The sequence below is a fragment of the Apium graveolens genome, chromosome 4 (assembly GCF_009905375.1).
Source record: "Apium graveolens cultivar Ventura chromosome 4, ASM990537v1, whole genome shotgun sequence".
NCBI lineage: Eukaryota > Viridiplantae > Streptophyta > Magnoliopsida > Apiales > Apiaceae > Apium > Apium graveolens.
The window spans coordinates 128377220-128449308 of NC_133650.1; the positions used below are offsets into that span (position 1 = coordinate 128377220).

Sequence of the window (72089 nt, forward strand, 5' to 3'; positions counted from 1 at the left end):
AACTACTTTCTACCATGTTGGAAGGCTATGACCGACACAAGCCCGTTGTATCATTGGCCAATTACTACTTGATATTATTTAATTTTAGAGGGATTATATTACGTTACAATCATAATCATATTATAAAGAGATTCTTCCTTTTAAATTAAATATTTCAAATCAATAATCAATAATCAGACGATTCCCGGATCGGGTGGAGCATTGTCAAGAGGCGTCACTTAATAACCCTTTCTTACAGATAGAAATCTGTTGTTGACAGAATCATCCTTTCTCTCATATCGAAAATTCATATTCAATTATGTGTTTCATAAACACAAGAATCTCATGATTGTATTCATAATATTGTTATTAAGGTTATGGAACAATTTCACTATACTAGGTTGTCTAACAAACGCCTTATGTTTATTTAAGTTCACCGCATGATAAACTAAGCATATATCATATATATCAACATGAATAAACATCAAGGTAGGCATGTTATATCATCTAGAACATTAGTCTAAGCATTATACATCTCTATATATCACATGAAGCATTTAAAAGCAGTTAAAAAAGTCAAAAACAGCTTTAAAACACTTCATAGAAATATAAACAGTTCAAAACTTTTATATAAACTAAAATTGATCACTCCATTAGATCCGTCTGGGAAAAATGAATCCAACGGTATATTGCACGCCCAAAACGGAGTTACGAAACTCCCAGAAAATCAATTTTAAAATCAACAGAAGGGCTGTAACGCATTACAGGAACGCGTTACAGGACCTGTAACGCATTCCGGTGATGCGTTACACCCCTTTTAAGCCATTAAAGGGTGTAACGCATTCCTTGAATGCGCCACAGGTGTGTAACGCATTCCCGGAATGCGTTACACCCCTATATTTTTTTATTTTTTTATTTTTTTTATTTTTTTTTCTTTCAGCAGCCGTCTTTTTCTTCTCGGAAAACGAGCCTGTCAGTCTTCTCTTTCCGTGCACAACAGATGTAGCAGACAAGCACAGCAGTACAGATGGTTTTCTTTTACAGCAGCAATACAAACATATATATATATACTATATACACATATATATATTTATTTATTTACGAATTTAATTGTAAGAACTTCAAAAATTCATAATAAAAAATCTATACATCATAAAATTATGAAAAAAAATACCCAGACGATCTACAACACTTGTAGAACCCAGATCAACATTGAAAATTATTATGAGAAACGATTTCTTATCAGACAAAATTAATCCATAATATAACTTGTAAAAATCATAATTAATTCATACAAGCACATAAAATTCTGAATTTTTTTACCACAGATCTATATGCATACAACCTATGCTCTGATACCATTGTTGGATTTTAACGCAGCGGGGGCATGGCAAAACACTTTTACACATACAAAATCCAAATAAAAGCATATAAATCGTGAATAAAAATTCGCGGGATCGAATCTAACCTTTTAAAATAATTCGGAGACAACGATCAGAGATCCTTAGCAGTTGCTCCTCAAGTGTGAAGCACTACACCAGTATCCACCAAGAAAACGATGTTAAGGAGGAGGAAGGAGGTGGAGAGAATTGGGTTTTCCAAACTTTTTGGGTTTTTGGGTTCGATGTGGGTTCGAATAAAATAGGGTCTATAATAGTGTATTTATAGGCAAAATTTTCAGCTAAAATTTTCCCATAAATATTATTATTATTATCCCATTTATTATTCTCATTAATAATTAAAACACCTTTTAATCATTAATCCTTTTTCTAAACACTTTAGAAATAATTCTCTCTCTTGATTTAATTTCCAAAAATTAAATCCTTTAATTAATAATATTAAGAACTTTTCTTAGTTAATTTATAATCAATTAAATCTTATTTAATCAATTATTAAATTTGCCAATTAATTATTTATTTCACAAATAAATAATTATTAGCCATTATTAATTAATTCCTCCACCATTAAATCATTCTCTTTTTATGGTGTGACCATGTAGGTTCAATATTAAGCCGGTAGTAGAAATAAATAATAATAAAACTATTTTATCATTATTTATATAAATTCTCTAATTTATTAAATATGATTAATTAATTAATCACATTTATTCTACATCGTGAGTGATGTTTCTCAACATATCGCGACTATCCGGATAATATGAATTCACTGCTTAGAATACCAAGAACCTGTCAGTGAATAGTTACCGTACAATAAACTCCTTCTACCCAACAATGTCCCGATTAAATACAAGGCATGGATCTCGTGTCAAGCCTATCTAATTCAATCACTTGCTTACCATTTACTATGCGTAGTTCTATGCAAATTAGAAACTCCTTTCTAATTTCATTCACTCTGGCCAGAGATTCCTGAACTAGCATAAGTGGATCAGCCTTGAACATTCGCTTCCTTCACTGGAAGGGGTAGATCCTTTATTGATCATACACTATCTTCGTGTACAAATTCCTATACCCAGAAGAGCCCTAATAATTGTTCCTGGAGACTAAGAACTAAACCAAAGTATAGTTCAGTGTACACAAGATGACTATGATGACCTCAAGTCTAAGGATACTTGTACAACTATCACTAAGCGAACAACTGCTGACACGTGAGTGAACTCCATCAGTTGTTCAGCTGGGCGAGTCATGTTCAGTAAACTTATTCTATAATAAGCACCTACATACTAGCTATAGTGTCACCACACAAATGTCTATGAGAACAGACATCCTTCATAATGAAGCAAGCATAGTATGTACCGATCTTTGCGGATTATTAATTACCAGTTAGTAATCCTACGACCAGGAACTATTTAAGTTTAGAGTTATCATCTTTTTAGGTCTCACTATTATGATCTCATCATAATCCATAAAAAGCTTTACTCTAAACTATGGTATATCTTATTTAAACACTTAAATAGATAGAGCCCGTAATAAAAAACAAAACAAGTTTTTTATTAATATCAATGAAATCAAAACAGATTACATAAAGAGTTATTCCTAAATCCTAATACCTGATTGGACTTAGGACATATTCCTTTCACTTGGGACGGCATTTAGAGGCCTTGGAGCTAACATCCAGTGGCCCGTTTTTGGTGAGGATTCTGCTTATCCACCTCCTATACCCTGTATTCCTTTTTATTACCTTCAATGTGGACAGTGAAGATTTTAAGTTTGGGGGTGGTAGTTAAGGAACATATTTGTGTGTGTCATGTAGTTGCATTTTCATGTTAGTTTAGTTCATATAGTTGCATATTTTTGCCATATAGTTTTTTTTTAAGGATTTATAGATTTATTTATCATGTCATGTAGCTCATGCATATAACATGATCCCTTTGTGTTGCTTTACCGATTAATATGTGATATTGATGCGAGTGTAGTAATAGCGTTAAAGTGATGTTGAATCTTGTTACGTTGATATGCATGCTAGAAACACTTGTAATTTCATTAAGCCTTAGAGTATGCTTAAGGACTAGATTGTTGTCATGGTTTGATGGTTTTTGAGGTTAATCTATTATTTATACTTAGAATGCATGATAGGCTCTTAATGATAAAAGACATGAAAAGATAAAAATTGGAGTTAAAAATTGGAATTCATTGCTAGTTGTGGCTAGGCATCAAATGGCTAGTAGCCGGCGTATTGTATGCGATTAGTATAGGGTTGAGCAAGATGGAGCGAAACGCACTTGCTTAAAAATTGAAAACAAAAAGAAAAAAAAGAAAAAAAAAAGAAAAAAGAATATGGTTTAATGCACAATTGATCATGAGTGGGATCTTTGGTATTCGAGTTATTAAGTTCTTAGGGGACTTTGTGCCTAGTGACCTAAGGCTTTTATAGTCTGGGATCCACTAACCTAACAGTCGCTAAATGGGTACCATTGCATAAGTCTTTTATGGACCTCACTTATTGCACGATTAAATAAAAATTTGTTTTATGTGTTGAATAAAAGCATGATTCCGTAATAAACTCCAATAATCTTGAAGTGTTATAAGTTATTTTGTGTCTAGAATATATTCTTCGTATAAGCTTGTGATTGCCTTGAGGATAATTAAGTTATGGTGATTGATCTAGTTTCAAAGCATATTTGTTAAGCATTCGCACACACCACGTTTCTAGTTGTATGTTAGCTTGCGTGATTTGATTGATCTTTAGTCGCCTAATTATATTTGTTGATATGTCATGTGTTGGTTGGATTAGTCTTCGCGAGGAGATCGCTCCATACATATAGTTGCATTCATGCATGTTTTATTCTAAGTTTGAGTCTGTGATGCTTGAGGACATGCATCGATTCAAGTTTGGGGCTGTGATAAGTGGCATTTTATACAATTTAGAGCGTCTAATAACGGCTTGAATTGGTGTCTTGAACTCAAGTATTTTGTGTATTTCACGTGTTTTCTAGTATTTCTGCATTTCAGGGTATAACTTACTTAGATAGGTGGGCTTCATCAAATAAAGCTTAAGGAAGTGCTTGGAATCAGTCTAGGGGAGATGAGCAAAGAAATCAGCAAAACAGAAGCAAAATAAAGTATTTTCCCGAAGGGCAGCAAGCGGCCGCGCGCTAGGAGCAGGCGATCGTGTGCTAGTAGGTGGCCGCGTGGAGACAGCAGACAACCGCCTGTGTGCGGAAATTTAGAATCTGGATTTTATTAATTCAAGTACAATTGGGCTTCTGTTGGCGCTGGTACTCTTGGACGCTTATATAAACCTTATGGGAATACGTTTTCTTCATCAAGAGCAAGGGCGAGAAGATTGAGAAGACCGTTTTAGCACGCAACAACGAAGAAGAGGAAGCATACGTTTATCTTGTGATTCTTTTAATAACCTTAATACTCTTGCGACGTACTTCATTATTTATTAAGTATTTTTATTAGCCTTATATCGTTGTGTTATTATCATGCTTTCATATGAATCCATGGTGACGATGAGCTTTATTATGGGCTAATCGTGATCATGGGATCCTAGTGGATTTACTATGGATTTCTTTAGTTAATTGTTTAATACCTTGGTATGTGGTGATTGTATGATATCTAGTATATGTTGTGCTTATTCATCTTATATGCATTACGAACATGTAAGATAGCCTGTTAATCTCTTGTGAAGTGACAGTGAATCTTGAGATTTAGAACTTGACATGCTAGCATAGGTTCATGTATTGTGTACATGATTAGTGGGTAACTCTAACCGTTTTACTTGCCCTGTGAAATCATCATGAATAACTTGCGCTTAAATCGTTATGTTGTCAAATTCTGTAGACATATATGGTCTCAACATAATTGATGCCTATTCAACTTCTACCTTAATTGTGGATGCTTGGTAGAATGGTATTCGTACAACGAAAGTTGGCATTTATCACTTTCATGTTGTTCGATAAATATCATCACCATTACATGCTAAGGTTAATAACAATAACTATTGAATGAAGTAGTAATGAAGTTAGGATCTCATGTGTGTTTAATATTGTTAATTCAAGTATTTAATTCTCGTTGTAATTATTAGTTTACCAACCTTAATTGTTATTGTCTTGGCATTGAAGAATAATCATACATTAGTGAGTAAGTGTTAATTAAATATAATTAATCAGAGTCTCTGTGGGAACGAACTAGAAATCATTCTATATTACTTGTGAACACGTATACTTGTGTGATTTATTTAGCGCATGCTTTGTGCCTAACAACCTGCAAGATTCTGCACAGATTTGCTAAGCTAGAAATGGAAATATAAAAAGGTTGCTTTAGAAAGTAGTTTAGTACATTTTAGTGCAAGTCGTGTAAACTCATGTTGCTAGTCTATAAAGCATGTACGGGTCCTTAGTTCACATGTAACAAACAGATCTAGATTTTCTTTTATTCTCTCAGGATAGAAGCTGAGTTCTTAATTTCTTAAGAACACAGAATTTGTAGAAAGGCCAACTTAATTAATACAAATTAAGTGAGTTTTGAAAATATTGTGCTTGTTGATTAATTCTGTAAACACAATATCTCTGTAATATCTTAACTGCTTTGTTCACCTATAATCCAAATAATTTTAAAAATGCTAAAAATCCAAAAACCACATTCACCCCCCGTGTTGCATTCAATATCTAACAAGTTTCAATTTTGAGGACGCACAAAATTGATAACTAGGTGAATGAGGATTGCCTATTTAAGGAGCTTAATCTTGGTAATGATATAAATTGAAATTGCTAGTTTTTGGGACGCTAAAAACTGGTAATGTCAATAATGAGTTGAAACCTTGATGAATGACTGGTAAAGTCATTTCATAAATGTGAAATATGTCAATATTGAGATATCAAACTGTTTCAAGATTAGAGGATTAACAAATGTGCATGTGTTATTTACACATGATATGCAAGTCACGGTTGATTGCACGTGAGTGATCTGATCATTACGAGAAGTAATGACAAGAGGATCATCTTTGAAAATCTTAATAAGATTAAAATCTTTCTAGTTTTTAGGACACTAGAAACTGGTAATGTCAATAACGAATTGAAGCCTTGATGAATGACTGGTAAAGTCATCTCATAAATGTGATCAATATTGAGATGTCAAATTGATTTAAGATCAGAGGATTGACAAATATGCATATGTTATTTACACATGATATGCAAGTCACGGTTGATTGCACGTGAGTGATTTGATCATTACGAGAAGTAATGACAAGATGACCATCTTTGAAAATCTTGATAAAATTATAAAGTTTTAATTTGAAGATTACAATCTTCGAGACTTTAAAAGTTTTAGATGATGCATGTCACATGTTGGTGATGCGAATCTTGAAGAGATCAACGAGGCTAAATCTCTTATACCTAAAATAAATTTGTATCTATCCTAGGATGGATGAACAAGGATATCTCAAGAATGATTACAAGTGTTGTACTTTTTAATATTGTACAAAATCAGACATAGGTTACACAGTTGTTATACTGAGTAGATGCACAAGTACAACGGAAATTGGTCACTTGGAAGTGATTTCAATGGGATTTAAGGGGTATGATATGTGCTCGTGAGCTTAAACTGCAATACGAGAGATATCTAATTGTACTATGTGAATATAGTATATAATTAGATATTTGACTTTAAGAACTTAAGAGTAATTGGTGAATACATTTCACACTTAGCAGTCGTGTCATGAAAATCCTAAACTAAGCTCGATTCATTATGGAATACGAGTTTGGTGCATATAAGATAAATGCACGTAAAAGGCAGAAATAGTAGCCATTTTGTAAAAGATATTTCAAAATGACAAGAAATATGTATTCAAATCATTCTGCAAATTGAAAAATCACATTGTGTAATGGTATGTCCACATCTATGATAAAGACATAGTAGCATTAAACAACTATTCTCAACAAGAATTATCATGATGGACTATGTTAAGTCAAATGATAATATTGGATCCACTAATTAGATGGTTAAGCTGAGCATGTTTGGTTCATCCAAGAGAATCTAATTATACCGAGAGATAGTTGTAATATCATCGAGAGGGATGAGCCTTAAGCCTATTGCTTAACAACGTCGTGGTGGACACCCAACCAATGCTGACTGGAGATCCCAAGAACTTGGTTCAATGGGCCAACTAAATCATGATGACCAAATCACTGTAGGGGAAACCCCTGGCCTGTTTCTATGATGAGGAAACCGTAAGACCCGTATAGTACGAGCTTTTTGAGCTTTTAATGATCTTTTGACGAATACATGAATTTCAGGAGTGAACGCATGAAATTCAGTTGAGCAAATACGGGTTACTCTATAAGATAAAGATCACTAATGTGGGAGAGAATTGAGGCTGCTTCACAGGAGAATTGCGAGTCATAATTCTTTAGAAACTCTTGCATAACCAGGACGATGTTCCATGACCAAAATGGACATACTCAACGAGTCAGATTAGATATAGTGATGACTGTATCATCGTTTACACAAACGGTTGAACAGTTCAAGGATAAGCATGTCCACTGCCGACCGGTAAAGTTGATATGCTTATTCGAACGAAGGTTCAAAGATCATTCTCTACCTATCGTATATTATATCTAATCGAAGAAACTGTCACCAAGTCAAACTCTGCATCTGTCTGTCTATGTGGTGTGTACTACTGGACCATCAATCTCATTTGTGGGGGATTGCTGGAAAAACTTAATATTTTAGACTAAGTTGAGAATTATTTTGAGACTTTATATGAGTGAGACATGGTATTTGTTAGTGGTGTATATTTGTTAATATATATTCTCCTCTACGAGCCGATTCCAACACATATTTACATGCTCAAAATGAGTAAAAGGTAAATGAAAACCAATGTTCAAAAGTGTGACTTTTTAGTGTGAAAAGTGATTTTGTACCACATCGTTAGTAGCACAAACCCCTTCTTTGGTTTTTCTTATAAATACCATGTACCACGTCGAAAAGAAGAACAAGTCCTTTCAAGCCTCTCTTTATAAATAGAGTCTTAGGGCATCAGTTTTACTATGTCGAGAAAATAAGAGATGTTTCTTTAATTTTCATTCTCTTCAGTCCTAAATTTTCAAAAATTTTCAATGATAGTTTCTTGTTCGTGTCAAACTCGCTGGAAGTGATACTCCGCCTCACTACAACTCATTTTATTCTGGAAGGCTATTCGCTCACACATACGGTGAGAGTTAATACCCTTTAAGAAGACATTCACGCATTGGACTCAGATTTATTCCGTTTTTGTCTCCTTCTTATTTAATTTTGTTTCGTTCATTATTTATTTACACCACTCTGTTAATTACATATACGAACATGATTGTTATTATAACTCGATTTTTGGCATATTGTACAACACCTACTTTGTTCACTTGAAAATCATAGAACATGTTTATCTTGAGAAAAATCTGAACGTCAATTGTAAGATACCTGATAAAATAAGATGTTCGCTTCTTAGCTTGCTGACAAATAAAACAATCGTTATGATAGAAAAATATCAATAAGTATAAAAACAAATGACAAGTTATTAGCTTGTTACCAGCATGATCATCAAAATCATAAGGCTTACAAAAATTTGGTTGATTAAATTTAAAATAAATATTTAATTTATTAAGTAGTTGATGTGATTCGAACCTATTTTTTTGATTATTTATATTTTTAGTATTTAAATTTAATGGTTATAATTATCTAATTTGAATGATCTAATAGTTGTGATTTGTGATAAATAAAAGAGAGGCTAGACCAAATTATATATGTTATTATAGTTTAGTATAGACGGTAATCTAAAAATCACTTAGTCGGTCGAGTACTAACTTTTAGCCTCTCGTCTGATCCGAGCTTCGATTAACCGGGTTCAAAAATAATTTTATAGAATCGGTAAAAATTCAGTCTGACTCTGAGTACTCAAGGTCAAACCCGAGTTTGATTTTCTCAAATTTTTATTATCTTATTTTAAAACTATCCCGAAAAAAGACCAAACGTGAACTTATATATATTTTGACTTTTTTCGAAAGTATCAACATTTATTAGAAATAATATATGATTTATTATTAAAACTTATGCTTGATTATTTAGTAAAAAATTATCAAATAAGCAATCTATATTTGAACAATATTATTTTGAGTGTGTTATTAATCTATTATTATTATTAGATATTTTTATTTTTATTACTATATGACTTTAAATGAGAATAAATAAATAAATAAATAAATGATAAACAATTTGGTATTAGAATACTCATTTCGATTATCAAGATTTTTTGAAACAAAATCGATTTTTACGGCCTTGACTATTGAAAAATACCAACTATCCGATTTTAAAAATGAGTAATGTTATGTAATGTAATGTAACCGAGTATAGTACACATTTACTATCAGATATTAAAAACCCAAATTTTATTTTTCGGACAACTTAAAGCACATGTACAGTACAAATACAATCTAGCAGATTAGCACAATTACATCACATGTAACAAAATGAAAAATGTACGACTTATTTATTGAAGTAGCAAAATTACTAGATTCGTTTTCCTTACTCTGTTGGTTGGGATGCACATGGCATGAAGAGGACTGCTGAGCAGAACACTTGATCCATGTGATAATGGGCCCGGATATACAATAGGATTATATCATATCTTACCAGTCTGACAGTGCATATTTTCTGGCCTGGCTGTGTTGATATTTTTACAACCAGCATCTATAATATACAGTCGATACTCATTGATTAAAAAATTAAATTAAATATACAGTTGATATTTTATTTATTTATTGTCTGAGTACATAGTTGATAATTTAATTTTAAACAAAATCAGCATTTATTTTTGGGAAATTGGCAAAAATACCCTTTCTTACCATCTTAATTGCAAAAATACTGTTTGTCCTATCTATTGCAAAAATACGGTTTTTTTAAAACTTTTATAAAATTAATTGCATAATTACGTTGTGCAGAGTAACGGTTAAAACAAGCAAGTTCCATTGGAGCTCTATGTTTCTTCTTCACCGAGCTTTTTCTTTATTCTTCGCCAAGGTCCGTTTTCTTGCCTTTTCTTTTCATTTTAACAGCTTTTGTAGTGATTTGTTAGCTTTGTTTGGTTTGATTGTTAGTTTACATTATCTTAATTCGAAATTTGTAGTTGTTGCATGTTAAACCCTAGAGTTTGAATGTGTTTTTGGTGTTATTTGTAATAATCGTAGCTTGTTGTGATACTTTTTGAATTTGGGTTTGATTTGTTGTTATTGTTTGCACAGGTCAAAAGTGGGCTTCATTGTTCATCTCTTCAACTGCAACTTCTTGTTATGCAACCTTTATGCAATCACTCATGTAAGATTCAATAATTATTACTTTTGGTTGAAATATGGTTACAGAAATTACAAATCGTATTATTAATTTTGATTGCATTCAGTTACATATGGTGGCATCCAATTGTATCTAGATGCAACTGCCCCTGCGAGGCCAGGTAACTTAAATTGTTCTAGAAAGTGGTCATAGTGGATAGTGTACACTTTGCAATGGTGGCAAGTCTTTAAATATTGTGGTTTCCAGTTTGCTATTTTAGTTGTTTTTAGGTTGTAATGGTTGGTCCCCGCAGGGGTATTTATTTTTTTGCCTTGCAAACAGTTGCAACTTATTATGCAAATAAATATAATTTTCAAAAGGTTTCACTACAACAAAAATTACTAAAATCCACCGCCAAATATCAGTGGAATTTAGTTATAATCGACCATATCCGGTGGATTTTAGTATAAAATCAACCGAAACATGTTGGTGGCTTTTAAGAGGGTGGATTTTAAGTTTCGCGGTGGAATTTATATAAAATCGACCAATTTTTTGGTCGCTTTTATTAAATTTAAAATTTGAATTTTAAAATTTTGTAAAAATTTGAATCTCCCTCCCCTGAATAGATTACACACAAATCGGTCGATTTTAACAAAATGTTTAAAAAAAGAGAAGAGAATCACCCCAACCATTAACGTGCAACCGCCAGTCACTACCGAAAAAAATTTCCGGCAACTCCATCTCTCACTTGTGGGCCAGAAGAGGTTCTCTAGATTGACAAGTGTAGCAACAGATTTGTCAAGGCAGACAAGCAAGTCCGTAAATCCTAACAGTCCGATTCGGACATAAAATCCTCAGGTTTCATTTGCAATTGAAGTTCCCTAATAGTATCAGAATTAAAATTCAATAAATTAAAATGCTTTTGATCAGATTGAAACTGAACATTTAAATACAAGAAGGCAAGTAACTCGCATTGTTATACTCGATGGCTAGTGGTCCAGTGGGAATTGTTAACAAGTTAAGCTGCAACAAACATATTGCTTTGGCCAGTAATGGGATACCCAAAGCCCTATCCTGAATTGAAAAAAATATGGTTTAAATTAGAAACACTTACGTGTACTTTGGTTTACGTCTGTGGCTCTTGATAGGATAGTTGCGGCAGCGATCTCTCCTCCAGCGTATGCAATTACTCCTGTGTATTTCGGTGTTTTTCATCTTGTATATCCACATCTCTCATCACTAAATTCCCAATTCCTAAATCGCGTTTTCATATCTCAACTTGTCTGGGCCTTTGTTTATATACGTACTTCCTCGTATGTATGAGTGTAAGAAGAGGGGAGCAGGAGAGGAAGAGAAGAGGGGAGCAGGGCAGGGGAGGGGGGGCTGGTGGGTGGGGGGTTAAAGTTAAAAAAATATTGTCATTTAGTTTTTTTAAACATTGTTAAAGAAATATTGTTAAAAAAATTCGCAAAAGACTTATTGTTAATATAAAAGCCATCGAATTTGGTTGTTTTTGTTGTTTCCAATATTTGCAACTTTTGGAGGGAAATTTCCCGCCTGTTATTATTGAATTTAATAAAAATATAAGCACATCTAAGATTAAATTCCACCGATTAAAAGCGACCGACTATAAATTCCACCGATTAAAAGCGACCGACTATAAAATCCACCGCACGCGGTGGATTTTATTCATTCGTCAATGAAAATTCTAGTTGACTATAAATTCCACCGAAATCGGTGGAATTTAACGTCGGTGGGTTTTAGTTGGTGGAATTTAATTATTTTTGTTGTAGTGTTTTTTCAAAGTTGTATTTCTGGTTGCATATATGGTTAGTAGCATTTGCATATATGGTTGCATATGCAACCACCGTATTTTTGCAAATATTTTTTGGAACATAGTATTTTTGCAATTTGTTTTAAAAAGTGACAGTATTTTTGTAAAAATTCTTTTAAATTTGGTTATTTATGAAAAAAGCCCTTTATTTTTTCACATTTTACGAATTTATACCCATCGAACAAGTATTGCTTTACATATAAGGTTTTGTTTAGGAGCAGATTTAGCTAACAAAAATTGATCCAGCCAAAAATTTTCTCGGATAAATAATATCATAATATTTGATATTTTTTTAACTTTTTGATTGATTTTTCTCAAAAGAAAACAATGAATGCAGCTGTAGAAACTTCATATCATATAAAAATTTCAATTTTTCTTATGACATTTTATCAAACGAGTACATAATGTCATAAATATTGAAAAACTTCGTAAGTATTGTTCCATTTATTTCAACAAGTCGTAATTGATGTTGCATGAACTAACTATTTAATTGCTCAAATGAAGTAATTTAATGAAGGTTTCAATTATCACTTTTTAGTCACACAGCCTCAAGAAATTTCATCCGCTGTAAATCTTATTTCTCTTTTTTCCTCCCAATCAAAATTGGGTCTGCTTACTCTCAGATCAGCCTACAATTTTGTTCAAATTTTTAATTTTAGTTACATAAATTAAATAAGTAAACGGTTTTTCACTCTGACATACACAGTATGTGAGCTTCTAAAATGTGTTCCATATATTTCTCTAACACTTTTTTTTTGAAATATACCTCTCAATTATCTATATTTCAAAAATAGTAAAATTTTCTAATATATAAATCAACTATATTCACTCAAATCTACTATTTTCTTCCACTAGACTCATTATATACAATACAATGCTAAATGTAAAATAACTATAATTATTGCTATAATATATAATATAATTTTTTGGTACTAAAATAAAAGTTGCACTTAACTGCTAATTTCATAACTAGTTTCAAATTTAAATAACTTTTCTAACTTCTGTCTAATTTAATATTATTTTGGTATTTTATGATTACAAGATATTAATTATTTAACTTTTTCCAATTTGTAGTAATAGATGTATCCTTAGTTTCAAATATGAAATCAAATATACATATAAGCATATTTGCATGTAAGTATGACATTTCTTTGGAGTTGATTTTTTTTACATTTGGTGTTATATTTGTTAAAATAGATCGATGTAACTATTACTATAATTTGAAATTAAAAAATGTTTTTTGATACTAAAATAGAATTTATGGTCCAATTGTAAATATAAAATAACACCAAATATATTTAAATAAAGCTTTATTTCAAATTATATATAATCATAAAGTACAAAATTATATTTGTCATTATTATTTTATTAATACATTTTGTAACTTACATGCATGTGGTAATTATAACACCATATATACTTGGTTATTTAGAATTAAGTATATCATTTTTTGATTTAGCACCAAGTATACCATTTTATTGAAATTGATTTATTTGTGTGGTGTGAGTATTATATTATAATAATAACATTTACTTAAACATCATTGCACTTGTTCTTATAACAATAGTACTAATGATAGCATTGTATTGAATTTGATCTTCTTGATTCTCACTAAATTAAATCTTCTTTTTATTTGCACCAAACAATTTCAACAGGACCAAGGGAGTACATTTTAGCAAAGGACTGGTTTTATTTTTAAGCTTACCTTACCTTATACGTCAACATACAGAACATGTGGCCTGAGGGTGGGGTGAGGGGATGTGTGTGTCCACTTCATTTATACCATGAATCAAAAAGATCAAAAACTTAATAATAACTATTCATAAATTTATAAACTTTTTAGAGTTTAATATTGGTATGAAATTTCGAATGGGCACCACCACCACACAGCCATTTCTGGTACGTATACTTTCACAGGCTGTAGAATAATAGACGCAGATGCCTCTATGAATTGGTTCGTGCGAGAAATCGTTCTTGACCGAGCTCGTGGTAATACTAGCCACATCTCCAATACTCTGAACAGCATAGTTAAGAACAAACAGTGTTTTGTATAACCTTTCCCGGAGAACAATATATTCCATACCATTTGTTACAGGAACAGTAAAAGGGACATTGTAGTTGAAGGGGATACCAGAATGAGTATGTATGTTGTAGTAGTGCAAGTTCAACAGCTTGGATGAAGCCACAAAGTCACAGCCACGATGAGGGCATGAGCATGGTTCATGGATGCACATTAGCTCATGCTCATGCTCATGCTCATGCTTCTTGCTGTAGCTAGTAGTCTCTTTGCACCCATATTTTATGTTAGTACACGGGATTTTGACTGACTTGAGAACATTCTCAATAGCCCGGCATCTATTATAGCCGATTGGCAAAGAACATGAAGGGCACACATTCTTAATCTTGCAGCAGCAGCTGGAGCAGGCTATGTGTCCATCGCGACCCTACAATTAATTTAACACAACAAATATAAACATAAACCAAGTGAAAACTCCTTTATTTCATAAAATGACTCTCTTTTTTTCAAAGTTATTTACATAAGGGGACATGTCTTTAGCAACCGTTTGCTGTTTAAAGTTTGTTGACAAACAATTTATCAGCCGTTGGATGGGAATTAACGGGTGAGATGGCATCCGGACCGCTGAAATTTTCCGCGGTTGGTCTGGACGGACCGCTGAAAATTTCCGCGGTCCGCCTTTAATCTCAGCCATTCAATTTCCGATCCAACGGCTGCCAATGTGTTTGTTATATGCCGGTCTACAACAATTTACATAAACCTATCTTTAACATGTAACATAGAGAGTAAAGTTTTAATGTTCATAATTCAAAGTCAAAACATTTACTTACAAATAATAGTAAAACTACATAATCTGTTATCTTTAAAATCTATCAAATTAGGAAAAAAGGCTTGAATTTACAGTTTTGCAAATTTATGTCAAGGCTAAGTATATACTCGATCACATATATGTTACAACAGCAAGATCGTGGCTGCTAAGAGAAACGCAAATAAAGGAGCAGTGCCACTAGGGATATGTGAGCGCTTAACTTAAACATTCCTGAAAATGGCAGCGACAGAGATTCAAAATTATCTTTCAAACTTGGTAAGCTAATAAAAACATAGAAAGGCACCAATTTTAGTACTTTTCTGTGAATTTGAAACCTAGATATCCTTACTTCAAAATCTATGTAAACATAAAGAAGTATTGCAGCCACAAGCATAAGAACCAAAAGTCCACAACATAAACAATACAAGAACTCTTGAATGATAAGGGATCAGTATATGTACATATTTAGATCTACATATCATTGTTACGGTGACACATAACTGGTATAGTGACTATAGTCCATGGTTATCAGGCAACTTACTATACTATACAGGGCTTGTTAGAAAATGTGGGTATTACACCCCACATTGTCGAGTTATTTTGAACCGCGCTTGGGTGGTTGGTTGTTGATTGTGTGTAACGATTGACACTTAGAATGTGTTTTCCTTTACGAGAGTTTTCCGTGACACTTTAAATCACTCAAAATGATTAAGGGATGAGTGAGATATGATTATCCAAAGATGGTATTTTAAGAGTGAAAAATATGTTATGAAACCTTAAGTCCCACGTTTGAAAGGAAAAGAAATTTCCTTAGCAACACATATGTAGTGTTCACTTGTGTTGTTTATGTGTTGCTCCATCTCCTACAAGGGCGCGCAGGGTGGCTTGCGAAACTTTCGAGCTTGCCCATGTGCAGACACGAATGTAACAGAAAATTAGCCCGAATAAAGCCGGATTAGTTTTGCTGATTTTTATTTTCCGCTGGGCCTGAGCTCAAATAAATTGACTTACGATTTTATTTTTGTATCGGTCGAATTAATTGATTGATTATAATTGATTGACCACCGACCTAATTAATTAACGCGCTTTAATTAATTATGATAATTGTGTAGCGCACAAGTTTTTCCTCCATATATAAACACCTCTAGGGCGTTAGGGTTAAACACACGAATACACAGCCGTTCCCAAACGCCTACCCTTTAACCCGTGATAGTTTCTTACTCGCTTTCAAGCTCGCTGAGAATGCCGATCTTCGGCGTCGCCACTGTAATTAGTTTTATCTTGGGAGGCTTTTCGCTCGCACAATAAGGAAACAGTTGTGCAATGGATTCGAATTTTTCTATCCTTCGTCATACGCTTTTTATCTCCGTTTTTTTTTTCTGTTATTCGATTATTGTTTTTCATGCACACACCTATACTTATATTTGTTTTTAACAAAGATTGTTGATAATAAGGCTCACAGCATATTTTATAAAATTTATATATCGAGTAGAGACAAAAAATAGCACTATTTTTATGACTGCTGCTGATGAAACTAAAAAAGAGAGATTAGAGGGCCCAGTTTATGATATACTTGTAGCAATAATTTACCATATGTACTCTGCTAGTAGATTTTATCACTCTGTCTACAAACAAGCCTATGAGCAAACATCTCCTGCAACAAAAAATGTCGTCATTGTTGCAATATGTTTAATCGTTAAAACAATGAAACATAAATTAAGGCAAACACCGATCATAACATAACAAATCTCCAAATCAAACCAAGACAAATATTGGTAGACCTAGTAATGTCCCACAACAACAAAGTTACCAAAACACTGCAACAAATGAACATTTCACGTCCTCACTAGACCACTTTTGCAACAAATTTACGGTGTTTATTAAGATCACATAAGTATCACACGAAAGACAAATATTATACCTTCCTGCTGCAGTATTTTCTTAAGCGTTAATCACTAAGATTATTGCATCCCGAGGAACCCACTCAGTCACATTTGCAGTAGTTTAAAAATGAAGTTGAGATGGTAACATGCTATGGCGATGCGTTTTGCATTCTTGCATAAATTTCTCCAACTTGAAGGGATTGAAGGGGATGGCAAAGAAGATGATTAAATCTATAATGAGGGAGAAGAGTCTGTTAAGATAGCCGTCGGATGACCTGCCTGCAGCAAATTTAGTATACATTGTCCTGAACATTTTAATTCAGGACCATTGCATATAAATTGGGGATGCCAAAGGCAAGTCATCCTTGGCTACTAAACAGAACTCTTCTCTTCATCACAGATCTTTCTTCTGGACGAATTCGATCCGCAATGCTGTTGTCAGGGTGCCCTGCAGCAACAATACATTGCATGATATAGATATATTGATATGGCTTGGTGGAGATCAGATATAGAGGCAATGTTTGGATAAGGTGACTCATTTCTTGACCACAATTCAAACTAGGTAAACTACTCTTCTCTTCCTAATAGCTAGAAGGAAATCTTGCTTGTTGCTTGGTTTGCTATGACTGTATTTAAATCCTTACAGTATATATAAGCTACAACATGGCATAATTTGCATTATCCAACTGCTTATACTAGAATATATTCCGAACGATAGCAGTTGTGTGGACCTAGACAAATATGCCCTTTCGAGAACTTGGCAAATTGGATAAGATGAGTGTTGCCAGCCCTTTGACTTTAAAATGGACAGTTATATAAATGTATGGCTGTTTCAATATGAATCAACTTGTCCACGCCCGCAAGCTTTACTTTTTTAGTTTCAACTTGTTATACCAGCTCAATTTTCACCACTCACCAGCTAGCTTAAGGCCTTAAGCTGCTCATTTCTGCTCACTATTTAAGTGAGTCTAAATTGCCTGGACTGAACTATTTACGAACAAGTTCATTCTTAATAGTTTAATGCTTTTGGTAAGGTGCAATAAGAATAAGCGAAGTTTTTCTTTCTCATGGTAAATTCTAATACAAATGCATTCAGTGATTGATTCATTTACCAAGAAAGAGCAGTATCGACTATGCTATGCTACAATATTGTGGTGAATAAGCCGTTGAGTTATTGGTGTAAAAGAAAGAATTTAGAGACTTGCGATGTGATGATGCATAATTAAAAGGGAACCTGATTGTTAATGTTGATGAAGCTGACTGATAAAAACTTTGGTGCTTAAATGCCTTCACAATGTTCTGTTTGACTTGTGTTTTATTCTCACTGGGTGTCAATGATGTACTACATTTTTGTTGTTTAAATTATAGATCCAAGTTCTGTTGAAAGTCAGAAACCATGTCTCAATCGGTTCAAGTATCGGATTATGCCATTCCAACTCATATTGCAAATAAAAACTTCCCACCAATATTGAGCTTATGTGGGACCTCAGACACCAAGTTATAATAAGCATCCAGATTTGTACTGTTTTTATCAGGCTATAGTGGCAAGCAGTATCTCTATCACACACAAGTGCTGACCATGACCATACATGATATTTCATTCTGGTCAATATATTGACAGGATTTTAAAAATCTTCATTAACTTCTTTTGCTCTTAAATTTCAAAAAAATGTGATGGCCAATAAAATCCATCATCCTTGAAGGCCCAAGCCCTAAATCCCTTTTTCCTACAAGACTATGGTATAACTATCACAATGCCCATTTTAAACCTTCCAATACTGATGACAGTACAATAAATTTCTAAACTTTCATACGGTCCCCGTAGCCACAACAGGGAGCACTGAGCAGCTGCAAATAGATTTGTAGGTTTAAGATGTTAACTACACAGCCATGCCTGAATTATGGTCAAGGCCCATAGCAAAGAATAGCAGGCCCGGACATTTGTTTAAAGTCTAGTCCAATAAGGAAGCTAGCTGGTGACAAAAGTATTAGATATTTTTATGCTTCAAAATATTATTCATTACTTGTATTTAATAATTAAATATTTTTGATGGTTGATCATAGATTAAGTATTAAAAAAAGTATTGTTTTGATATTATTTAGTAGTGAAATAGTGGAGTAAATTACCTCCTAATTATTAGTGGGTTAGTTTTAGTGTGTTTTGTAAAAACTCTATAATATCTACTTTGTTTATATGAGTTGGGTTCACCAATATTATTTGAAAACCCTAGAGACCTGTATAATGCCCTTAGATTTTGTAAGATTATACGGTTAGAGATGAATGCAAAGTGAGAGACAGATTAATACTAATAAACCTAAATATAATGTAACATGTATATAAATATTATATGAAAAATATATTAAAAACATTGAGTGCTGAAGTTTATAAATAGAGTGTAGTAGTTTAAATTATAAAGTGCAGTACATTTAAATCTAAATAAAAAAAATAATGTAACAAGATTACAAATAATTTTATAAAGAGAGTGTAGTACATGAAATTATAAAGTGTAATAATTTTAAATCTAAATAAAAAATATAATGTAACTTGCAGAATCAAATATTATGTGAAAAATATATTAGAAAAAATAGAGTGCATACATATTGTAGATTTTTTATAAACAAAATGTGGTACTTTAAAATCTAAATAAAAAATATAATTTAACATGCAGAACACATATTATCTAAAAAATATATTCAAAAATAAAGTTGTAGTGCATAACTTAGCCTAATAAAAATTAGAGTGTAATATATTTGATGTGGAGTAAATGACAAAAAAATTATTTATGCATAAATAAATATTTAGTACTTTTAAACCTAAATAAAAAATATAATGCAAGATGTCCTGCACTTGGAAAAGATTGTCCTCCATTTAAATATCATGCATCCTCCTATGCATCCTCCCAAGCATTGGGTTGTATAATATATTTGCATAACTCGAATAATTAAAGCAACTTGTACTAGCAACTGCAAACTACAGATGGCCTTGATGAGAAGTGCATCAACAAAAATTAGTGTTGGTGAAAAGTGCATCAACAATATGTGTGGGTGACGAGAAGGGCATCACAAAATTTACTAGAAGTGCTTCAAAATAATATTATTTAGGAATATTCGAAGGAAGGGGGTGTGTTAGATATTTATGCTTAAACTATTATTCATTAAATTGTATTTAATAATTAAATATTTTAGATGGTTAGCGATAGATTAAGTATTAAAAAAAGTATTCTTTTGATATTATTTAGTAGTGGGTAGTTGAGTAAATTACCCACTAATTATTAGTGGTTAGTTTTAGTGTGTTTTGTAAAGCCTATATAATGGCTACTTTGTTTACTTTCTTTACATATGACATAAACTAGGTGAAAAAACCGCGCTGCGCATGGTTCTAAAATTATATTTATAAACATTCAAAGTTTTATATATGAATGTTCAAAGAAAATTACTATCAGTTACAAAATATTGTATTAAAAAATTTAAAAATTTTTGCAATAAACTTTTGTTGTCAGGATAAAAATTTATATTAGTTCACCATAGATTAACCACTGTTACTCTCTTAGTATGTATGTAAAAGCTTTTTTTACTCAAACAATTTGATCTAGCTTTTGCAAATTAATAATACGCTTTCTTGTGGTAGAACTAAGCTTGTAGAATTCTATATCTACATACATTGCAGCTGATAAGTGGCATTTTATACCACTTACAACGTCTTATAATGGCTTGAACTGATGTCTTGAAATCAGGTATTTTGTGTATTTGATGCATTTTTCTAGTATTTTTGCATTTCAGGGTATAATTTGCGTATGTAGGAAGAATTCATCAGAAATAAGCCTAGGGAAGTGCTTGGCATTGGTTGTGAAAAGTTGGGGGCAGAACGCAGCAAAATCAGGAGCAGAATTCAGAATTTTCCAGAAGGTGCTTGGGCGCCCGCTCAGGATGCTGGGCGGCCGCTTGGGAGCTTGGGCGCCCGCTCAGGAATCTGGGGCGGCTGCTCAGGGTCGAGAATTTTAATACTGAATTTTATAATCTTTATTCTGATGGACTTCTGAGACGGCTGGTTCTTGTGGACTTCTATATAAGTAGTTCTTAGAGACGTTTTACAAAAGTATGGTATCAAGCAAGGAGCAAGGAGAGAATGAAGAAGACCGTTTTAGCACATCACAACGAAGAAGAGGAAGCATACGTTTTCTTGTGATTCTTTTATTCATTATATCAGTGGATGCTAGTTTTTTTTACTTTGAACCTTATTACTCTTGTGACGTACTCTGATTTTAATAAGTATTTTTATTAGTTTATATTGTGTGTTATTATCATGTTTTCATATGAACCCATGGTGACGATGAGTTCCGTCATGGGCTAATCATGACCATGGGGTCATAACGAATTTACTATGGATTTCTTTAGTTAGTTGTTTAATACCTTAGTGTGTGATGATTGTATGATATCTAGCATAGGTTGCGCTTATTCGTCTTATGTGCGTCGCGAACATATAAGATAGTCTGTTAATCTCCAGTGAAGCGACGGTGGATCTTGAGGTTTAGAACTTGCCATGCTAGCATAGGTTCATGTATGTGTATGCATGATTAGTGGGTAACTCTAACCATTTTACTTGCCCTGTGTAATCATAAAGAATAACTTGTGCTTAAATCATTATGTTGTCAAATTCTGTAGACATATAGGGTCTCAATATAATTGATGCCTATTCAACTTCTATCTTAATTGTGGATGTTTGGTAGAATGGTATTAGTACAACGAAAGTTGACTTTTATCAGTTTCATGTTATTAGATTAATATCATCACCGTAACATGCTAAGGGTAATAACGATAACTATTGAAGGAAGTAGTAATGAAGTTATGATCTCATGTGTGTTTAATATTATTAATTCAAGTATCAATTAAGTGTTTAATTCTCGTAGTTAATTGTAGTTAATAATTAGTTAATCAAATCTAAGTGTTATTGTTTTGACATTGAGAAGTAATCATACATTGGTGAGTAAGTGTTAATTGAACATAATTAGTCCGAGTCTCTGTGGGAACGAACTAGAATTTAATCTATATTACTTGCGAACACGTATACTTGCGTGAATTATTAGCGCGTGTTTTGTGCCTAACAGCAGCACACACGTGTTTTGACATGAATAGATTTGAGATAAATTATATGAACAACACAAAAACATGAGTCATTGTTATAATTTCTGGATACATGTATGTGTCAACCAGTGGAGATATCTATAAAACAGAATAAGTTTATACGTCTGCGAGGCTATCCAAAACTAATAATATTTCTATACATCATAGCTCTTTATCTCGCAAAAAAATGAATTCACCCCAGTTGGAAGAAACCCATTTGAAACTAAATAGAACTATAAGCCAATAGAAACCCTATATTGAAATGAGCTCGAAGGGAAAGTATAAGTTACATCATATATATCATGTTTCTTCTTTCATCCATGATATGATATGATAAGAGAGTCCTAACTACATTTTGTGTGCGCTGACCTCTTCTATTTTTGCTTCAAAGCAGGAAGGTAAAATAAAAGGAGAAAAACTTTACATATCAGCACTTGTTATTAATGAGATTTGATCCCCTTCTAACTTTTCTTTTATTTGACCGAGTTGTGGCAATCAAACATAATTGAAGGTGTGACTGCTATGTTCAATTGCTGATGCAGTTCTTCGACATCAACATTCTTTAGAAACTGCGGATTTCTGAGAAACCTGAGGCAAAATTTATGCTTCTGAACCTAGAAGCTTGTTTTGGTTAAGTTAATAAAAATTCCATAAAAATACGATAAACGAACATTCTATAAGCAGTTCTACTCATATTTAATATTTTTAGCCTAAGATAACAAATTGGTACCTTCAGAAAACCTTTTTAATTCAATGCCAGTCTTAATATTGTAGTGTATTGTAATTTCCTAAATACGTCTTACTTCTGCATCAATATTCAAATTAGTGCCAATTTTGATAGAAACTATACCTGGAGCTATATATCCTGTAGTTTCTCAGATGTAAGTTGAATTGCTTTGGTTCAGACTTGGAGACAAAGATGTTGCTAATCCACAATCTGCAATACGAGCATCCCTTCATCGTCATTTGAAATTAGCTGTGAGTCATACATGTAATTATAGAATACATAAGCTAAAGCTAATAAAAGCTAATAAAAGAAATTGTGGGTCACACATGTGATTATAGAATACATAAGCTATGTTAATAAAAGAAATTATCTGATATTCTTGTAGAGCTTGCAAGCTTTATTCGACAACAACACTCACAGTGATAAATTATAACATACATATCTATTTGTTATGCTAACTTGAGAGGTATAACAATATATATGGATTACAAATTGTCGTTTAATTTGAGGCAAAAACTGAGGTTAATGCTAGTTTTAGTTAAAAGTTCAAGGAGTGAGACTATCAATGTTATATTAACAACAAACTAAAATAAAAGGAAAAGAACATGGATCTTCCAAGTCAAGCCCATGTAGCTTATATTGGAACATAAAAAAATATACATGAAAATAATGTTAAGTTAATCAAACAAATTTGCTCTACAAAATTATAGCAAAAAAAGTTATACAAAATATTGATACCTTTGTACAACCAAAACAAATGGTATTGTAATTCAGCTCTTCCCAAAATCCTTTCATCATTTTTAAAAATACACACCACCAAATTCTGAGGGGTTTGACAGCAGGACCAGAAAAATACAAAATGAATAAAGTTAATGAGCAGGCCCTTAAATTCAAAAGTATTTCTTAAAACATAATATATTGTGTCTAAATTCATTGGCCTCAAAAGAAATGTTCACAGAGATTCCATATAATCAACATATATCTGAAAAATAAAAAAGAACGAAAAATTTAAGTAAACAAGTATCGATTCTCATTGGCGATGAAGTTTGTCTATAGTGATCACAAGGACCGTAACCTATTAAATCCTCATTGTAATCAAACACGGTTGAATAATAAAGACATCCTTCGACATAAGGAATCCATTTATGTTATAGAGCTAAATATAAACTCCCACAAGATTAATATATAATCTTCATGATCAAATAAACACTCACTGTAAGTATTATGATAGTATGAATATCGCACCTTCCCACTTATTGTGCGAGGACTGCACACCCTTTGTATAAAATCTGCCTAAAAAGTGAATCAATAGGATAATAAGTAATCAATATTTGATAGCACAACGAAAACATCAAAATGGTCACGTATAACACACATTTATAAATCTAAAAGAAGGTAAAATTAATTACATATAACCATTCCAATGAATCAGATGTGTTTGAATGACGTAGGTCATCGGTTTTTTAGCTGTACAATTCGATAATAATAATTATCAAAATAAACTATATATATATATACATTGCATATCATCCAAGCTCAACTTAACACCCCCATTTGAGGTGTAAAGGGGAATTTTACTAAGTGACCTGGAACTTGTAACTGATTATCAATTAAAATCAACCAGATTTTTAAATTAAGAGCTAGAGGGAAAAAACTAAAAATACCAATTTCTCTCTTGAAGATTATTTGTGCTTGGTTTGAATACTAAGATTTTTAAACCAAGCACAAATAATCTTGAAGAAGTAGTGTCCAAAGGTTTGTGAACCTAAGCACTAAAATGCAAGTTGAAACATAATTTAAAAAATAAAAAAAAACTAAAAAAAACTAAACATTTATTTGTGAAAGTAAATCACTAGCATCTTGTAATAGTCTAGATCTTTACACCAAGTAGTAAGCACTCAAGGAAACATATTTATGAAGATACTGTCATTTATATTCAGATAATTTATATATACTCTATCAATACATTTGTTAGCGGAGAATACAGAAAGTAAATAGAGGTTACTTACCAGAATAAGATTCATCGAAGAGGTCAGAACCTTTAAGAACATATACATTCCCATGAGCGGGAATAAGCCATCTTCACAAGGATCAATGCCACACAAATTCATACCTATAGCTTCTAAATACATAACCAACTCATTGTAATTACTCAAAAATAGAACTTTCAACACAAACCTTTTACAACTAAAATTTTAAAATAATAAACTCAAGATCAGAAAACTCACCTCTTGCAATACCATGAGCACATTGAGACTATTCCTCTTCCTCTTAATACATTTATTCTATCAATGACAGAGAGATCCTATATGATAATCATATATATGAAAATAAGGACCTCCGTGAGTCGAGAATAAACAGATACTTGATTGATTTCTCCATAAAACGTGAATCTTCCTGAATTATCCTTCTTTTAGCGTATATATATAGCTTTTGAGGAAATTATTTCATGTCAGCTTGTCCTTCTCAAGGACTATTACATAGAGAAGTTATCTGTTTTATTTTTTATTTGATATCTACAATATTAAAGTGCATAAAATGACTTAGTCTACAGATGATCATTAAATTATGTTCAAGTAATTATTCATATAAATATATTCAAAATATATATCTCCCACTATTTTTATAAAATCAATAGCCCTAACTATTAATTCGGAAATAATATCTTCTATATCCTTTCTAGTGAGCCAAGATCCATATTTCACCATGCGTTAGGTCAGCTTTGGCTTTTCTCCTAAAACATGATTATTTAGGTAGTCAATATTTGTCAGTTATATCAACTATATAACTCTTGGATAGCTTGGTGGAACAACATTTGTTCATATTTATCTAATAAATCTTGCGAAACTCTATGCCTCTAAGTTCACAATCCTATTGTGGTAACTTAGTTAAGTCAAACCCAATAGTCAAAAAATATCAATATACTTCAACACATCTCCCACGATAGACAGAAGTACTTCGCTTTGGCGAACCCACTCCTTATCGATCTAGGGGTTAACACATTGGACTCATTGGAAGGCATCTGATCAACTTAATATTAATTTTAGGGTTTTTGTTAATTTTAAAATGATCATGATCCCATCATAAAGAGATTCCCAATTTTTCCTTGAATAAAATACTTCAAATCAATATTCGTCAATGGTTTGATTTCCAGGTAGTGAGGGAGTCACAACGGTCTCGCTTAAAACCCACAACCTTACAAGTTCAATGAACTCGCTTTTGACAAAATCGCCCGATATCAGAAATAAAGAAAATTTGTATTTTATTTCGTGTTTCATAAACACGAGAATCTCATAATCGTTTGTTCATTTTAAAATCTTCAGTCATTACAGATTTTATCTTGTTTAGAAAGCATGGCATGGGTGTCGTATCTAATACATACATCCTTAATCTAAATTAAGCATGCATCTTTATAAACTACTCTACACATACATTCATCATATGCTCATATATATGTAAAATGCTGTAAATAAATGTGGTTGGTTATGGTTTTATCCTATGTGATCTTCATCAAGCTAATGACAAAGATCTAGGTCAATTTAAGGTGAAAAATAAATACAAGCTAACTATTACATGTAATCTTTCTTGTATTACTTCCTTGGATGGCCTCTATGTGGGATTACCCTTGCTTGATCTTCAAATCTTTATGTCTTCATGTAGATTACATGAATGAAAAATAAAAAACTAATCTAATGAACTTACAATAAGAACTCGAGTTACATTCGAGATTTAAAAATTATAAGATTAAACGACATGCAAGTCGTATTTAAAAAACCAAAACCATTAACCTAAGGTCATAAGCCATAACCATCCACCATGCTCAATTAACACAAAATAACATATTAAAACACATAATCTGATCTTAACATATCATACCCATCATGATCTAATCATAAAAACCAAATATTGAAAAAATTAGAAAATTTGAAATTAAATCTGATAACATTAAATCGCAGATTACGGGGCCTAAACGACGTCAAACGCCTTACAGATCAATAGATGATAGCTTTAACTATGGGTTACATTCAGACGCTCGATTCCATATGAAATAGTGTATTCGTTCATCAAAATCGTACACCAGACACAGATTTCAGCAAATCCGCTGCATCCGATTTAGAATCATATCAAATACGATTCTTATAATAAGAACAAATACAAAACATGTATATATCAGTATATATACAGTTATATAATCATCATATGATTATACAACTCTCATGAATATCATATATTCAAAAAATATATACATACGCATATATTAACATAACAACATGTAAAACATACAAAATCGCATACATAACAGTCATGGAATATTGTATACATGTTATCATTATAAAACCAGTAAACACATAAACGAATTAAACACTTTTCGCAAGTAGCTCTGATACCATTGTTGGGTTTCGAGCACATAAACGCAACGAAAATAGTAATTAAAACGTAAGAAATCAGAATTTTCAAAACCCACCGCAGGATCCATGCGAAAAACATATATTTAATTCGTAGATCATATTGTTTACCTTAAGAAGCTTTACCAATTGGTTGACTAATGGAGATCCAAAGCTTGTTCAATCACCACACATCCCGCTCTCGCGATCTACGCTCTATTGGTATCCACACAAATGCATGAACTCAAGAATTGGATATGTACTAGCACAAACCCGTTTCTTCTTGCTCTCTCCATCTTCTCTCTTGGTGGCTAGGGTTTTAGTAAAAGTCTTGCACACCCCCAAAAAATGAGCCACACAAGAGATATTATATAAAGAGTAGAAAAATGAATTATAACTCTTAACTAATTAGGAGTTATTATTAATTTGAAATTCCTATTTGTATTATAATTAAGTCTCACTTAATTATTTAACAAATAAATTTCATAATTAAAATTAGTAAATTTGAATATCATTATTTATATAATTAATTAAGTCAAACTTAATTAATATTATAAATAATTCAAATTACTTTAATTAAATTTAAATCCAATTTAAATTAAATAATCATTCAAGCATTCTTTGTGTGTGACCCTATAGGTTATTATTGAAAGAGATATGTCCTAAGTCCAATCATGTATGAAGATTTAGGAATAACTTTCATGTAATCTGTTTTGATTTCATTGATATTAATAAAAGGCTTGTTTTATTTTTATTGTGGGCTCTATCTATTTAAATGTTTAAATAAGATATACCACAGTTTAGAGTAAAGCTTTTTATGGATTGTGATGAGATCCCTAAAAGATGATAACTCTAAACTTAAATAGTTCCTGGTCGTAGGATTACTAACTGGTAATTAATAATCCGCAAAGATCGGTACATACTATGTTTGCTTCATTATGAAGGATGTCTGTTCTCATAGACATTTGTGTGGTGACACTATAGCTAGTATGTAGGTGCTTATTATAGAATAAGTTCACTGAACATGACTCACACAGCTGAACAACTGATGGAGTTCACTAACGTGTCAGCAGTTGTTCACATAGTGATAGTTGTACAAGTATCCTTAGACTTGAGGTCATCATAGTCATCTTGTGTACACTAAACTATGATTTGGTTTAGTTCTTAGTCTCAAGAGACAATTATAAGGGCTCTACTGGGTATAGGAATTTGTACATGAAGATAGTGTATGATCAATAAAGGATCTACCCCTTCCAGTGTAGGAAGAGAATGTTCAATGCTGATCCACTTATGTTAGTTCAGGAATCTCTGGCCAGAGTGAATGAAATTAGAAAGGAGTTTCTTATTTACATTAAATAGAACTAAGCATAGTGAATGGGAAAGCAAGTGATTAAATAAGATAGGCATGACACAAGTTCCATGCCTTATATTTAATCGTGACATTGCAGGATAGAATGAATTAATTGTACGGTAACTACTCACTGAATAGGTTCTTGGTATTCTAAGCAGTGAATTCGTATTATCCGGATAGTCACGATATGCTGAGAAGTATCACTCACGATGTAGAATAAATATGATTAATTAATTAATCATATTTAATGAATTAGAGAATTTATATAAACAATGATAAAATAGTTTTATTATTATTTATTTCTACTACCGGCTTAATATTGAACCTACAGGGTCACACCATAAAAGAGAATTATTTAATGGTGGAGGAATTAATTAATAATGGCTGATAATTATTTATTTATGAAATAAATAATTAATTGGAAAATTTAATAATTGATTAAATAAGATCTAATTGATTATAAATTAATTAAGAAAAGATTCTTAATATTATTAATTAAGAATTTAATTTTTGGAAATTAAATCAAGAGAGAGAATTTTTTCTAAAGTGTTTCGAAAAAAGATTAATAATTTAAAGGTGTTTTAATTATTAGTGAGAATAATAAAGGGTTAATAATAATAATAATATTTTGTGGGAAAATTTTCAGCTGAAAATTTTGCCTACAAATATACTATTATAAACCCTATTTTTGCCTCAACCAAAAAGTTTACAAAACCCTAATTCTCTCCACCTCCTCCTCCTCCATTACATCGATTTCTTGGTGGATACCGGTGGAGTGCTTCACACTTGAGGAGCAGCTGCTAAGGATCTCCGTTCATCGTTTTTGGATCGCCATTAAAGACCTCCAACTTTCCATTAACGTAAAGCTTCTTAAGGTAAACATACTGAACTACGAATTAAATATTATTTTTCGCATGGATCCTGCGGAGGGTTTCATTTTTTTTAAGATTTAAATTTACGTTTTCGCTGCGTTTGTGTGCTAAAACCCTTCAATGGCATCAGAGCTACTTGCGAAAAGTTTTTAATTCGTTTTTGTGTTTAACTGTTTTTGATATATGAGCATGTACGTGATTCGCCATGATTTGATGTTGATATAATATGCTTATATATGTATGGTTTTGAATATATGATATTCATGTGAGTTGTATAATCATAAGATGATTATGTAATCTGTATATATACTGATATATACATGTGTTGACGGAGGAATTTGGGAACAACAAAACTTGAGGTTAGTAGCCGGAAACAAGATCTGTGATGGCAGTTCTTCGTCGGAAATGTGAACAGTAACCGATGAATCCGATGAACAGTATTCGTCGGAAAAGATGAACAGTGTTTGGTGGTGATGATTATTGGGGGCTGAGTTTGCTTAGGGTTAGTGGTGGCTCCTTTGCGCTCTCGCTTCTTACCCCTTACAATGTGCCTACGTACCCCTATTTATAGGGGATCAAGCCCACGTAGTTCTTGGGGAACAAGAAACCTAACGGGCTTAGATTTCTTATCCCGAGGCCCAGTAGGAAACCCACTGGAAACCGTCTTCTACTAGCTTTAGGAATGTCCGCCGGTGAGGCCCAACCACAAAGGCCCAAGGCTCGTCCGCAGCTTCGAGACTTCACGGATGAGGCATCTCCCTGGCCAAGGATAACCCTCCGCTACCAATTGTTTCTCTAGTCCACGGACGCAGGTATAGCCGTGGTTCACCCCAAATGTTGGATGCATCCTTGTCCCCCGATAAGGAGCCCCTACCAGATTGCAGGACAAGTGATCCCAAGCTTTTGGGTGCAAAGTGCAGGATGCTCCAAAGTCTTCCAACGAGGACACTCGTTGACTACAGAGACAGAGCTCCCAAAGCACACACCATATTTCACCCCACATCCCCAATGAGGACACCCATTGACTACAGGAGGAGGCCTTCAGTCCAGGCATACCCCTTGAGGTCTCTGACCACGGACACCGCCTTTCCTGTAGATGTGCTACAGTTTGGAGTTCTTCAATAGAGTACCTGCTCAAATAGGTTAGTAATAACATTCTCCATCTTCCTTGAATCTTCCAGAGAATCCATCAAAATAACATATCAAAGCTACATTTATATGTCAAGTAGAAGTTAAGGGCGCGCCCTTACATTCCTGTATGTTGGCGCCGCCCTGTGTCATCAGCCTTTGGTCTCTTCCTATATCATTCTACATCATAGGGCGCACCCTAAATTATTCATCGTTAGGGCTCACTCCAATTCTGTCCAGGCCAAAGTGTAGGCCTGTCAATGCAATCATGCCCAAGCAATCCGTCCAAGGAGCCTTCCTTGCCCAAGGCGCGCCCTAAGGCTCACCACAGAACAAGTTTCAATTAAGAAATTTCTCCCCTCCTTTTCGATAATTGGGCGCGCCTCCTCTACCATGTTTGAGGGCGCGCCTTCAATACATGATAATCACAACCGTTAATCAGCTACTCAGTCAATGGGGCGCAATCTTTGGGCGTGCCTTTTATTTATGGAAAGTCAATCTTATTTTTTTCCTAGATTTCAGGCGCTTCTCTTTTGATTCTGCTCATTTTATTAATCTTAATCTGAATATTGTTTATACCAATTTTTGGGCATAACAACTACCCCCCAAATTCCATATGCTATTGAAAATGGGAGTAGAATTTCTCTTCATCTTTATCGAAATTCGTATAAACAAATCTTCCAATATATATATTTTTATTATAGGGCGCGCCCTAATCAGGGCGGATCTTCCAATTTTTCCCTTTAAAGTTTCAATGATTATATAATAAGGCGCGCCTTGAATAGGGCGCGTCCTAGAAGTTTAAACGATTTAGAAGCAGTTCTCCTCAGTATTTAGGGATTCATAATTGATGTGACCGTTTTGACAGCTGTCACCCTTTTACTATAAATACTAGTCTTAATCAGTCATTTTTCTTTTACTTATACTCTCCCCCCTTTTTCTTACTTTCTCTCTCCTCCCGAAGGCTCCAAAAACCAACGGCATTGTTTCACTCGGAACCAGTCTTCTCTGTTACCATTCTCCAAATCTTTTCCAGCCAACTTCTTCCCCATTTGAAAAGGTATAACTGGCCTCTCGTATTTCTGAATTTCATTAAGTAAATCACGCTGCATGTCATGTTCCTATTTCTGTTCTTGATAATGTACATAAAATGGTATATGTATATGTGTATGTATATGTGTATGTATATGTATAATTTCAAATTTTATTGCTTTAGATCCAAAATCAATGGGTCTAACTTCTAAATTTGTGTTTTTGAGAATTTCAATTGTTACTGACAATTTGCACATAACCATCTGTGCTTTTAGAATCCACCAGCAACTTAGGACGCGCCCTATCTTTGGCTTATAATCTTTTCATGACCAGAATAGGACGTGCCTGTTGTAATAAAAAAGACTCTTATTAATAGGCTAAGATTTTCTTGATGGCGCGCCCCTTGTTAGAAGGCTTATCTTAGAAGGGAGCTGACATAGATCATAAAAAGTACTCTTCTCTTACACCCCCCGCCTATCTATCCCATTTCCTTTACACTTTTGTATCTCATTCTTTCGTATGGGGTGTGCCCTCAAAATTTCTTTTGGTTTTCTTGACAGCTGGAAGACGAGGGCGCGTCCTCTCCTTTTCACCCTTTCAAGGATTTTCTTACCAATTTGGGGATCTACTCTCCCCCAAACGCTTACTTCGATCCCCAGCCTCCAGACGCTCACCACACTGCCGCATTCCTGAACCGGGTGGCGCGCCTTCTTCAAGATTCTAAAAAGGGTTTCTTAATGGCGGATTTTTCAGACAGCTTCTCCACGGACAACAGTCCTTTATCTCGTAGACACGGGAAATAGAAACTAGTCCAAAAAGAGAGGTCTCCAGCCCCTATTAGTACAGAACTAGACGATGACAATTGGTTTGAGAGTTTAAATGCCGATAGATATAGAGGCGTTGAGAGGGGTGTCAACGTAGGTGCAGGACCTTCCAAAGTATCCTACAAAGCTGTATCCCCAAGCCCATCTCCTCAACAAATAGAAGGCGCGCCTACTTCTCCCGTCCCCGAGGGCGCACCTGAAGTAAGTGTGTCACCTCTACGTGATGAAGAAAATTTCTTTGACGAGGACTCCTTCCAATTTTCTACCTCTCCTGAGCCTTCTCCAATTCCCTTCCAATACTGGGAAGTTTCTGATAGTGAATTAGACTTTGATTGGGACGAATTCGAGCCATGCAATGAAGCTGTGAAGAAACGTTTCAGGAAGGAGCACGTGAAGCTTTTCTGCGTAGGCCTGTCCTCAGCTTGTTCAGATGAGCAACTGGGATGGCACATGGAATTTTATGACATGGAGGGCATATAGGAGCGCCTTTTAAGCATGATGCGGCCCCATATTTTCAATTATGGGAGAAACTTTAAAATTCTCAGAATGGTGACCAGCCCCAAGCTGGTATCTTTGGGTATAGGCGCGCCCTTACATCCCTACCTTAGGGAAGTGATAGAACTGTACGACGTGGCTCCACTCCAACTTTCTCCCAACAGCTATAAGTTTATCCTGGCTCTATTTATCCTCTACATGGACTTGGGTTTTCCTCAACCGTCAATGGCAGAAGTTGCTTATTTTTTCAATCTAAGAAAATCTGACCATGGGTACTATTATTTGGTGGTGGACAAGCAGCACAACAAGAAGGGTTTTTCCTCAGGCAAGCGTTGCCATGAAAAAGGTTGGAAGGAAAACTACTTTTATCTGTACGACGTTCCCAGAATAAGGATAAGATTTAACAAGTCACCAAGTAAGGGCGCGCCCTTTCGTTTCTTTCCTTGCGTTATATCTATGTTTTTTCTTTCTTTTCTCATCCTTATACTTTTTCAGACGGACCAGTGGCCAAACCTCTTAAGGGCGAGCCCAAAAAACGAGCTGAAGCCCTCCTTAGAGTGGCTGCTGACAGGTGGAACTTAAAAACCTTAGTCATCCGGACCAACGTGATGCGAGTAGGAATCCTTTCTGATCAAGTAGGAATGAAGTTTAAATATGTAAAATTTAGGAAGGGTGCTCCTGTTTCTCGCGTTGTTGATTTAGACAGTGAAGAAGAAGCTGAAGAAGAAGAAGAAGAGATAGAGGATTGCTCCTTACAAGGCCAAGATCCTTCAGGTTCATTAATCGTAGAATCTAACGGCACGCCCTTCTACTATTGGTGCGTCCTATTTCTCTTCTGTCAGCTTTTTAATCATCACACTAGATATAAATTTTTGTTCATTTAATCTCTCCACCTTTCAGGGCGCGCCCTTTTAGTGTAGGCGTAACATTTTATACATGTTTATCAATATTGCCTTTATCCATTGCTTTCATTTATTGCCCTGTTCAACATACTTAACTGTCATGCTTAACTAATATGTTCCATGTTTTGTGCAGAAATGGCCCTCCGTGAATCCCTAAATCTTTTGGGGCGCGTCCTGGTGACAAACCTAGGCCTAAGTCAAAGAAAGATGCTCCTGCAGCACAGACATCCATCCCAACTTCTGCTCCCATTCCTCAAACAACACCTGCTCCGAAAAGGCCCACAATTGATCTTACAGAGAAACAGGACGCGCCTAAGAGGCATAGAGCAGAGGGCGCGCCTTCTGGCTCTTCTGCTGCCTTGAATGCTCGTGGCCCCATGGGTTCCCTTCATGTTTCGGATGAAGAAGTGGAGCAGTGGCAAGCCATGAATTTGGGAGATGCCGCTCATGCTTCAATAAAGGCATCTTGCCAATTGTTCATCCACTCCACTCGAGTGGTGGACAAGCTACTGGAAGAGGGGGCGCGCCTGGAGAGGCTGCAGGGCGACAACAATATTTTGAGGAATACCCTCAAAGACAAAGACTTTCTGCACACCAATGACATTAAAGCTAAGGACTCTGAGATCTCTTTTTTCAAGGATGAGGTGGCCAATCTTACTTCTCAGCTAGAGATTGCCAACAAAAAGGCTACCTCTCTCCACACTGAGCTTGGTGCAGCCAACTTGAGGATTGAGTATCTGGAGGAGCAGCAGAAACTAGGCTGGCCTGATGAGAAGAGGGAAATATCTGATGAGGCATTTGCCAATGGTTTTTACTTCTACAGAGTTGGCTTTGTGGCCAATGATCCTGACTACTCCTTTGAGAAGTTTGGGGAGGAGACTGTTGCTGAGATGGTGGAATTTAAGAAAGAGCATGCTGCTGAAATCAAGGCAAGGAGAATAGAACTTGGGTTGGAGGAGGAAGAAGGTGAGGGCGCGCCACAAGAGGAAATCCCCAAGGACGCGCCTGAAGCTGATCCCACTATCTCTCTTCAAGTTATTCCTCCAACAAACCAGTCTCAAAGCGCGCCTTGATTTATTTTAGTTTAAATTTTGAATACTTCTAAGGAGCCAGCCCTCTTTTGATGCTGTGCAAAGCAGTATGACTTACTTTTCTGCTACTTTTTGACTTTTGCATGTATGGCTCAATGTTAGTTTTATCTTTTCTCGTACTTATAAAAGTTTGTTAAATCACTTTGATGTTTTCCTTGGCCATGACTTATATTTTCAGGATGGCACGCCCTCGCACCACCAAAAATCTTGTTAGTTCATTATGTCTGATGTTGCTACAAGGCGCGCCTTTTGGTATCTGAGCTTATTTATTTATAATGCTTTGTGGGTGATTTCTTTTTATGTGATCTCGAAGTTATTATCGTCCTTCTTATTGTAGTGCTTAGATATGAGGGCGCGCCGTATTGCAAATAATATGTACTTTTTCTTACCAGTAGTACCTTTGCAATATTTTAATTTACTTATTAGTCCAAAGGCGCGCCTTAATTTGGGGAGCTTTTGCCTTAGCTTATTTTGCTGGCCATGTGCATTTATTCCTTTCATCCTCGTCTACTATGTCTATCTTGATTATGAAGCAGAAGTTATCAGATAGGGCACGCCTCAACATAGGGCGCGCCTTTGATGTTTTTCAAATGAAAATTTTCATGTCAAGCAAATATAGTAATTTGAAGTAACTTTTTTCTTTTATTGAGAATGTGCTCTAGTGTGTAAATTACACCAGTTCCATGGCTACTATGCTCTATGGGGAAATTATTTGAAATTTTTTTCTTCCTTCTGCTAGTTCCAAGGTTTGCAGTCACATGTACTACCCCCCTAGGCTAGGAGGAATTTATTTGCTACTAGCCTATTATATAAGAATCAAAATAAGAAAATAAGGGGGACACAGCCACACCTTACTGATAATACTTCCGTAAATGTTCTGCATTCCATGCTCGAGGAATAAGTTTACCATCCAGATCTTCTAAGCGATAGGTCCCTTTCCAGAGTATAGCTTTAACTTTGTACGGTCCTTCCCAATTAGCTCTAAGCACCCCGTGCTGAGCTATCTTAGTGTTAGGCATAACCTTTCGTAACACGAGATCTTCAACCTTGAATGGTACGGATTTTACCTTTTTATTGAAATACCTTGCGACCCTCTGCTGATACGCAGCGAGCTTCAATTGAGCGTTCGCCCGGGCTTCATTTAACAGATCCAAGTGGAGCCTCTGGTTAACTTCTGCATCTTCCTCGATGAATGCATCTCTCCATAGAGATCCTGCTCCTACCTCCACGGGAACCATGGCCTCATACCCATAGGTCAGCAGAAAAGGGGTTTCACCTGTGGTTGACCTAGGTGTCGTGTTGTAAGACCAAAGGACCATGGGCATTTCTTCTGGCCAATCCCCTTTTTTTCTTCTAATTTTGCCTTCAAGGTATGTTTTATGATTTTGTTTATGGCTTCTGTCTGACCATTACTCTGCGGATGATAAACCGCGACGAAATCTTTTTTAATCTTTAAGTCCTCACAAAGCTTCCTTAACTCTTTACTATCAAATTGTTTCCCATTGTCTGAGATGAGTTTGTAGGGGATGCCGAATCTGCATACTATGGAATTGAACACAAAATCTCTTATATTCTTTGTCGTGATCGTGGCTAGTGGCATAGCCTCTGCCCATTTGGTGAAGTAGTCCATAGCCACCACGGCGTATTTCACCCCCCTTTGCTTTGGGTAACTCTCCAATGAGATCAATTCCCCACATGGAAAAAGGCCAGGGGCTTGTCAATGAGGTAATGGTGGATATCGGGGTGTTGGAATAGTTGGCGAACCGCTGGCAAGGATCACAAGCCCGAACAAAATTAAAAGCATCTTCCCTCATAGTCGGCCAGTAGTATCCTTGTCTGAGCACTTTTAATGCTAAAGAACCACCCCCGAGTGATTGCCGCAAATCCCTTCGTGCACCTCCCTGAGAATATAATTTCCCTCTTCCATGTCCACACAATGTAACAGTGGTTGGTTAAATCCCCTCTTGTATAGTATCCCGTCATATTCGACGTACTTTGCGGCCTGGTACCGAAGGCGTCGAGCCTGTAGTTTGTCCTCTGGTAGAGCTCCTGTCTGAATATAGTTATGGATGGGAGTCATCTAGTTTTCTTGTGGGATTTCTTGCATTTGAAGCACTTCCACCTCCGGAATACTTGGAATTTCCTGGATTCCCAAAGGGATTTGTCCAAGTTGAACGCTGTCCATTTGTGAACCCACCTTGGCCAAAGCATCCGCATTACTATTTTCTTCTCGCAGAACACTTTCTAGTCTGGCATTTGAAAATTTTTCCAGTAGGCATTTTGCACATCTCATATATAGCTCCATCTGCGATCCCCGGGCTTGGAATCCTCCATTGACCTGGTTCACAACTAATTCGGAATCACTCCGAACTATCAAATTCACGGCCCCTACCTCCAGAGCTAATTTCAGACCGTTGATCAAGGCTTCATACTCAGCATCATTGTTGGTAGCATAAAACTTGAAATGGATAACACTCATCAAGCGGTGCCCCTCCGGAGTGATCAAGACAATCTCGGCACCTGACCCGTTGTTGTTTACGGCCCCGTCCATATGTAATGTCCACCAAGGGTGGGGGATTTCCTGCTTCTTTTCATCCTGATGACTCTCTTGCGAGGTTGGTTCTGCCAGAACTATGGCCTTATCATCAACTTCTTCATCGAACTCAAGTACGAAATCGGCCAATGCTTGTCCTTTGATTGCCGTGCGAGGACAATATTCCAAATCGAACTGCCCTAGCTCCACGGCCCATTTTAACATTCTCCCTGACGATTCGGGTTTATGTAGAATATGCCGAAGCGGATAAGCGGTGCGAGCTTCTATTCGGTGAGCCTGAAAATACGGTCTTAGCTTTCGTGCCGCAAGAATAAGAGCGTATACTAGTTTTTCCATGTTGGTATACCTGGTTTCCGCATCCAATAACCTTTTGCTTACATAGTATACAGGCCACTGGTGGCTTGCTTCTTGGTTTACCAATACGGCACTGACGGAATATTCAGACACCGCCAAGTACAGAATCAAAGTTTCTCTGTCTTCTGGCTTGGCCAACATCGGAGGATTTCCCAATTGTTCTTTGATTTTCAGAAAAGCTTCTTCACAGTCAGGAGTCCACAGAAAATCCTTCCCTCTTCCTTTGATTGCCTTGAAGAATTCTTTGCACCTATCCGACGATTTTGACACAAATCGATTTAGGGCCGCGATCCTTCCTGTCAGACTCTGTACCTGTTTGACGCTGGTGGGAGATTTCATATCTAGCAGGGCTTTTATTTTTGTCGGGTTAGCCTCAATCCCCCGGTGGTTAACCATAACCCCAAGAATTTCCCCGACTCTACGCCGAACACGCACTTCTGCGGATTTAGTTTCTAACTATATTTCCTCAGAATATGGAACATTTTAGCTAAGTCGGCGATGTGATATTCCACCATTTTTGATTTTACGAGCATGTCATCCACATACACTTCCATAGTTTTCCCAATCTGCTACTTGAACATTTTGTTTACCAACCTTTGATAAGTGGCACCGGCGTTGATCAGACCAAATGGCATTCCGATATAGCAGTAGAGCCCTCTATCAGTGATGAAAGAGGTGTGCTCCTGGTCAGGCTCATACATAAGAATCTGGTTATACCCAGAGTATGCATCCATGAAGCTAAGCAAAGCATGTCCTGCCGTGGCATCGACCAACTGATCAATTCTTGGTAGGGGAAAACTATCTTTCGGGCATGCTTTATTCAGGTCGGTGAAGTCCACGCACGTTCTCCATTTGCCGTTGGGCTTTTTTTACCAACACCGGGTTTGCTAGCCATTCTGGATAGAAAGATTCCCGAATTAGTCCGACGTCTAGGAGCCTCTCTATTTCCTCTGCCAGGGCTATAGCTCTCTCTTCGCTTACGGCCCTTCATTTTTGTCGAACCCCCTTATGCTTGGGGTCGATATTCAATCGGTAGCACATTATTTCTAAATTCCCACCATATCAGAATGGCTCCATGCAAATACATCAAGGTTCGCCAACAGAAATATTGAAAGACCTTCATTTAACTTTGGTGATAACTGGGACCCTATTCTCAAAACCTTACTCGGGTCTTTTTCATCAACAGGGATTTCAGTCGTGTCCTCAGCTGGCCCCATCTTTTCCGTCGGCATTGGTATCCGGGGATCCAAGTCAGGCGAATCATAGATCTCATTATCTTGTAGAGAGGGTGCATCCCCTTTAGGAGGTACGCCTTGCATAGTAGAGGTATCAACTTCTTCAGTATGTTTTGCGGGCAAGGGTGCTCCTGCAGGGGGAAGGGCATCACCCCGTTGGAGGCTTTGCAAGACATCGAATCTTCCTTCTAAACGTTCCCCATGGAAACCTGTTTGGACTATGGTATCCATCGCCTCCTCTTCTTCCAACATATCAATTCTGATTGCATCTTCCAAGTACAACATTGTCGGGAGCAACTCAGAGGGATGTTCATCTTCTTGCTCAACATAATAGTGGACTCAGATTTCCTCAGTTTGTTGCTCAATGCTTTTCTCCCGATCTACGTCCGGAGTATCTTCGGCGTGGGAGTCTTTTCTAAAGCCTTTCATAGCTTGCCTGTAGCACTCCCGAGAGTCATACTGGGAACCCTTTATACTTTCCACCCCATTTGGCGTTGGAAATTTGATAGTTAAGTGATGAATTGAAGTGATGACTCTCATCTCCCGCAGAAAAGGTCATCCCAATAACACGTTGTGGGATGATCCCTGATTCAGGACCTTAAATTCAAGCATCTTTGTTACCGACAATGGGCTTTCCCCCAGAGTACATGGCAGCCGAATAGACCCCATGACTCTAACTCCTGCGCCTGAAAAACCATAGACCCACGAGTCTTCCCCAGACATATCTTGATCAGGTAGTCCCATCTTTTTGAAGGTGCTGTAATAGAGGATGTTTGCCGAGCTTCCATTATCCATGAAGGCTCTATGGACGTTCTTGGTTCCGATTTGGATGGAAATAACCAGTGCATCATTATGGGGATGATGTACCCATCGGGCATCTGCTTCTCTGAAGGTGATATCCATGGACTCACCCTTAAACACCTTGGGTGGCCGAGTTTCCACCCTATGAATGTCTGTGAGAGGCCTGAACCGGGCTTCCCTAGCGTATTTTGCCAAGGCTCGGTTGCTGCATTCCATCTCGGGATCTCCCCCGTAGATTGTTCGGATACTGCCATCCCTGACAAATTTATTTTCCTCCAGGGTATCATTGTTTGCCCCGCGCGGGGCTCGTCTTTCCTCTTCCCTTGTTCTGTCATCCTTGTGCTTCCTTACTTCCTTGACTACCCATTCTCCGAGGTATCCTTCCTTGATAAGTGCTTCGATTTCATCCTTTAGATGTTGGCACTCATGCGTGTTATGTCCAGATGATTCATGGTATTCGCAATATTTTTTCTTGTCTTTGCTTTGCCATGACGATAAAGCTTCAGGTTTTCTAAATAGCCCTTTATTCTTGTTTACTTCGTAGATATGCTCGATAGATGTGACCAAAGGTGTGTACCGGCTTGTCCTGTAATCGTAATTTGAAGGAGGACTCCATCCCCTCCTTGTGCTTGCTATATTCACCCGGTCTGGGCTTCGACCACTTCTTCGGTACCTTGGGCTTGGAGACCTATCTCTCTTCCTTCCTTTGCTTCTCTGACTTGACTGTGAAGTCAGTTGCATCTCTGCCAGAGATTGTTCTATAGCTTTAAAAGATTCTGCCAAAGCGAAGACATCTGCCAGAGTAGCCGGGTCTTTCTCTTGCAAGTGCTTCCAAAAGTCCGAGCCAACCCTTAATCCTGCGATCAAGAAGCTTTTCAGGGCTTCGTCTGATGCCCCCTCACGCTAGTAGACTCAGCGTTGAACCTCTTGAAGTACGATGTCAAGCTTTCATTTTCTCTTTGCCTAACATTGGCAAGAGTTGTGACCGAGGGCGCGTATCTCACCGCGGCTTGGAACTTGGTTAAGAACAGAGTTTTCATTTGATCCCATGAGGTGATCAATCCTAGCCCGAGCTTTTGAAACCACTGCTGGGCACTTTCTCTAAAGGTTGCCGCCAAGAGACGGCATCGAGCCAAGTCCGGGACTTGGTACACATCCATCTCTATATTAAAACGGCCCAGGAATTCCACCGGATCTGAGTTTCTGTGGAAATGGAGATCGCTAGTAGTGTTGCGATATCCGGCCGACAACTGTGCCTCTCTTACTGCCACCGAAAATGGGGAAGGGATTTCGGCTGTGGCCGTCACCCTGCCTTCCAGGTGGTTAAGTAGCCTTTTTAAGTCTCCCACATTGAATGTTCCCACGCCTGGGATGGTCTGCATTTGAGGTTATGGACCTTGGGGCTGTAATGGAGGTACCTCCACTTGATTCCCTCCGGGGAGGGCTTGCTGCTGGTTCGTATTCTGGGCATCTTCGGGTATCACAATTACTTCGGGATTTCATCCTTGATTTCTCCCTTGATTCTCTTCTCCACCATGGCCGCGATCATAGTTTCCTATTTTTCTGTGATCAACATGTTCCGCATAATCATAGCCATCTGCTTAGTTATTCCAGCGGGAATCAAGGTGACCGCGGTAATTATCGCGACGGTATCCCTCTAAATATCTACCTCGGCCTCCACCACTTCCTCTCCATTGAGGCCTTCTCCAACGATCGTTTCCATACCCACGCCCATATCGATCCAGCGATCTGCGAGGAAGAGCTCTCTCATGATCGCGGTGCCGCTCCCAATTTTCTTGGGAATTCAGGGGCACACGCGTTGGATCGCGGTACCGCTCCTGATTTTCCTGGGAATTCAGGGGCACACGCGTTGGATCGCGGTGCCGCTCCCAATTTTTCTGGGAATTCAGGGGCACACGCGTTGTATCATGGGGCGTCACATCTCCACGATCAGCTTCTTTCTGCCATTCAAGTAACATCATTCTCAAATCATCATTTCCCAAGCGAATCCCCAAGCGATCTTTCAAAGCTGCGAAGCCTCGTTGCTGATTCTCCGGCATCGACTCCGCCTGTCGGCGTTCCTCGAGACTACGTCCAGGCCGGTGCGGATGGGTGGCTCCCCGAGTGTCTGTCCGCAGAATTTCCCGTCCATCAGCATCTTCTTCCACTAGCTCGATGATTGGGGACGTGTCATTAAAATAGTTCAGGTGTCGCGGGGTTATCGACACACGCCCTCCTTCAGTGCGGCCATGGCCGGCTGAGACATCCCTATCCGTCATGGGTGCTTTTCCAGGTGCATGAGCCGCTCGGTTGTGGCAAAGACACCTCCTGGCCTTGCGCCGTTCCACAGTGCTCAACCTTGAATCAAAACCATTCAAAGCATCGCCCATGCGATACAGTTGTTCCAACAAGTCGGTGTTGCTGATGAGCACAGGTGGCTGTCCTCCAACGTCCGGCGTGGGACGATCAGTCATTGGTGGAACGTAGGGTTCATATTCATAGCCATGATCAGAATCTTCTTCAGAACTTCCATCATAAAAACTTTCATCATGATATTGAGACATCCTTCCTCCCAGATGTAGATCTTGATTAGCCCCTCCTTCTAGCGCCAATTTGTTGATGGAGGAATTTGGGAACAACAAAACTTGAGGTTAGTAGCCGGAAACAAGATCTGTGATGGCAGTTCTTCGTCGGAAATGTGAACAGTAACTGATGAATCCGATGAACAGTATTCGTCGGAAAAGATGAACAGTGTTTGGTGGTGATGATTATTGGGGGCTGTGATTGCTTAGGGTTAGTGGTGGCTCCTTTGCGCTCTTGCTTCTTACCCCTTACAATGTGCCTACATACCCCTATTTATAGGGGATCAAGCCCACGTAGTTCTTGGGGAACAAGAAACCTAATGGGCTTAGATTTCCTATCCCGAGGCCCAGTAGGAAACCCACTGGAAACCGTCTTCTACTAGCTTTAGGAATGTCCGCCGATGAGGCCCAACCACAAAGGCCCAAGGCTCGTCCGCAGCTTCGAGACTTCACGGATGAGGCATCTCCCTGGCCAAGGATAACCCTCCGCTACCAGTTGTTTCTCTAGTCCACGGACGCAGGTATAGCCGTGGTTCACCCCAAATGTTGGACGCATCCTTGTCCCCCAATAATGAGCCCCTACCAGATTGCAGGACAAGTGATCCCAAGCTTTTGGGTGCAAAGTGCAGGATGCTCCAAAGTCTCCCAACGAGGACACCCGTTGACTACAGAGACAGAGCTCCCAAAGCACACACCAGATTTCACCCCACATCCCCAATAAGGACACCCATTGACTACAGGAGGAGGCCTTCAGTCTAGGCATAACCCTGAAAGTCTCTGACCACCGACACCGCCTTTCCTGTAGATGTGCTACAGTTTGGAGTTCTTCAATAGAGTACCTGCTCAAATAGGTTAGTAATAACATTCTCCATCTTCCTTGAATCTTCCAGAGAATCCATCAAAGTAGCATATCAAAGCTACATTTATATGTCAAGCAGAACTTAAGGGTGCGCCCTTACATTCCTGTATGTTGGCGCCGCCCTGTGTCATCAGCCTTTGGTCTCTTCCTATATCATTCTACATCATAGGGCGCGCCCTAATTTATTTATCGTTAGGGCTCACTCCAATTCTGTCCAGGCCAAAGTGTAGGTCTGTCAAAGAAATCATGCCCAAGCAATCCGTCCAAGGAACCTTCGTTGCCCAAGGCGTGCCCTAAGGCTCACCACAGAACAGTTTTCAATTAAGAAATTTCTCTCCTCCTTTTCGATAATTGGGCGCGCCTCCTCTACCATGTTTGAGGGCGTGCCTTCAATACATGATAATCACAACCGTTAATCAGCTACTCAGTCAATGGGGCGCAATCTTTGGGCGCGCCTTATATTTATGGAAAGTCAATCTTATCTTTTTCCTAGATTTCAGGCGCTTCTCCTTTGATTCTGCTCATTTTATTAATCTTAATCTGAATATTGTTTATACCAATTTTTGGGCATAACAACTACCCCCCAAATTCCATATGCTATTGAAAATGGGATTGGAATTTCTCTTCATCTTTATCGAAATTCGAATAAACAAATCTTCCAATATATATTTTTATTATAGGGCGCGCCCTAATAAGGGCGGATCTTCCAATTTTTCCCTTTAAAGTTTCAATGTTTATATAAAAAGGTGCGCCTTGAATAGGGCGCATCCTAGAAGTTTAAACGATTTAGAAGCAGTTCTCCTCAGTATTTAGGGATTCATAATTGATGTGACCGTTTTGACAGCTGTCACCCTTTTACTATAAATACTAGTCTCAATCAGTCATTTTTCTTTTACTTTTACTCTCCCCCCTTTTTTCTTACTTTCTCTCTCCTCCCGAAGGCTCCAAAAACCAACGACATTGTTTCACTCGGAACCAGTCTTCTCTGTTACCATTCTCCAAATCTTTTCCAGCCAACTTCTTCCCCATTCGAAAAGGTATAACTAGCCTCTCGTATTTCTGAATTTCATTAAGTAAATCACTCTGCATATCATGTTCCTATTTCTGTTCTTGATAATGTACATAAAATGGTGTATGTATATGTGTATGTATATGTGTAATTTCAAATTTTATTGCTTTAGATCCAAAATCAATGGGTCTAACTTCTAAATTTGTGTTTTTGAGAATTTCAAATGAATACCCTATTCCATAGGTAAACGAGCGTCTGAACAAAACTAATAGCTAAAGCTATCAACGACTCGTCTGTAAGGCGTTTGACGTCATTTACTGCCCGTAAACAGTGATTCTTGTTTTTCTGATTTGATTCTGATTTTTTTGATTTTTGTCATATTTTCTTTTTATGATTAGATCATGGATAATATGATATGTTAAGATCAGATTATGTGTTTTAACATGCTTTTATGTGTTATATGAGCATAGTGGATGGTTATGGCCTTTCGACCTTAGTGTAATGATTTTGGTTTTGTTTTTAAATACGACTTGCATGTCGTCAATCTTTGTAATCATAAATCTCGAATGTAAATCGAGTTATTCTTGTAAGGTCATTAGATTAGTTTTACTTTCAATCATGTAATGTAATTGAAGACTCAAGAAGGCTATCCAATGGAGGTGAGACAAAGAAGAAGACGAGGCATACAAGAAGACTTATGTAATAAGTAGTTGTATTTATTTCCATCACCATATTAGATTGACCTTGATCTTTATCATGAGCTTGATAAAGATCACATAGGATGGGGCCATAACCAAACACATTTAATTTATTGCACTTTAAATTTACTTGTTTATTTAATTTTATATATGAGATATATGCCTATGTTTACCATGCGATGATAGATTTAGGTGAACTTAAATCAATATAAGGCGTGCTCTAAAAAATCTAGAATAGGAATCGTTTCTTGCCTTAACAATAAATATTATGAATACGATCATGAGATTCTTGTGTTTATGAAACACGTAACTGAATATGAATTTTCAATATTGAGAGAAAGGATGATTCTGTCAACAACAGATTTCTATCTGTAAGAAAGGGTTATTAAATGACACCTCTTGACAATGCTCCACCCGATCTGGGAATCATCTGATTATCGATTATTGATTTGAAATATTTAATTTAAAAGGAAGAATCTCTTTATAATATGATTATGATTGTAACGTAATATAATCCCTCTAAAATTAAATAATATCAAGTAGTAATTGGTCAATGACACAACGGGCTTGTGTCGGTCATAGCCTTCCAACATGGTAGAAAGTGGTTCTTATTTTTAAATCATTGTCGTTTCTTGCTACAGCCGAGGGCTTTGATTTCAAAATAAGAAATACTTGTCTATTACATAGAGATGTGTATATTGAATTAGAATTTAAAGGTCGGTACGTGGCACAGCCGTGGGCCGTTGGAGACTGATTCAATTGTACGAAATGTTGGGTTAGACTTGACTTAGAATATTGAGTTTGTCGTGCCACAGCCGTGACTCAATTATTCAAGAGGCTAAAGTTATATTAGGGAATAACATAAGATGTAATTGACAAGAGTTATCTGCCTATTGAACATCACATGACGTTTCGTGCCACAGCCGAGGTTGTGTGATGGAATATAGGATCCCTATTCCCACTAGCATTATGAATGCTTAATTTTCACTTAGGGGGTTGAATAAATTAGATAAACTAGTGGGAGACACTTATGAATAAAGACCCAATTTATATAGTGTTTTGAAATGAAATTGAATATTTGCTAAGTGTTGTTATGTGTTTATCATTTACAGATTTACTATATTCGTCATGTCTTCTGCACTATCACTCTGAAGCATACTAGATGCTCACAAGTTGACTAGTCCTAATTTAGCTGTTTGTTTTCACTGTAACAAGTTGGGGCACTGGAAGAGGAACTGCAAGGTTTACCTTGCAGAATTGAAGAAGAAGAAGAAGGGTAGTAAGACTACCGCTTCTGATTCAGGCATGTTCATGATCGAAGTTAATATGTCACTAGATCAAATTTCTACTTGGGTATTAGATACCACCCGTGGTTCTCAGATTTGCAATTCGTTGCAAGGACTAAAGGGAAGTAGGACTCTTGAAAAAGATGAGGTGATTCTACGTATGGGAAATGGAGCAAGGGTTGCGGCCATATCTGTAGGATCATTTAGGTTACATATGCCTACGGGCAAGACTATTATTCTGAATAATTGTTATTACGTTCCCTCTATTGTGAGGAATATTGTTTCTATCCCTATGTTGGATTTGGATGGTTTTTCATTTATTATTAAGAATAATGAATGTTCTATCCTTAGAGATAATGTTCTTTATGAACGTGGTATTATAAATAATGGTCTGTATGTATGTGACGTAGAACATGATTTACTTCAGATTGAACAAACTAATAAAAGAAAATGAGATGATGAAAATATGACCTATTTATGGCACTGTAGGCTAGGTATTATTAGTGAAAATAGACTGCGGACATTGCATAAGGAAGGGTTACTTGACCCCTTTGATTTTGAATCATATCCTACATGCGAGTCTTGTCTATTGGGTAAAATGACCAAATCTCCATTTAGTGGACATGGAGAGAGGGCTGCAGATTTGCTAGGATTGGTACACACAGATGTATGTGGACCAATGTCTACGCAAGCCACGGGTGGATTTTCGTACTTTATTACTTTCATAGATGATAGATCTAGATTCGGATATGTGTATTTGATGAAACACAAGTCTAAAGTCTTTGAAAAGTTCAAAGAATATAAACATGAAGTGGAGAAACAAACCAAACATAGTATTATAACTCTTCGATCAGATCGAGGTGGTGAATACTTGAATGGAGAGTTTCTAGATTATCTCAAAGAAAATGGTATAGTCTCCCAGTGGACTCCTCCATATACTCCACAGTTAAATGGGGTATCTGAAAGGAGAAATCGAACTTTGTTAGACATGGTTCGGTCCATGATGAGCTATGCGAATCTTCCAGTATTCCTATGGGATTATGCATTGGAAACCTCAGCATATTTACTGAATAAGGTGCCTTCCAAATCTGTTCCTCAAACACCTTATGAGATATGGAAAGAAAGGAAACCGAGTCTTAAACACGTTAAGATTTGGGGATGTCCAGCTTATGTCAAGAAAGTTGACCCAGATAAGCTGGAATCTCGATCCGTAAAATGTAATTTTGTGGGATATCCTAAAGAGACTTTGGGGTATTAATTTTACACCGATCATCGGGTGTTTGTCTCCAGACATGCTACCTTCTTGGAAAAGGAGTTTATCCTCGAAGGAAACAGTGGGAGCAAAATTGAACTTGATGAAGTTCAAGAAGCACAAACTACTACGGATCAAGTGGAAACACCTGTTCAGACTGAAGAACCTTCTGTGGAACAGCCCATTCGTAGGACATGGAGAGTGTCTCGCCAACCTGAGAGGTATTATGGCCTTGTCATTGAGAATGACAATGAGTTGTCAATCATTGATGATGACGACCCTATTAGATATATTTGATAATGTCATGTCTAATATGATTTATGTTTAGTTTTCAGATCTTACTTAAACAGGACAAATCAGTACTTAACTGAAATCAGCACTTATACTGAAGTCAGAACTTAAGTCATCAGTACTTAAGATTCGGGAGATATTTATCAGAAGATAATATCAGGACTTAAAGGAAATATTCAGATAAGGAAGGTAGCTGATTAAAGGAAAAGAAGATCAAGACAAACGTAAGAAGAGATATGTATGAAGAAGGAATTCTATGAAGAATAGAATACTTGGAAGAAAAGATATCTGATTGATATATTTTAGGAAGCAGAATTATATTCCATATCAATTAGCGATTATCTTGTAACTGTGTAGTATATAAACACAGACATAGGGTTTACACCATAAGTGTTATCATTATCGAGAAGATTATTAATTATAACCCTAGCAGCTCTCGTGATACTTGTTCATCACTGAGAGAGGACAATTCCATACTGTAACAGAGTTTATTGTTTTGAATAAAGTTTGTTTTCTGTTACTTGTGTTATTAGAATTCGATTTGATTGTGCTATACACTGTATTCACCCCTTCTACAGTGTGTGTGACCTAACAAGTGGTATCAGAGCCTATATGTTAACACACAAACAATTTAAGATCCAAAAACAATCATGTCTGAAGTAGAAACTCCAACTAAGCCCACCAAAACTGAAGAACCTCCAAAGACACAAATCCATAGCCGATATGAGGCTTTTAGAGTTCCCATATTGAGACCATCTGAATATCCCATATGGAAGGTGAGGATGACTATGTTTCTGGAAGCTACAGATCCAGAATATCTTGATAGAATCAAGGAAGGGCCTCACAAACCAATCAAGCTCGCTGTTGCAGTTGCAGATGAAGCAGCAAAGTCAGTACCAAAGGAGAAGAGTGACTACACTGCTGAAGATATCGCATCAATTGCTAAGGATACTAAGGTACGCCACTTACTGCATAGTGCCATTGATAATGTAATGTCAAACAGGGTAATAAACTGCAAGACTGCAAAGGAGATGTGGGATGCCTTGGAAACAAGATGTCAGGGAACTGATACAATTAAGAAGAACAGGAAGAAAATACTCACTCAAGAGTATGAACACTTTGACTCAAAGGCTAATGAGTCATTGACTGATTTATATGATAGATTTGTCAAACTCTTGAATGATTTGTCACTGGTTGATAAGGAGTATGATCTTGAAGATTCAAACCTTAAATTCCTGTTGGCTCTTCCTGAAAGCCGGGATTTGAAGGCAACAACAATAAGAGACAACTATAATCCTGATGAAACAACTCTTGATGAAATTTATGGGATGCTCAAGACTCATGAACTTGAGATGGAACAAAGAAGCAAGAGGAAAGGAGGAAAGTCAAGGACAGTTGCTCTTAAGGCTGAAGAAGAATCCCCCAAGGAAGCCACCTCAAGGAAAGGAAAGGGTAAAGTGTTCTTCACAAAGTCTGATACTGAGTCATCAACTTCTGATAGTGATGATGACTCAGAATCTGAAAGCTTGCCTGAGACGGATGCTGATGAAGAGATGATGAAGCTGTGTGCCCTTATGGTGAAAGGAATAACAAAGATTGCATACAGGAAGTTCAGGAAGGGAAAGAAGTTTTCCAGGAAAGGTGCAAGTTCTGATAAGAAGAATTTCAGAAAATCTGAGGGCAAAGGAGGAAAGTCTGACATAGGAGATCATACAAATGTCAAATGCTACAACTGTGGTGAGAAAGCACACATATCTCCTGATTGCAAGAAAGTGAAGAGTGATAAAGGCAAGGCTCTTGTCACAAAGAACAAAAGCTGGACAGACACCTCAGATTCTGAAAGTGAGGAGAATTATGCCTTGATGGCAAATGCTGATATGGCAAGTGTTGAAAGCAGTTCTGAAGCTGCTGAGTTAAAGGTACCTCAAACTACTTATGCCTTTCATACTGATGATATTAATGAGTTGAGAAGATATCTTAAAACCATGTTCATTAGCTATAGAGATCAAACTTTAACATGTGAAAGATTAACTTCTGAACATCTTGCTTGTAAAAAGAGGAATGATTATTTAGAAAAAGAGTTAGTCATGTTCCATCAAACTCAGAAAGACAGAGATGATGCTTTCTATGTTAGGGATGAATTACTTAAAATGAATGAATCTCTAAAAACTGAGTTAGAAAAGGAAAGAGAGATTATCAGGACTTGGACTAACTCTGGCAGAACAACTCAGAATTTGTTATGTAGTGAAAACTAGAAAGAGGGCTTAGGTTATGGAGATGATAAGAATGATAAAGGAACTGTAGAAATTAAGCCTATAGTTGTTAATCAAAAATCTAAGTTAAAGCATGTTAAGTTTGTAGCTGTAAAGTCTGATAATGAAAAATCAGAAGTTAAAGAGGAATTAACTTCTAACAAACTAAAATAGGAAAAGACAACTAAAGTAAACGTAGGCTTAATGACAAAGAAGCAGCTTAAGCATAAGCTGAAAGAAGTTAAGAATACAAACAAGGTAAAATCACCTAGGAAAAATAGGAATGGAAAGGAAGGTGTGAATAAAAGCAATGATTATAAGCTTGTTCCTGATGCTCCTAGAAAAACATGTCATAATTATGGAAGTTCTAACCATCTGGCTTCTTTTTGCAGGAAGAATAAGAATATAAACTCCTTACCTTCAAAGTCAGGAGTTAAGAGTCAGTCTGTTAGATATAAGCCACAAAATCCTTGTTTTTATTGTGGTAGTTTATGGCATTCCATTTATACTTGTAAGGAATATCATAGTCTGTACTATGATTATTATCAAATAAAACCTTCTTTAAAGAAAGTTAACATTGTTCCTTCTAGTGTAAGTTCTGATTCAAAGTCTGATAGTGTAAATTCTGATAGAGAAAAATGTTAACATAAACTCTGATGCTAAATCCGCTACAAATGTTAACAAACTTAATAAGGCCAAAGGATCCAAGCAATTCTGGGTCCTTAAAACTAATCATTAGTGGTCTTTGTGATTGCAGGGCAACAGGAAAAACATCCTAGTTCTGGACAGTGGATGTTCAGGACATATGACTGGAAATAAAGCCCTGCTATCAGACTTTGTGGAGAAGGCTGGCCCAAATGTTTCTCATGGAGATGACAACATTGGAAAAACATTGGGATATGGCAATATCAATCTTGGGAATGTCATCATTAAAGAATTAGCTCTGGTCTCAGGACTTAAACACAATCTGCTGAGTGTTAGTCAAATCTGTGACAGAGGTTATCATATGGATTTCTTTGAAGAACACTATGAAGTTATTAGTAAATCTACAGGAAAAGCTATTCTGAAAGGATACATGCATGGTAACATCTATGAAGCCAAGCTTTCAACAAATACTGATGGTTCTGCAATCTGTCTGATGAGTAGAGCATCAATTGAAGAAAGCTGGAATTGGCACAAGAAACTCTCTCATTTAAATTTCAACAATATAAATGAACTAGTCAAGAAAGATCTTGTGAGAGGACTGCCAAAGTCAGTATTTGCTCCTGATGGCCTTTGTGATTCTTGTCAGAAGGCTAAAAAAAGTAAATCCTCATTCAAGAGCAAGACTGAATCATCAATTCTTGAGCCTTATCACCTACTACATGTTGATCTATTTGGTCCAGTAAATGTCATGTCTATTGCAAAGAAGAAATATGTTATGGTCATAGTGGATGAGTTCACCAGATACACATGGGTGTATTTCTTGCACATAAAAAGTGAAACTGCATCTCTCTTAATTGATCATGTCAAGCAACTGGAGAAATTGGTCAAAGATTCAGTGAAGATAATAAGAAGTGATAATGGTACTGAGTTCAAGAATTTGATAATGGAAGAGTTCTGCAAAGACCCTGGAATCAAGCTGGAATTCTCTGCTCCTGGAACTCCACAGCAAAATGGAGTTGTTGAAGAAAGAATAGAACTCTCATTGAAGCTGCACGTACAATGCTTGATGAAGCAAAGCTTCCAACCTATTTCTGGGCTGAAGCTGTGCAGACTGCTTATTTTACTCAGAATACAACACTCATTAACAAGCAAGGAAAGACACCATATGAGATGGTGAAGAAAAAGAAGCCAAATCTGAAGTATTTTCATGTATTTGGATGCAAATGTTTTGCTCTTAAGACTCACCCTGAACAGCTATCCAAATTTGATCTAAAAGCTGATGAAGGAATCTTTGTTGGATATCCACTTTCCACAAAAGCCTTCAGAGTCTATAACTTGAGAACAAGAGTGGTCATGGAATCTATCAATGTTTGTTTTGATGATAAGAAGATTACTGGACTTGAAGATTTCAATGATCATGATCAGCCGAGATTTGAAAATGAAGACTTAAATTCTGATACTGGAAATCCTGACAGTCTAAATCCTGATACTGCAAACTCTGATGGATTAAACTCTGATGTTATTGAAACTGTGGTGACTACGCCAAAGGAAGATGCACCTATGCAGGGGGAGCATACTCAAGATACAACCACATCTCAAGAAGCATCAGAACATACATCTGGCTCTTCAAGTTCTTGATTCGTCAAGTTCTGATAAGCCAAGTTCTGATAGTTCTGAAAACTTAAATTCTGAAGAATCCAACTCAGAGAGCATAGTTTCAGGGGGAGCATCAGAAAATGTTGATGAAGATAGCATGGATCATGGGGGAGCATCCAGTTTTAGAGAAAACCTTCCATCTGCAAGGAAGTGGACTAAATCACATACACCTGACTTAATAATTGGAAATCCTGATGCATGTGTCAGAACTAGAACAACTACTTTAAGTGAATGTCTTTACAATTCTTTTCTTTCTCAGACTGAACCAAAGAAAGTGGAAGAAGCTCTTCAAGATGCTGATTGGGTGCAAGCAATGCAGGAAGAGTTAAATGAATTTGAAAGAAACAAAGTCTAGACCCTAGTGCCAAGACCAAAAAATAGATCTGTTATTGGTATAAAGTGGGTATTCAGAAACAAAACTGATAGTGATGGCATAATTACAAGGAATAAGGCAAGGTTGGTTGCAAAAGGATATTCTCAACAGGAGGGAATTGATTATGATGAAACATTTGCACCAGTTTTAGATTGGAAGCCATAAGGATATTTTTGCTTATGCTGCTCACAAAAATTTACTGTCTTTCAAATGAATGTGAAAAGTGCTTTTCCCAATGGAGAATTGGAGGAGGAAGTATATGTTGAGCAACCTCCAGGCTTTGTAGATCCCAAATATCCTAATCATGTCTACAGGCTTGATAAAGCACTTTATGACCTTAAGCAAGCTCCAAGAGCATGGTATGAGACTTTAGCTCAGTTTCTTCTGGAAAGTAGATTTAACAGAGGAACTATAGACAAAACACTGTTCTAAGGACTTACTTCTGGTTCAGATATATGTTGATGATATCATCTTTGGTTCTACAAATGACAGACTTTGCAAGAAGTTTACCAAACTGATGCAGTCAAGATATGAAATGAGTATGATGGGGGAACTTAGCTATGTTCTGGGCCTTCAAGTCAAGCAGAATGAAGAAGGCACTTTTATTTGTCAAACCAAGTACACCAGAAATTTGCTGAAGAAATTTGGAATGCAAGATTGTTCAAGTGCATCCACTCCCATGGCCACTGCAACAAAACTGGATAAGGATACTGGTAAATCAGTAGATATTACTGATTACAGAGATATGATTGGCTCTCTACTCTATCTAACTGCTAGTAGACCTGATATCATGTATGCTACCTGTCTTTGTGCAAGATTTCAAGCATATCCAAGAGAACCTCACTTAACAGCCGTGAAAAGAATTTTCAAGTATCTTAAGGGAACAGCTGATCTGGGATTGTGGTATCCCAGAGAATCAGATTTTAAACTAATAGGTTACTCAGATGCAGATTTTGCAGGTTGCAAAATTGACAGGAAAAACACAAGTGGAAGCTGCCAATTTCTTGGAGGCAGATTGGTTTTTTGGTTTAGCAAGAAACAAAAGTCAATATCCACATCAACTGCAGAAGCAGAGTACATTGCTGCAGGAAGCTGTTGTGCACAGATTCTTTGGATGAAGAATCAGTTACTGGATTATGGGTTAACATATTTTAAAATCCTTATTTACTGTGATAATCAAAGTGCTATTGCTATGACAGGTAATCCAGTTCAACACTCAATGAAAAAGCACATCAGCATTAGGTACCACTTCATAAGGGAACATGTGGATGAAGGTACAGTGGAATTGCATTTTGTTCCAACAGATCAACAACTAGCAGATATCTTCACAAAACCACTGTGTGAAGCTACTTTTAAAAGATTGGTAAATGAACTTGGAATGGTTTCAGGTTCTTTCTCTAAATCTGCTTAGTTTTTGTTCTGATGCATCAGACTTTATGATCAGTATTTACAGAAATTACTCTCTTTGTGTATTCTGTGCTTAATTGAAAATTGCTTAAGTACTGATTGTTGTCTGATGTGAATTTCTAAACTATGATAATGATATGACTGTTTAAGTGACTATTCAATCCTATGAGGATAACTGTGCTAGATGTTGACCTAGTAGTCTTTAACATACTAGAGATCCCATGTTAGAAGTAATTATTTATGTGGAAATCTATTGACACAAGCAAATTCTGATATTGAGCTTAGTCACGTTTACTTTGTCTATCTTATTACTAAGTCAAAAACTAGAATAATGCTTCTCATCTGTTAAGTTCTGATGTTAGTAAATCTGGTGGATGTACTAAGTGTTGATAAACCTCACTCATCAAAAGAAAAAGTAAAAGAAAAGGGAATAAAAATCAGGTACTCCTTTGAGATCTAGAGTAAAAATGTGGAAGGGACGACCCAAGTGCATTGCTGGTATTAAGTAATATGCATCAGAAAAGCAAATAATTTTTTTTCTTGGTGACTTTTCACACTCTATGATTACTGGAGAAATACTTTGATAATAGCAGAAATTCTGATAAGCAGTCGTGACTCACTAACACTGAGAAGCCACTGTAAAATGGAATTTCAAAAGATACATAAAATAAGCACAAAACAGTTGAGGTGGACTCGTGCATGAACTCATTCAAAAGTAAACTTCAGAATAATGACAGATTTTTAGTAAAGTTCTTAGTTATGCCTTATTTCTAAGATGTACTGAAGTGAATCAGACTTTACTCCTTGCCTGATATTTTGCTTAATGCACACACTTACACTCCATATGAATGATGAAAATTACTATGGCATTCTATGTTGTTTTAGATGAACAGTTTATGTGTCAGATTGCATAAATTCTGAGGACAAGTTCTGCCGGAAGTTCTGATGAATAAGTTCTGAAGAACCGAATTCAGAATTTGTCTGAAAAATCACAGAGATAGGCATTCATTTTTCGAGTTAAGAAATCATGTTCTGATGACTGCTAAGTTCTGATATAAGTCTAAGTGCTGATATTAAATTCTGATCCTCTATTTGACTTATTTGTGGTTAAAATCTGAAACAGTCTTATTTTAAATTAGAATATGTACGGGTGAGATATTAACAGTCAATACAATTAGGGTTAGTGGAACACGTACATGCACAATAATATTTACTTGTTTCTTGTGCGCATTAAACCCTGTTTTACACTTCCAATGACTGTTTTTCTTCTTCCCAGTCTAGGGAGACGAGGTAGAATTATTTCTACCTGTCAGCATTAAATTTCCTTGCGTCTCCTGGCATTCTATTGCCTATATAAACCAACACCTCAAATCAGCCTACACATCATTTCTTTTCTCACATACTCACTCTCTTTTCCTTCATACCAACACAATCATGGTCAACTACAATATGTTTTTAAACTATGAGACCTTCAACATAGAGTTGAGCTGTGAGGACTGGCAGCAAGAATGGCACGTAACTGTCATTCCTGATGAGATTTAGGACTCAGTTCCCCAGGAGGTTCTCACATACCTCCTGTTCTTTTACATGGACTACCATCGCCATCTGGCGCGATTGGAAGAAGAAAGGCTGGAAGCTCTCCGCCAACAAGAGCGAATCATTCGACTCGCTATTCTTTTTGTAGAGAGTCGGAAGAAGAAATAATTTGTTTTCTTCTTCCTATTTTTCTTCATCGTCAGCTTTGTCCGGCTTCTTAGCCAAGGACAAAAGCTGTTGATGTTGGAGTTTGTAGCTTAGGACAATCTTGTAATGTTCTGATGTAAATTTCAATTTCATGAATGTATTCTCTTAATATATTAATGGAATTTTATATTTTTGCAAGATTTTGTCTCTGAGATGTTTTAAAATTCTGCTGTATTTTTAAATCCTGATATATCCATATTCTGATGACCATTTTAATTACTGATATAAATTAAGTTTTGATCTTAAAATATCAGTACTTGTTTACTTGATTTTTTTTTGGTCATTCTCACACTTGAATATTTTTACAGAATATTGGTTTTGCAGTGAAAATGATTAAATAAGTGGGAACAGTTTAAATTTTGAATTAAAACTGACTTTTCTCAATTAATGGGATTACTTGGTAAGTGGAACGGTTTTTCCTTGAAAAACTGCATGAGATAAGTAATGATTACTGTTTTCCCGTGCCCATTAACTATTCATTATTGCTGCATGTCTGACAGGTGTCCAACGGTTATTTTTTTAACCATGTATAAGTAAGAGAGAGAGAGAAGATTATACAATCTTTTATTTTCTTTTACACTTTATCTCTCTTTCTTTACTTTTACTCTCTCTCATCTCCTGACGTTGTTTTTCATACAGACATTTTGTCAAACACCTTACAAGCAAACTTATTTCGCAATTTTTCTCATGGCACCTAAGGATTTGATCATAGATGGAGCCAAGTTCGTTCCCAACAACTATTCTGCCATCTTAAATCATGATGAAGCTCCATCTGAGTTGCACTTTGTGCAAGATCTTCTTGCACACAGTGAAATTGGGTATGCATTGACCCAGCCACCAGTCTTTTCAAGCCAACAAGTTCTGACGTTTTGGCGGACTGGGCAGTTTGATAATGGTGGTGCTACTGGTACTCCCAACATTGTTTTTGAAGTCAATGATGTTGAACATGTGGTAACTCCTAGAACAGTTCGTAAAGCTCTACATTTACCAGAAGGCTGCATTTTCTCAACACCGGAGGAACCAGTTCTACAGCAGCTCATGGCCAATTTGGGGTATGAGAAGAGTTTGGTTAAGCTTGGACAGTTGAAACGAGCACATATCAGAAAGGAATGGAGCTTTTTCTTCGACTGTATCACTAAAGCCTTCGGGAATAAGTGTTCCAACTTTGATGTCATTTCATTAATGAGTCAGCACATCGGGTATGCTATTATTAACCAAACTCATTTTGATTTTGCAAGTGTTGTGCTAGGCTTTATTAGGGATAGGATGACAAAGGATAGAAATGTAGTTTACTTTGATACATTCTGTCAGCTTATATATACCTTTTGCTGTGCTGATGACCCTCAACTAGCCAGTTCTTTATTTCCACCTTTTAAACTTGCAAAACGGGCTTTTAATGACTTGGTAAATGCCGACCTTAAGAAAATGGTGGTTAGACCTTTACAGATTCCTCAGTCTGTAAAACAGATCCTGGTAAATGCTGATCCTCAAACCTATAGATCTGTTTATCCTGATGTGCAACCTACCACCACATCCCAAACACCAAAACAACCATCAGAACATACCACTCATACATCTATACCTCAATCCTCTATCAGAACACATCTCAAACCTTCACAGATAGCTCAACCTTCATCATCAGCACATACTGTGAAGCCTTCATCTTCCAAGCCCAAGAGGACAAAGACTGTCCCTCAGACACCACAGAAGAGAAGGAGGATTGTTCTGAGAGATGAGTCTGATAGTGAGGAACAGGTTTCTGCATCATAACCTGTTGTTAAAGAAGCTTAGAAGGTCCCTTCTCAGAAGGATTCTGGAATTGGGAGATCTAAGCTTCTCAAAAGGCTTAGAAGAATGACTTATGCTGAACCTCGCAAGAAATCCCCACCTTCAAAGAGATACAAGAAACAGACAGCTAAAAGGCCAGCTTCAGATGATGAGGAAGCAGCAGCTAAGGAAGGAGATCAGGAATCTCTGATCTCAAAAGAACCAGAATTTACTGAAGCTACTGCATCTCCCTCTCCATTTTCCCCAACTCAGGAAGCTGCTACAGACAAGGCAAACACACCATCTGTGTCTCCTGTACATGAAACTGTATCTCCTGTAGACCCAGACACAAGTGCTGAAATTGATATTGACAACCTGGTTGTGCCTGAGGTTCTTTACTTAGAAGCTCCAACAACAATTAATCCATCAACAACACCTTTTATTGATGCTACTCAAACTCCAGAATTATCTACAACACCTTCTCTGCATCTAGATGTTGATGATCAGAATATAGGTGAGCATCAGGATATGGCTGTTGATCAAAACTTAGAAACAGATCAACACTTAGAGGATGATGCTGAAGCCTCAGTTGCTTCTCATACTGTTGTGTTATCAGAAGATGCTTATTCTGTCAGTTCTGATGCTTCAAATGCTGATACTACTGGTGATGCTGCTATAAATGAAGATGCTACTGCAGCTGGTCCATCAGGGCATGCACCTCAACAAACTATTCACAAAAGTGAACTAGTCAAGAAGTTTGTTCGAGGAGAAGCACCAGTACCTTGGAGTGAAACTCCTAGAGGACAGGAGTGGAATAAGGAATGGAACTCAGTTACCTTTGTTCCATCTAAAATGATTCTTGCTGAGCACTTGGCAAAAGCTGATGAGATGCTTATTAATGATGATTTCAAGACACATCTACGAGTCACTGCATTGAGTACTAGACATCTTCAAGGTCTACACTCCACAACTCATGCAGAGCTGCATACAGTTAAGGAAGAATTGCTCAAGCAAGAGATGACTCAGAAAATTGATAAGAAAAAATTCTTTCAACCTACCTTTGACATAATTGCTTACATTGAGAAGACCCAAGAGAAGCAACAGTCTCAGATTGATGATATTTTGAAAAATCAAGCTTCTCAGCAATCTCAACTCGATGAAATCCAAGCCTCAGTGGAATTGCTTGTCTCTCTTCTCTTACCTGCTGATGCCAAAAAGGGGGAGAAAGTAATTAAGTCCAAATGCAAAACTGTTAAGACACTGAAGGGGAAGGATGATGAAAAAGATGACCAGGGAAACTCTGGAATGGGTGGAGGTCATGGTCAAGGTAGAAGTTTCTCATCAAGAAGAGCTGAAATTACATGTCACGGGACAAGTTCTGATGCTGGAAAAAGAATTACTTCTGCTACTGGTAAAAGGATAAGTTCTGATGAACTTTTGGATCTTGATGATGAAATATCAAGACAGTTATTTCTGAAAGAAAATCCAGGAATGGACTTTGACAGTCTGATGGAAGAAGAAGCTAGACTTAAGTCAGAAAAAGTCAAATCTAAATCTCAGCTTCTGTTGGTAAAAAGAAACTTCCAAAGGCCAAATGCATTGTGATAAAAGAAAGAACAAATCCTGAAGCAACCAAGGCTAAATCACAATTGCAGATAGATCCAAGGTCCAAGGGCAAAGAGAAAGTTGGTGAACTTATCAAGGTTTATGTGCCTCTTGTGGATGAAGAAATTACTGTTGAAGATGCTGATCTTGCTCTGACTTCAAGAAAAATTTCTAAGACAACCTCTGACATGGCTCAAGTTGTTCAGAGTAAAGATATAGTTAGTTCTGATATCTCAAAGAAGCAAGTAACCTCTGACATAGCTCAAGTTAACTTGATATTAGAAGATAAATCAAAGGAAACCTCTGACATTGCTCATGTTAAACCTTCAAAGTTACTCCTACCAGGATTCACCAAAGCCAAACAGACTCAACCTTTGAAGACTGCTGTAAGTGGTTTTGAAGCAAGAGTGGTTACTGGAAGGAAGCAAGAGATAAATCTGGATTGGGTAGTGCTAATGAAAGAAGAATACAGAACACAACCAATGATCCAACTTCCTTAAGTGAACCAGGTATTGGAGCAACTCCTGAAAGATTGAATCAACTAGAATCTGTACAGATGGTTTACCATACCTACTTGAGAGAACACATCTTGTTGTACTTTACGACAGACGATAGGGTTTATCATATAAGGGAAAATGCCATTCCACTGAAGTATTTTGAAGAATTGGAACATTTTTTATTCTTACTTCAAGTGAATGACAAAATAACAGAAAGTGCTGCAAACTATTTGAAGACTCAAATTCAGAGACAGAAAAGGCTTTATTCTGTAAAGTCTGACAGTACATATCTTCCAAAGTACAGAGATCACAAGGGTGGTATTGTTGAGATGAAGCCTAACTCTGCTAAGATTATAACTACCTTTCTGGGTTACAAGGCTGTGGAATTCAATCTTGAGTCTGACAAGGCATATTTGATCAGACTGGATCAGCACATAAGGAAAGCTAAAATTAATGATCTCAGGGCTGCAATCTTTCAAACTGGTGAAGATTCTGCAGAACTTAAAGATGCTAAAAGGAGGATGATTGATGAACTCAGATATGCTGAGAGATGTTTGTTAAAGAACTATCTCATAATAACTCCTGACATCAGAGAGATCAGAAAGTGAACCCAAGTCAAGATCTACAACTGCTCAAATTCTGATATGAATACAGACTGAATTTGTTATCAGAATTTAAAGTTGGTAAAGCTTTAAGGACTGTAAGTTGTAGTTATCTAGTCAAATTCTCATGCATTTGTACTTAATGTTTTTGACATCATCAAATATCTGTTAACTTGTATATTATGCTAATTTACAAGTTGAGGGAGATTGTTATATATATTTGATAATGTCATGTCTAATATGATTTATGTTTAGTTTTCAGATCTTACTTAAACATGACAAATCAGTACTTAACTGAAATCAGCACTTATACTGAAGTCAGAACTTAAGTCATCAGTACTTAAGGTTCAGGAGATATTTATCAGAAGATAATATCATGACTTAAAGGAAATATTCAGATAAGGAAGGTAGTTGATTAAAGGAAAAGAAGATCAAGACAAACGTAAGAAGAGATATGCATGAAGAAGGAATTCTATGAAGAATAGAATACTTGGAAGAAAAGATATCTGATTGATATATTTTAGGAAGCAGAATTATATTCCATATCAATTAGCGATTATCTTGTAATTGTGTAGTATATAAACACATACATAGGGTTTACACTATAAGTGTTATCATTATCGAGAAGATTATTAATTGTAACCCTAGCAACTCTCGTGATACTTGTTCATCACTGAGAGAGGACAGTTCCATACTGTAACAGAGTTTATTGTTTTGAATAAAGTTTGTTTTCTGTTACTTGTGTTATTAGAATTCAATTTGATTGTGCTATACACTGTATTCACCCCCCTCTACAGTGTGTGTGACCTAACAGACCCTGTGACCTATAATGAGGCTATGAGTAGTGTTGACTCAGAGAAATGGCATAGTGCCATGAAATCCGAAATGGAATCTATGTATACCAACCAAGTATGGACTCTGGTTGAGGCGCTTGAAGGTGTTAAGCCTATTGGGTGCAAGTGGGTATACAAAAGAAGGATTGGAGCAGATGGCCAGGTGGAGACCTATAAGGCCAGGCTCGTGGCAAAAGAATTCAAACAAAGGCAAGGGATTGACTTTGATGAAACTTTTTTGCCTGTGGCCCTGTTAAAATCAATTCGGATTTTGCTTGCGATTGCTGCTTACTATGACTATGAGATCTGGCAAATGGACGTGAAAACGGCCTTCCTCAATGGGGAACTTGAGGAGGAAGTGTATATGACACAGCCAGAGGGTTTTCTTTCCAAGGGAAATGAACACCTAGTGTGTAAGCTGCTACAAACCATATATGGTTTAAGGCAAGCTTCTCGTAGATGGAACATCCGTTTTGATGAGACAATTAAAGAGTTTGGTTTTATCAAAAACATAGATGAACCATGTGTCTACAAGAAGGTTAGTGGGAGTGCGATAACATTTCTTGTATTGTATGTGGATGACATACTTCTTATATGAAATGATATACCGATGCTACAATCAGTCAAAGTATGGTTATCAAAGAACTTCACCATGAAGGACTTGGGAGAAACATCCTATATTCTCGGTATGAAGATCTATAGAGATAGATCTAGAAGAATGATAGGTCTTACCCAGGGTACATACATCCAGAAAGTACTTAAAAGGTTTAGCATGGAAAACTCCAAAAGAGGTCTCATACCGATGAGCCATGAAGTGTCCCTTTCCGAAAAAATATCTCCTAAGACACCTGAGGAAAGAGAGCGTATGAGTAAGATTCCTTATGCTTCAGCAATAGGATCTATCATATACGCGATGTTATGTACAAGGCCTGATGTTGCTTATTCAATTAGTGTGACGAGCAGATATCAGTCCAATCCAGGTGAAGACCACTGGAAAGTAGTGAAAAACATCCTTAAGTACTTGCGAAGGACTCGGGACATTTTTCTTGTTTTTGGTGGTGAATCTGAGTTGAAAATAGAGGGTTATACTGACTCTAGTTTTCAATCAGAAAGTGATAGAAAATCCATGTCAGGGTACGTGTTTACTCTGAATGGTGGTGCAATACAGATTGTTGAAAGATGAGATGTCAACGTCGAGAGAGTTGACACACATAACAACGTAGCAGACCCACTCACAAAGCCACTTTCTCAGAGTCACTTTGATCGTCATAAAGACAAGATGGGTATTAGATACCAGAGTGATTGGCTTTAGTAAAAGTGGGAGATTGAAAGAGATATGTCCTAAGTCCAATCATGTATGAGGATTTAGGAATAACTTTTATGTAATCTGTTTTGATTTTATTGATATTAATAAAAGGCTTGTTTTGTTTTTATTGTGGGCTCTATCTATTTAAATGTTTAAATAAGATATACCACAGTTTAGAGTAAAGCTTTTTATGGATTGTGATGAGATCATAATAATGATACCTAAAAGATGATAACTCTAAACTTAAATAGTTCCTGGTCGTAGGATTACTAACTGGTAATTAATAATCCGCAAAGATCGGTACATACTATGCTTGCTTCATTATGAAGGATGTCTGTTCTCATAGACATTTGTGTGGTGACACTATAGCTAGTATGTAGGTGCTTATTATAGAATAAGTTCACTGAACATGACTCACACAGCTGAACAACTGATGGAGTTCACTAACGTGTCAGCAGTTGTTCACATAGTGATAGTTGTACAAGTATCCTTAGACTTGAGGTCATCATAGTCATCTTGTGTACACTGAACTATGCTTTGGTTTAGTTCTTAGTATCAAGGGACAATTATAAGGGCTCTACTGGCTATAGGAATTTGTACACGAAGTTAGTGTATGATCAATAAAGGATCTACCCCTTCCAGTGTAGGAAGAGAATGTTCAATGTTGATCCACTTATGTTAGTTCAGGAATCTCTGGCCAGAGTGAATGAAATTAGAAAGGAGTTTCTAATTTACATTAAATAGAACTAAGCATAGTGAATGGGAAAGCAAGTGATTAAATAAGATAGGCTTGCCACAAGTTCCATGCCTTATATTTAATCGTGACATTGTAGGGTAGAAGGAATTAATTATACGGTAACTACTCACTGAATATGTTCTTGGTATTCTAAGCAGTGAATTCGTATTATCCGGATAGTCGCGATATATTGAGAAGTATCCCTCACGATGTAGAATAAATATGATTAATTAATTAATCATATTTAATGAATTAGAGAATTTATATAAATAATGATAAAATAGTTTTATTATTATTTATTTCTACTACCGGCTTAATATTGAACCTACAGGGTCACACCATAAAAGAGAATGATTTAATGGTGGAGGAATTAATTAATAATGGCTGATAATTATTTATTTATAAAATAAATAATTAATTGGCAAATTTAATAATTGATTAAATGAGATTTAATTGATTATAAATTAATTAAGAAAAGGTTCTTAATATTATTAATTAAGAATTTAATTTTTGGAAATTAAATCAAGAGAGAGAATTATTTCTAAAGTGTTTAGAAAAAAGATTAATAATTAAAAGGTGTTTTAATTATTAGTGAGAATAATAAAGGGTTAATAATAATAATATTTTGTGGGAAAGTTTTCAGCTGAAAATTTTGCCTATAAATTTACTATTATAAACCCTATTTTTGCCTCAACCAAAAAGTTTACAAAATCCTAAATTCTCTCCACTTCCTACTCCTCCATTATATCGATTTCTTGGTGGATACCGGTGGAGTGCTTCACACTTGAGGAGCAGCTGCTAAGGATCTCCGTTCATCGTTTTTGGATCGCCATTAAAGACCTCCATCTTTCCATTAACATAAAGCTTCTTAAGGTAAACATACTGAACTACGAATTAAATATTATTTTTCGCATGGATCCTGCAGAGGGTTTCAGTTTTTTTAAGATTTAAATTTACGTTGCTGCGTTTATGTGCTAAAAACCCTTCAATTATTACATTGGCAACGAATTTTAAATCTAATTTAAAATCATAAACAATGAGTGACATCTAGTAATACATCATTGCTACCCAAGTAATAATAATTGAATCGGTGATCGATTAAACCTTTTGTGAATAATGTACAATGTAATATAATCCCTTTAACCACATATTATAGATTAAACTAGAGGCATGCAATGTGTAATCCTCATCAATGTTTAATCCAGGTTTCCTTGATCAATGAGTATACTATCATATCAAATCAATATTTGAGCGTGGCCACGCATTTCGTAGTCTAGCTCACACAAGAGGCCAATAATATCACTCCTAAAATAGGAGGGTTAAATCCCTTCTAGATCATTCATATTTCTCATACGATTCATAATATACCCAATGTCCATTTTTATCATTACCCAGTCAAGGATAACTTTTAACGGAATCAATGTATATTAATTCTCGTATAGAAATATAATGACTTCAGGTCTAAGGACCATTACATTATTATCACTGTGAGAATTACTTATGACACAACAGACATGTAGAATCTCACATCGGGTATGTCCAGCACCCTGTACATGTATATCTGCCTGTGTCTTTGACTTTAGTATCACTATAACTATGATCAATGAGATGTGATCATCAGTCAACAAACACACTAGTCTTAATGCATTATTATTGTCCCTTAATAATAATACTCGACTAGGGACCTTTAGGAATATTTATACTATTCTCGTAATCTCATTTCTAAGTCACGTACTTAGAGATATAGAACTGCATATCATATTCCAAGGACATTTATTAATCTAACATTTATATAGCAGTAAATTAAGAATTAATAAATTATAAAGGGAATAATCGATAGAACATAAATATTAATAATCCAAATGTCTTTAACTAAAACATCATAGTGTTGTCTCTAGGGCACAAACACTAACAAAAACCTCCAAAGGTTGAAAATGCAGCTGGTGGTGACGGGTCCGGAGTGGACAAAGGTAAGGGTGTGGCCGACGACCCTTCGAAAAGGTGTAGTCCAGAGCTGGAGGTTAAAATTGCTCGTTTCATGGTTGTGATCCTGACTGAAAATGATTGGAAGAGAATGAATCACTCCGGATTCGATGCCACTATGAAAGAGTGTACCCGGCTCTGGGGTCAGGTATATTATGTGTCTATTCTTGTCCTGCTTCTATTCTTTTACCTTAGAATATTTTGTAAGATGTATATTTATTTTTCTGCAGCTTGGAAGGTATATGGCCGGATCTGCTTCCCTTGCGTACCATGAATTGAAGGATGCCCACAATTCTATTGCTGATAAGAATACTGAGATTGGGGAGCTGAGGGACCAGATCATTGTGAAGGATACTGCTCTATCCAGATTGAATAAGCATCTTACCGATGTTACAACCCAGGCTGAGAATGCTGAAAAGGAAGCTAAGGATCTAAAATCTGATTTAGCTGAGCTCCGGAAGCAACTTTCTTCTGTGAGGCCGGAGTCGGAGGTCATTGATGTGTATAAGAAGTCCGAGGAGTATGATAGGACCATTGCAAATGCTGGTGCTCCGGAGATTGGTCGCTGCTGGGTCATTGCAGAGAAATATATCAAGACTAATCCGGAGGCAAATTTGGATATTTTGTTGAAGAATTCATTAAGGCCAAGCAGCACATCGAAGCTGGACTCAGTGATCCGGAGCCCTTCGATGGTCCTTGCCCTAGCTTCCTTCCGCCAAATGCTCCGGAATTCTTGTTTTTGAATGTATGAATTTTGATTCTGAACTTTGATAGATTAATTCGTACTTTGTGTTTATAATATCATACTTGGCTTCGGATTTCTCTGGTCCGGTTGACTCTGTTATGTCATTGTTTTGCTTCTGTTGGCTTTTATCTATGCTTCTTTATACTGTGTTTGCCTTAAAAAAAATTCTAAGTCATTGTGTTTCTAGTAGTCCGGTTTTATATTTTATCCGGACTAGTACTAGTTGCTTTACTTAGGAAATTAATTCTATGTAAATATGGTTGCTCTAGTCCTGACTAATCTTTGCTCCGGACTAGTGATTTCTTTTTTACTTAGAAAATTAATTCTAAGTAAATAAGGTTGCTCTAGTCCTGACTACTCTTTTTTCCGGACTAGTGTTGGCTTCTTTACTCAGGCAATTAATTCTCTAAGTAAATATGGTTGCTCTAGTCCTGGATACTCTTTTGTCCGGACTAGTGGTTGCTTATTTTTACTTTAGAAAATTGTTTCTAAGTAAATATGTTTGCTCTATTCCAGACTCATAATTAGTCCGGACTAGTGGTTGCTTATTTGTTACTTAGAAAATTGATTACAATTAAATATGTTTGTTCTAGTCCAGACTCATATTTAGTCCGGACTAGTGGTTGCTTATTTTTACTTAGAAAATTAATTCCAAGTAAATATGTTTACTTTAGTCCATACTCATATTTAGTCTGGACTAGTGGTTGCTTTTTTGGATACTTTTAATAAATGTAAAGATATGAATGCTTTTCATTAATCTGAAATTTCAGTCATACAATATGTAAGGAAGAGCAATCTGGTTGCTTGCCATATTGGCTACAAGATTTTGGTTGCTTTATTTGCTTTTTCCTATTGGTAGAACTTCCTTAGCCTGAGTCGGTACCAGGTATTGGGGACTTCTGAGCCATCCATGTTCAGGAGTTTGTAGGTTCCTGGCCTCAGGACTTCTTTGACCTTGTATGGTCCTTCCCATTTGGGCATTAGCTTTCCAGTGTTTGTAGGATCTGATGCTTCAGTGTCTCGAAGAACTAAGTCTCCCAATTGGAAGTTTTTGACTCTGGACTTCTTACTGAAGTGATCCCTGGTCTTCTCCTTGTATCTTTCCATCTTTTTTACAGCTTGGTCCCGGACCTCATCAATTAGCTCCAGATTTGTTCTGAGTCCTTCTTCGTTGGCTTCTTCATCAAAGTTTATTGCTCTGTAGAAGGAGATCCCACCTCAATAGGAAGCATTGCTTCTGTGCCATAAGCTAGTTTGAATGGGGTCTCTTCGATGCTTGTCCAGGGGCTTGTCCTGTAAGAACATAGTACGCTTGGCAGTTCTTCTGTCCATTTGCTCTTGCTTTCTTTAAGTCTCTTTTCAATACCCCGGAGCAGGATTCTGTTGGTGACTTCTACTTGGCCATTTCCTTGGGGATATGCTACTGATAATTTCTTGTGTTTGATCCCGCGCTCCTGAAGGTAGGACTCAAATTCTGATCCGATGAATTGTGGTCCGTTATTCGATACTAGGACTCGTGGAATCCCAAACCTCATCAAAATATTGTCCATAAATTTTATGCGGTCCTGCTGGTTTATGGTCCTCATTGCTTTTGCTTCCACCCATTTGGTCATATAATCAATTGAGACTAACAAGTACCTGAGGTCTCCTTTGGCTCGGGGAAAGGGTCCCATTATGTCAATACCCCAAACAACAAAGGGGATTGGTGATAGGACTGAGGAAGGTAGGACTGGGCTGATCCGGGACACATTGCTGAAGAGTTGGCATTCCTTGCATTTTTTTCACGAATTTCATTGCATCCTGGTGAATAGGTGGCCAGTAGTAACCTTGCCTTATGATCTTATGAGCTAGAGCCTTTGCGGATATGTGATCTCCGCATATCCCTTTGTGTACTTCCATCAAGCAGTACTTTGATTCTTCTGGGCCAACGTATTTGAGTATAGGAGATGAGAAAATTCTGTGGTAGAGTAGTCCTTCTTCAAGGAAGAACTTGGATGCTTTAGCTTTCAGTCTTTGGGCCTTTCCTTTGTCTGCTGGGAGCTCCCCTTTCTCTAAGTAGTTGATGATGGGAGTCATCTAGTTCTGGTTGTTTTCGATCTCCAAGACTTCTCCGGAATCAATAGATGGTTTGTGGAGTTCTTCAAAGTAAACTGAGCAGTCCAGGTCTGATGAGTTCCGAACTAACTTGGATAGAATATCTGCTTCTTCATTTTCTTCTCTACATATCTGTAGGACTTGATGCTTTGGGATTGAAGCTAGGTAACTTTGAACCAGTGCTTGATACTTTTCCAGGATTAGGTCCTTTGTTATATATTCTCTGTTTGTTTGCTTGACCATTATCTGGGAGTCGCTGTAGATTTTTAAGTCCTGGACCCTCAGAGTCCTGGAGAGCTTTAGTACTGCAATCAATGCCTCATATTCCGACTGATTGTTTGTTGCCGGAAAACCGAAAGATATAGCTGTTTGAATGGTGAATCCCTCATGACTTTTCAGTATAAGTACGGCTCCCGACCTCTCGCTTGTTGAAGAACCATCTACTTTCAAGGTCCAGGCTCCTGGATTTACATCTTGGTTTGTCTCTGGATATATGTTCATTGGTTCCGGTTCTTCTTCCGGGAAGTTGCATTCGATTATGAAATCTGCAAGTGCTTGAACTTTAATGGTAGTTGTTAGGGCGAAATCACGCACTAATATTCACGCAAGTATACGCGTTCGCAAGTAATATAGAATACTTTCTAGTTCGTTCCCACAGAGACTCGGACTATATTATTGTCTAATTAAACTCACTCACCAATGTATGATTACTTCTCAATGTTAAGACACTAACACTTAAGATTGTTGATTAAATATTAACTATAATTATCTACTTAATTAATCACTTACTTAACACTTTAAATTATCAATAATAAAACACTCATGAGATCACAACTTCATTATTACTTCCTTCAATAGCCATTGTTATTACCTTTAGCATGTGACAGTGATGATATTAATCGAATAACACGAAACTGATAAAAGCCAACTTTCATTGTACTAATACCATTCTACCAAGCATCCACAATTAAGATAGAAGTTGAATAGTCATCAATTATGTTGAGTTCCTATATGTCTACAGAAATTGACAACACAACGATTTAAGCACAAGTTATTCCTTTTGATTACATAGGGCAAATAAAACTGTTAGAGTTACCCACTAATCATGCACAACATACATGAACCTATGCTAGCATGGCAAGTTCTAAATCTCAAGATCCACCGTCGCTTCACAAGAGATTAACACCCTATCTTATATGTTCGTGACGCACATAAGACGAATACGCACAACCAATACTAGATATCATACAATCATCACACACTAAAGTATTAAACAATTAACTAAAGAATTCCATAATAAATCCGTTGCAACCCCATGATCACGATTAGCCCATAATAGCACTTATCGTCATCATGGGTTCATATGAAATCATGATAAACAAACACAAGAAAATAATAACTAAACTAATTATATTAAAATAGAATACGTCACAAGAGTAAATAAGTTCAAAGTAAGAAAACTAGCATCCAACGTTACAACGAAACAAGAATCACAAGAAAATATGCTTCCTCTTCGTTGCGGTGTGCTAAATCGGTCTTCTTCCTTATCTCCTTCGCTCCTTGCATAAAAACACAATCTTCTTCAATCTACACTTGTAAAAACGTCTCAAATCTACTTATATAATAGTCCCATAAAACTCAGATTACATAGAAGTGGAAACCAAACAGAAGTAGAAGTCCTGAAATAATATATTTTTTTCCCCGACCCTGCGCGGCCGCTCAGCATAGCTGAGCGGGCGCTCAGCTTGCTGCGCGGCCGCTCAGCAATGCTGAGCGGGCGCTCAGACCTCTACTGGAAAAAATCTGATTTTGCTCCGTTTCTTCAACGTAATATGCCCGTTTCTTTCCTCTCGCAATGGTGAACACATGCCAAGGCTTATTCTTGATGATTCCTCCCCCGAAATGCAACTAATATCCTGAAATGCATAAACACTAGAAAAACGCATCAAATACACAAAATACTTGATTTCAAGACACCAATTTAAGCCATTTTAAGACGTTCTAAGTGGTATAAAATGCCACTTATCACACCCCCAAACTTAAATCGATGCTTGTCCTCAAGCGTCACAGACTCAAAAACAAATAAAAACATGCATGAATGCAATCTATATGAAAATGCAGCGATCCCCCTATCTACAATTAACCAACCAAATTGCAACATCTTAACAAATGCAGTTAGACAACTAAAGATCAATAAACTCATGCAAACGGACATGCAGCCAGAAACGTGGTGTGTGCAAATGCTTAACAGATATGCTTTGGAACTAGACCAATTATTATGACTTGACTATCCTCAAGGCAATCACATGATTATACAGAGAATAAAAATTCTAGGCACAAAGTGATATTCAACACTACAAGAATTCTGGAGCTTATTACGGAATCGTGCTTTTTATTCACAACACAAACGCTTAATTGACCATGCAATGAGTGAGGTCCACAAAAGACTTATACAATGGTATCCATGTAACGAGCGTTAGGTTAGCGGATCCCAGACTCTAAAAGCCTTAGGTAACTAGGCACAAAGTCCCCTAAGAACTTAATAACTCGAATACCAAAGAGCCCACTCTTGATCAATTATGCATAAACTAAATATTATTATTATTATTATTATTTTTTTTAACTTTTTTTTTCTAACTTCTGAGCAAGTGCGTTTCGCTCCATCTTGCTCAACCCTAGACTACTCCCACCATATGCGAGCCGGCTACTAGCCATTTGACGCCTAGCCACAACTAGCAATAGAATTCCAAATTTTTTTCCTCCAATTTTTTTTTTCATGCCTTTATCACTAAGAACCTATTATCGAATTCTAAGCATAATAAATAGATTGACCTCGAAAATAACCAAATCATAACAACAATCTAGCCCTTACGCATTCTCTAAGATTTACTGGAATTACAAGTGTTTCTAGCATGCATATCAACCTATGCTATCACTACACTCGCATCAATATCACAATTCAGTCGATAAATCATTGTAAAAGGGATCATGGTAAATGCATGAGCTACATGACATACATAACAAAAAAAAAACAAACTATATGGCATAAATTATGCAACTATATGAACTAAGCTATCATAAATATGCAGCTATATGACACACACACAATATTCCTTAACTACCACCCCCAAACTTAAAATCTTCACTGTCCTCAGTGAAGGTAGTAAAGGAACACAGGGTATACCTACTCGGAGTCATCATCATCATCACCCTCAGTGGGTCGAGTATCAGGAGGCGGGTATGCAGAGTCCTCACCAAAAACTGGCCACTGGATATCAGCTCCAAGGCCCCGAAAAGCAGTCCCTAACGCAAGGGTGAGCTCCTGAGCAAATCTGCTTTGCGTCTCGTACATAGCATCCATCCGCCGTGTAAGCCTCCTATACTGGGCATCAACCATCCCAGCACCCTCCTGAGCTCTCGAAGAACCAGCCTCATCACGCCCTGGCCTAGCCATAGTAGCACCTCGTGCTGGACGCCCTCCTGGAAATCGATAACCCAGCCCATGCTCCTCAGGCTCACCACCGGTCCACTCCTGCATCCCATTCAGCGTCCCAGAATCAATCGGAGCTGCCGGCAACTGCAACTGCTCATGAGCCGGCCAGTTCACTCCCACTGCTTGGCATAGCTTTATAACCGTGGATGCATAAGGGATGTTCATATGCTTCGCTCCCCTCAAAAACTTCAGAATTCCTTGGTAGATAAACTCATCAAGGTCCACATAGTACTCCTCATTCAGAATTCCCCACAACAATTGTGCTCTCTCAACTGT

General features: G+C 36.7%; 2 protein-coding genes and 1 pseudogene across 2 annotated transcripts; all 3 read right to left on the reverse strand.

Annotated features, from left to right (window-relative positions):
- Positions 1-14172: 14172 nt before the first annotated feature.
- Positions 14173-31923, reverse strand: LOC141718976 (uncharacterized; annotated as a pseudogene).
- A 4083-nt stretch (positions 31924-36006) lies between these two features.
- On the reverse strand, positions 36007-36480 carry LOC141718977 (uncharacterized). The gene has a single exon (XM_074521354.1). The coding sequence runs from the start codon at positions 36478-36480 to the stop codon at positions 36007-36009; it is 474 nt and encodes a 157-aa protein (XP_074377455.1).
- Positions 36481-39853: 3373 nt separating this feature from the next.
- Positions 39854-41481, reverse strand: LOC141718978 (uncharacterized). Its single transcript, XM_074521356.1, has 2 exons — positions 41104-41481; positions 39854-41002 (listed from the first exon to the last, which is right to left on the reverse strand). Exons 1-2 carry the CDS (start codon positions 41479-41481, stop codon positions 39854-39856), a joined length of 1527 nt encoding a protein of 508 aa, XP_074377457.1.
- Between the last annotated feature and the right edge of the window lie 30608 nt (positions 41482-72089).

What these genes read in the sequence shown, in the direction of transcription:
- LOC141718977 (XM_074521354.1), bottom strand. Translation starts at nt 36,480, where the DNA reads ATGCCCATGGTCCTTTGGTCTTACAACACGACACCTAGGTCAACCACA.
- LOC141718978 (XM_074521356.1), bottom strand. Translation starts at nt 41,481, where the DNA reads ATGCAGACCATCCCAGGCGTGGGAACATTCAATGTGGGAGACTTAAAA. An exon ending in TAACCAAGTTCCAAGCCGCG is followed by an intron (nt 41,003 to 41,103) that starts GTGAGATACGCG and finishes TGAGTCTACTAG; the next exon opens with CGTGAGGGGGCATCAGACGA.